This window comes from Ornithorhynchus anatinus, chromosome 4, assembly GCF_004115215.2.
Source record: "Ornithorhynchus anatinus isolate Pmale09 chromosome 4, mOrnAna1.pri.v4, whole genome shotgun sequence".
Taxonomy (NCBI): Eukaryota; Metazoa; Chordata; class Mammalia; order Monotremata; family Ornithorhynchidae; genus Ornithorhynchus; species Ornithorhynchus anatinus.
Genome location: NC_041731.1, coordinates 84,366,979 through 84,439,067, shown reverse-complemented (window position 1 = coordinate 84,439,067; position 72,089 = coordinate 84,366,979).

Here is a 72,089-nt window from a genome sequence, read left to right as displayed (position 1 = left end):
ATTTATGAGCATTTCATGTGTGCAGAACACTCTGCTAAGTTCTTGGGGAGTACAGTCCAACAATAAACAGACACATTCCCTGCCAATAACCAGCTTACAGTCTAGGGCCAGGGAGACACACATCAATACAAATAAATTACAGATAGGTACATAAGGGCTGTGGGGCTGGGAGGGAGGGAGAGCAAAGGGAGCATGTCAGGGTGATGCAGAAGGTAGTAGGAGCAGCAGAAAAGTGGGGCTTAGCCTGGTAAGGCCTCTTGGAGGAGATGTACCTTCAATAAGGCTTTGAAGGTGGGGAGAGTAATAGTCTGTTAGATTTGAGGAGGGAGGACATTGCAGGTCAGAGGCAGGTTGTGGGCCAGGGCTCAGCGGTGAGATAGGCAAGATTGAGACACAGTGAGAAGGGTAGAATTAGAGGAGTGAAGTGTGAGGTCTGGGATGTAGTAGGAGAGTAGCAAGATGAGGTAGGAGGGGGCAAGGTGGGGGAGTGCTTTAAAGCCAGTAATGAGGAGTTTTTGTTTGTTGCAGAAGTGGAAGAGCAATCACTAGAGTTTTTTGAGGAGTGGGGTGACATATCCTGAATGTTTTTGTAGAAAAACGATCTGGGTAGCAGAGTAAAGTATGGACCAGTGTGGGGAGAGACAGGATGCCTAAAGTTCAGTAAGGAGGCTTATTGCAGTAATCCAGGTGGGATAGGATGAGTGACTGTATTCATGTGATAGCAGTTTGGATGGAGAGGAAAGGGTGGATTTTAGTGAACAACAGGATTTAGTAATGGATTGAATATGTGGGTTGAATGGCAGAGAGGAGTCAAGGGTATCGTCAAGGTCCTGGCTTGTGAGACAGGAAGAATGGTGGGCTTCTCTCAAAGTGTAGGCATGGTATTGGCTTTATAAATCTTGGACAGCTAAATTGTGAAAATTCTGCACAGTGGGAATAACGCTTGGCACAAAATTTTATCACCATAGATTTTCTGCATTCAATTATTGGTAGATTGAGATAATCAACACAGTAAGGGAGTGATGGCACAGGTTTTGTTCTTCTTACTTCACTAGGAGAAAGAATGTTTAGAGAAATGACAAAGAGAGTTAAAGACTTAGACTATGAAAACAGCTGAATAAAACCTAAATAAGGGAAGTAAGCACTGAAAAATATAACAAAGTAGCCTGATTATTGATATACTGATCACAATCTCCTTTTCTCAACCATGGAATGGAGTGGTAGCAACATTATAATGCTGAATTACATATCTTGAAATAATATTTATTATTTAACAGACACATACTGTTTGGAAATCACTGTATTTAGCCCTTGAAATAGTACTTCAGAGGTAAAAGCATGATCACCAAACAGGTCCACCACTTGTCAGCTATGTGACCTTGGACAAGTCATTTAACTTCTCTGTGCCTCAGTTACCTCATCTGTAAAATGGGAATGAAGACTGTGAGCCTACGTGGGACACCCTGATTACCGTGTATCTACCCCAGCACTTAGAACAGTGCTTGGCACATAGAGCTTAACAAATACCAACATTATTATTTAAATATAGACTTCTAATAAAACTGAAATTAAAACTCATCAAAGAGAACACGGAAGATTTGTGTCAATTGTTTCCATAAGGATGATCATTCCTGGATGCAAACTATTTTTAACAGTATAGATAAAACTAAAGGACAGGAGGCAATGGACAATTCATCTAACTAAGCAACTAAGTTGCTTTTCTGGTTTTAATTTTCTAAGTTTCACTATTCATCTGAACCTGAAAATTGAGTTAAAATACTCCAGGTTCATAATTATTCTCCTGCAAATGCAAAGATATTAAATGATTGAAACAACACATGGGTTATTGATCATGTCACCTAGTGGAATAATTTCAAGCATAGCGATGAAAATCAGGTCCCTGTCCACAAACGGGCTTTCTTTGTGCTCCCACAACTTCAATGATTCTTAATTGTGTCTAATTGTACCTAACATTTCCTGTTTCACTATTTCCATTTACCGATCATCACCATTGGACCAGTGTTTTCATATTTGTCTCCTTGTTTAACCAGTTTTTAAATTTATCACCAATTCCTACTTTGAGTTTTGGTATCCATATAGGGTCTTTTGATGGAGGAGGCAAGTGTCATACCTGTGGCTGGAGTTGTCTCTCCACTATGTTTTCCAAGATCCAAGGAGGAATCCTTAAAACCTTAAGCAGGCTCCCAATCAATCAATCAAATAATCATATTTATTGAGTGCTTATTGTGCACCAAGTACTGTACTAGGCATTCAGGAGAGAATAATACACTACAATTGGTAGTTAATTGCCCTGATCACAAGAAGGTCCCAGTGAAGAGGGGAAGACAGGCATTGAAATAAATTACAGATGGGAGAATAAGAGAGTATAGGCATATGTACTTAAGTGCTGTGTGTGGGGTGAATATCTAGTCCTTAAGGATTATCAAGTTCTTAACAGAACCCCTCATATTCCCACCCAAACTCTATCCTCCCCCTGACTTTCCCTTCACTGTAGACAGCAACACCAGCCTTCCTGTCTCACAATTCCATAACCTTGGGGTTATCCTTGACTCATCTCTCTCATTCAACCCATATATTCAATATGTCACCAGATCCTGTTTTGCCTTCATAAGATCACTAAAATTTGCCCTATCCTCTCCATTCAAACTGTTACCACATCAATCCATATATTAGAGAAGCAGTTTGGCTCAGTGGAAAGAGCATGGGCTTGGGAGTCAGAGGTCATGTGTTCTAATCTCAGCTCCACCACCTGTCAGCTGTGTGACTTTGGGCAAATCATTTAATTTCTCAGTGCCTCAACTACCTTGTCTGTAAAATGGGGATTAAGATTGTGAGCCTCACGTGGGACAACCTGATTACCCTGATTACCCCAGGGTTTAGAACAGTGTGCTGCACATAGTAAATGCTTAACAAATACCAACATTATTATTATTCTTTCCTGCCTTGATTGCTGTGTCAGTCTCCTTGCTGACCCTGTCTCTCCCCAGTTCTGTCCAAACTTCACTCTGGTGCCCAGGTTATTTTTCTACAATAACATTCTGTCCATGTTTTCCCATTCTTCAAGAACCTCCGCATCAAACAGAAACACCATACCATAGGCTTTAAAGCACGCAATCATTTTGCCCATCCTACTTTATCTCCCCAATTTCCCATTATAACCCGACCCCTTAAATTTCACTACTTAAATGCTAACTTACTGTACAATGATATCATCTATCTTGCCATTGCCCCCTTTCCCACATCCTGCCTCTGACCTGGAATTCCCTTCCTCTTTATATACAGCAGATCACTATCCCCTCTCTTAAAGTCTTATTTAAAGCACATCTCCTCCAAGAGGTCTTCCCTGATGAAGCTCTCATTTCCACTTCTCCCTCTCCCTTCTGCATCATCCTTTCACTAGGATATACACTCTCTATTCCCCAGTTCATCAGCCCCAGAGCACTTATGTACATATCGGTTATTTATTTATTTATTTATTTATGTATGTATGTATGTATGTATTTATTTATTTATTTATTTATTTTAATGTCTGTCTTCCCCTCCAGGCTGTAAACTTGTTGTGGGGAGGGAACATATCTACCAACTCTGTCATATTGTACTCTCCCAAGCTCTTAGTACAGTTCTCTGCACACAATAAGCTGTCAATAACTATGATTGATTGATTGCTTAAGGGCTTAGTCAGGGAAAACCTCTTGGACTAAGTGTGATTTCAGTAGGTCTTTGAAGGTGGGGAAAGAGGTGTTCTGTCAGAGATAAGGGGGAAGTAAGTTCCATATAAGAAGTAGTGGGAAAGGGGTTATTTGTGAGCCAGCTAAGATCAAGGTAAGTGAGAAAGTTGTCGATAGAGTGAAGTATATTGGTTGGGTTATAGTGAGGAATAAATGAGGTAAAATTAGAGGGGCTTAGCTGGTTGAGAGACTTAAGGCCAATGGTAAGGAGTTTCCATTTGATATAGGGGTGGATGGGCAACCATTGCAGGTTTTTGGGGCATGGAAAGATGTGAACTGAACTGTTTTTTTAGGAAAACAATCCAGGTACCAGAATGAAGTTTGCACTGGATATGGGGGAGACAGAAGACAAAAAGTTCACAAGAAGGTTGCCTGCAGTGAGCGGGCTTAGGTGGGAAGATAAGGAGTAATATTTTGGACATGTTAAGTTTGAGGTCAGATATCCCACTGACACCCAAGTAGAGATGTCCTGAAGGCAGAAAGAAATTTGAGGCTGCAGAGAAGACTCTCTGTTGGGAATCATTAGTGTAGAGATAGTAGTTGTAGCTGTGGAATCAAATGAGTTGTTCAAGGGGGCGGGGTGAGAATAGAAACTAGAAGGGAATCCAAAATGAGCCCTGAGGGACTCTCACAATTAGTGGTTGGAAGGCAGAGGAGGATATTGCTAAAAAGACTAAGAGAAGCTAGAAAGATAGGAGAATCAGGAAATGGCCAAGTGTCAATGAAGCTTAGGTTAGATGAAGTTTCCAGGAGATGGGGATGGTCCATAGTGTCGAAGGCAGATGAGAAGTCAAGGAAGATTAGGATAGAATAAAAGTAATAGGATTTGACAAGAAGGAGGTCATTGGTGGACTTGGAGAGGGCAATTTCCTGGGAGTGAAGGGACACATTGCAGGGTGTCAAAGAGAGAATTGGAGGAACGAAAGTGGAACTCATTGGAGTGAACAGATCATTCGAGGAGTTTGGAAAGGAATGGAAGGAAATAGGGCAATCCACGTGGGCCAAGAGAGGGCTTTTTAATAGGATAGGGAATACATGGGCATGTTTGAAAGTAATAGGGAAGAAGAATCGGAAGGTGAGTGGTTGAAGATAGGTATGGATGGAAGAATGGAGGGGCAAATTTTTAAGGAGAGAGGGAATGAAGTCCCCTGAGGCACAGTTGGAGGGGTAGATTTTTAGATGAGATGGGAAATATTTTCATATGCTGCTGAGAAAGATGGGAGAGTAAAATAAGAGACAGGAGGAGTTTAAGAGTGGAGAGGTACCGAAGTGTTAGGGAGAGGATTCCTGATGGTTTCAATTTTATCAATGAAGTAGGTGGCAAGTAATGGAGAGTTTCCATTACTCCACCAGTCTCAACTACAGGAGGAAGAGTCAAGCTGAGGCATACCCATTCCATTCCTAGCTTGGGAAGTGGCTAGGGAGTGGAAGGCAATCTGCTACAAATCAAAGTTCCCCTGGGCTGGGCAGCAGCAACATGGGAAAGAGTCAAGGGCAGACACTCAAGTTTACTGTGCTGAAAAAGGCAATGGTAAACCACTTCTGTATTTTTACCAAGAAAACTCTATGGATATGCAGAATGATTGCAGGTGGAGGGTGTTCTGGGAGAGATGTATCCATGAAAGCGGAGACATCTCAACAGCATAAAACAAGGTGGCAAGAAATGGGGGAGGCTGTGAGGGGCAGGGAGTTTGAGTAGGGAGTGAAAGGTTTAAAATAGCTGACACAGGCAGTGAGCATTAGAGTCAATAAGTATAGTGAAGTATTGCTGCAGGGCAGAGGAGAGGGCAAAATTAAATCAGGAGAAGATGAGTTTGAGATGGATGAGGTGGATCTATTGCCTGAATTTACATCAGCAGCACTCTACAACTCAAGCTATTCCTCTGGAATGTAAGCTTCTTGTGGGCAGGAACCCACAACTACCAATTCTTTTGTATTCTACTCTCCCAAGCACTTAGTACAGTGCCCTGCACAGAGTAAGCACTCAACAAATACTATTCCTTGACTGAAGAGTAGGTATGGAGACCAAATAGAGCATGATGGCATTGGGAAATTGGAGGGGATCAAAAGATCAGAGGTCTCTGTTGGGGAATGAGACAAATTAGCAAGGGCGCGGGGGTGGGGTAGAGAAGGTATGGGAAATGTGGTTGGAAAGTGGAATTTCAAGGTTGGTGGAGATAGTGCAGTGACTAAAGACGATGAGACTGAGTGTGTGCCCAAGATGGGGAGTAGATAAGGTGGGTTAGAGCAGGAAGTTGGTGAAGTTGAGGAATGAAAGAAAGTGGGCAGCAAGCAGGTCATTAGGATCATCCCTGGGTATACTGAAATCCCAAGTATCAGTATGCAGATGGTCAGAAGGAATGTGAAAAAAGGATCAAAGTAGTTCAGAAAATTGGTAGTGGAGCTCAAGGTGGGTTGTAGATGTTGGTGACACATAATTGGAGTGCCTTAAAGAGTTTGTACCATTCTTAGAATGTTGAAAAGGTAGCAGCAATTGGTAATCAGAAGCTGTTTTCTGAAGTATTTCTGAAGCATTTTCTGAAGCATTGAGCATGAAGGCTGTGTCCTCCAAATACTGTTTTATCTACTCACTATAGTTTTTTTAATCTTTCAAAATTTTCAAATTTAGTGTTATTGTTTGTAACTGCTTTTTATTTTCTCTGTATCCATGATCCTCACTTAGATTGTGAGCACTTAAATGGGACAGGGTCATCTTTTATCCACTCCTGTGCTCAGAGTAGGTGACATAAACCAATCAGTCAATTAATCAATCAACCAATCAATAAATGAATCAGTCAGTGGTATTTATTGAGTGTTTATTTTTTGCAGAGTACTGGGTGAGTGCAAACAATGCTTTTGAGAGGCCTTTAACTCTGCCCTCAAAAGGTTTACAGTTTAGTGGTAAGTATTTAATCAAATGTAATAATTAGGGATAATAATAAATGATAGAATAGCAACAGTAAGAATAATAAGGGCAGTATAAACATAGATTGTAAGATATTTGAAGAGAAGGATTGTGTATACCAACACTTTTGTATGTATTGTATTCTCCCAAGCATTCAGTACTGAGTTTTGTGTTCAGTATGCAATACATCATACCATTGATTGATTTTTGGTTGGGGTATCAATTTTTTTTTAATATTGGAGGAAAAGAGGAACCCTACAAAAGACGTTTCTATTTTACGCACAAATACTCCCAAATTATTTTGTGAATGCAGCTATCAAACAAAATAGTTATTTTTTAATGCTTTCCATACTACAGGCCCCTATTTTCCCATGTCCCTGGTTTTATAGTAATGACACTTAAATGTGGTTTATAAATAGAATCAATACTTGCGGTGAGTTGTGAAGTATTCATTCCTGCCATGGAAGTGAATACTTAATCTAATTCATTCAATAGAATTTATTGAGCACTTACTATGTGCAGAGCACTGTACTAAGCACTTGGAATGTACAAATCGGTAACAGATACAGTCCCTGCCCTTTGACGGGCTTACAGTCTAATCGGGGGAGACAGACTGACAAGAACAATGGCAATAAATAGAATCGAGGAGAAGAGCATCTCATTAAAGCAATAGCAAATAAATAGAATCAGGGTGATGTACATCTCATTAACAAAATAAATAGGGTAATGAAGATATATAAAGTTGAGCATACGAGTACAGTGCTGAGGGGATGGGATGGGAAAGGGGGAGGAGCATAGGGAAAGGGGGGAGAAGAGGGTTTAGCTGTGGAGAGGTGATGGTGGGGTAGAGGGAGCAGAGGGAAAAGGGGAGCTCAGTCTGGGAAGGCCTCTTGGAGAAGGTGAGCTTTAAGTAGGGTTTTGAAGAGGGGAAGAGAATTAGTTTGGCAGAGGCGAGGAGAGAGGGCATTCCAGGACCGCAGGAGGACCTGGTCCAGGGGTCGACGGCGGGATAGGCGAGAACGGGGGACAGTGAGGAGGTGGGCGGCAGAGGAGCAGAGCTTGCGGCTTGGGGAGTAGAAAGAAGGGAGGAGAGGTAGGAGGGGGCAAGGTGATGGAGAGCCTTGAAGCCTAGAGTGAGAAGTTTTTGTTTTGTGCGGAGGTTGATAGGCAACCACTGGGTTGGACCCAGTCCCTGACCCACAAAGAGTTTACGCCCTTAATCCCCATTTTACAGATGAGGGAACCATAACACAGGGGAAATGAAGTGACTTGGCCAAGGTCCTACAGGTGACAGGCGGCGGAGCCGGAATTAGAACCCAGGGCTTCTGACTCCCTGGCCTGGGCTCTTTCCCCTAGGCTGCGCTGCCTCTCATTTCTGGGAGCATCAGATCGTGCCCCTAGACCCCCCAGCCATCCTTGCTGGGGGCCGGGCCCAGCCTGATTCTGGAGGATGGGGGGAAGGGAGAATAGGCCTTTTTTTTTTTTTTCCTCTGCTTTATTATGGTATTTGCTAAGCGCTTACTATACATCAAGCACTGTTATAAGCGCTGGGTAGAGACGAGATCATTGGTCGGGCACAGTTGGTGTCCCACAAGCGACTCACAGTCTGTCTTTAGAAGCAACGTGGCTAAAAAGCAGGGTTGTCTAGTGGGTAGAGCTCAGGCCTGGGAGTCAGGAGGACCTGGGTTCCAGTCCCAGCTCTGCCACTCATCTGCTGAGAGACCTTGGGCACGTCACTTCACTTCTCTGGGCCTCGGCCACCCCATCTGTAAAATGGGGACTGAGGCCGTGAGCCCCACGTGGGACACTGTGTCCAACCTGATCTACCCCAGCATTTAGGACAGGGCCTGGAGCATGATAAGCGAAGAACAAATAGCATTTAAAAAAGGCAAACAAAGTCTCCAGTGGATCTTCCATCCCCGAGGCTGGAACCTTTTGACTCTCTGTTGGTTTTAAAGATGTTGTGGCAAAAATGGTGTATCAATTCTAGTAATTGAAATTTTTTAAAGCCATTGTCATAAATGTTGATACTTCTTATTTGTAAAAAAAAAAAATGAGGTCACAGTTCTTCACAGAGATAATGTTGTAAGATATAAAGTAGAGGGAAAAGAAATAAAGTAATTTTGTTACCTAAGTGGAACCCAACCAAACTTGAAAACATTCAATGTGCCTTTTCTAAAAGAATTTACTCTGTAAATAGCTTTATCATTGTAAATGTAAATTAGCATTTTATAGGGAAGCAGCATGGCTCAATGGAAAAGAGTCCGGGCTTGGGAGTCAGAGGTCATGTGTTCGAATCCTGGCTCTGCCACTTGTCAGTTGCGTGACTGTGGGCAAGTCACTTCACTTCTCTGTGCCTCAGTTCCCTCATCTGTAAAATGGGGATGAAGATTGTGAGCCTCACGTGGCAAAACCTGATTACCCTATATCTACCCCCGTGCGTAGAAGAGTGCTCTGCACATAGTAAGCGCTTAATGAATACCAACATCATTATTATTATTATTATCATGCATTTACATGCCCAGAAACTAAAGGGCATAGAATAAGTATTACACCATTATAGCAACAACTTCAAATTTAGTCCTATTCATTCTTTAATCAAAATAAAAAGAAAATGTATATATAAATTGTTTTCTATAACTATGTACATATACTATTTACCCCAAATTGCTAATTTCATTAAATATACCACCTTGGAAGTCAAGAGAATTGCTAACTAAACCTGCTAAATGGGAAGTAGGAGAATGATAAAACTTTATCTCACACCAAGTTAAGAAAATATTAAAATACGGAAAGTGAGTGAAATATATTTGGAAGTCTCTAGAGTCAAATTCCGCATTCTCAGGATTGGCTTCATCCTGATCTCACTACAAACTAACAAACATTACTCTATTTGTGAACAATTTTTGTCCATTATTAAATTTTAAGGTTGATGAGGGTAGGCAAAGATTGTCTTGCTATCAGTCAGTCAGTGGTATTTATTGAGCAATTACTGTGTGCAGAACACTTTACTATGCACTTGGGATCTTCATTAGCTGGGAAAGCTGTCAGGCAGATGGAGTGATAGGCAATCTGAGGAAATGTCTTAAATATGCTAGGCCTGAGAGTCAGAAGACCTGGGTTCTATTCCTGACTGCCACTTTTCTGCTGTGTAATTTTGGGCACATTATTTAACTTCTCTTTGGCTCTCTTACCTAATCTGTAAAATGGGAATTAAATCCTCCTCTTTTCAATTTGGACTGCGAGTTCTGTGTGTTACAGGAACTGTGTCCAACCTGAATATCTTGTAACTATCCCAGCTCTAGTACAGTGCCTGGCATAAAGTAAGTTCTTAACAAGTACCCCCCAAAAAAGTGTCTGGGCATCTTAATTAATGGCAACTGTTTGTTTCATTGCAAAGACTGAAACAAACAAGTCCATGGGAAATCTTTTGCCAGTGAAACAACACTTGCTTTTGAAATCTGTGTTTAGACTGTTGGGTTGGTCCCAAATAAAACATTTGTTTGATGAAACATATGTGCCCTCTAGAAGATGTGACTCATTTTCAAACCAAAAGAAAGAAAAATGCTTCGATCCCATCAACATCAAAACAACTTCTTAAAGGTCTATATGCACTCCAATGCTTATTTTTATGCAGACTGGACATTGGATTAAGATATAGATAAGGTTTGCACAAAAGAAATCGCTCCCAAATCCTCAGCCATCTATAACAACCCTCTGGTCTTGATCCCTTGGGAGTAGAGATGGGAGGTGGGGAGGAAGGAGAGAGAGGCCAGTCCAAACTCAACAGCTCCTTCAGAGTCATCGTCTGGGAAATGTCAAAGTCAAAATTCCTCTTCCCCAGAACTAGAGCCTGCTAAATCACTGCAGACCTCTTCTTTTAGCCTCAGGGAATTCCCACTCTATCATTTGGGAGGCTTAGCATCTTATTTTATATTCCTGACAATAGTCCACAGACTGTCCATTTAATTTTTGCTTCTTTGTTTCTCTCTCCCAGCCATATGGTTCAGAGGTGTTTGTCACCTGCCTGCACCCCTCAGAAAGTGGTGCTGAACTGCCAATTTGATAACTTGCAACACCACAGGACCGTCATTGTATTTTGAGCCCAGCCTGCCTAAAAATACCTCAGGACCAGCAGGCACAAATTTTTCAGTTTCATCTTATTCGGGACTGAATATGAATTCAAGCCCATGTTTGCTTCCAGGAATATTCAGATAAAGAGCCAGAGGGACGTCTGGCAATGACTCCTTTCTTCCTTCTGTCCCCTCTCTTATCCAGAGGAGTTTAGGGAACTGTGTGCTATAGAAACGTGTCATTAGCATGCCTCAGTGGATTCAACTCTGGGTGAAATGATTTAGAAGACTATCACTGGGTCCAGATGGCTTTTATTTACTTCTCACTCCCCTCAGTGAATCCTGCCTCATTGAATGTATTAACACAATGTGAATTTCCCCTTCAGTAATGGAATCAGATCTGGAGAAATCAGAACTAATGTCTCCTAATTGGGCCAAGAAGCCTTCCCTGGATTATTCTACCTTTCAAACAAGCCACTCTTTTGGTTTCATATTGAGGCTCCCAGCAGTTTCAAATCACTTTACCTGCTGTCTGAATTGCATTACTTATTTCTGTTTCCAAAAATATTGGCCGACTTGCCCGAACGGAAGGCTCTTTCTCTGGCTTTGTTTAGTTAGATTCAAGTAATTAAAATACATATTCGTTGGGGTGGGTGGGGATGGGGGGAGGGGAGGGTTCAGCCCCATTTGATATCTAATGTGGTTTTTTTCTAACTGAATAGCCTCTCATTTTTTTGCAGATCATAAGAAACGTAGTAAAATCTTTTGCATTCTCTGAAGCAAAATTTTTGTACACTGAAAATTTTTCATTTATCACAGACATTTGGATAGTTCAGAGGTTGGATGCATTGAAATCAAATTCTCCCCTTCATGACCAGAGAGGGGACAGTTAACATATGTGCCCAGCCATCACCTCAGTATTTTCCCTTTTACATGTGAGAAGATGACCCTCTGTGGTTGGTGTCTCAAGCTTGACAGCTGCAGTATAAAACAATGCTCATTTGACTTATATTGATTTCAGCTGTTAGCTTCACAAATCAGAACCCAGAATTCCTCAAATTTGTAAAGCACCTTTATTTTACCTAGCACTTTCACGTCCTCCCTTTTCCTCTCCTCCCCGTCCACTCCCCATCTCCCCCACTTGCTCCCTTTGCTCTACGCCCCTCCTCTCCCCACCCCAGAGCACTTATGAATGTATATGCATGTTTATAATTATCATTCTATTTTTTATTAATGATGTGTTTATAGCTATAATTATATTTGTAATAATGCTACTGATGCTTGTTTACTTGTTTTGATGTCTGTCTCCCCCCTTCTAGACTGTGTGCCCATTGTTGACAGGGATTGTCTCTGTTGCTGAATTGTGCTTCCCAAGTGCTTAGTACAGTGCTCTGCACACAGTAAGTGCTCAATAAATATGATTGAATGAATGAATCAGTTATCTCATTTTATCTGCACAACATCTCCCTGGGGAAGAGAGAGAGAGCCATTATGATCCCTATTTTACCAATCAGGAAACTGGCACAGAAAACCTAAGTGATTTGTCCAAGATTACAGGAAGCTTTAGGGAGAGTCATACTTAGAAACCCTTCTCCTGACTTCTAGACTTGTGTTATTTCCACTAGGCATACTGCCTTCTGAAGGAGTATCCATCAATGACATTTATTGAGTGCTTAATAGGTGTAGAGTATTGTACTAAACACTTGGAAGAGTACAATGAAATAGAGTTGGTGGACACATTCCCGGTCCACAATGAGCTTACAGTCTGGAGGGGGAGATATACATTATTTATGCATAGTAATGTCTAGGTACATAAGTGCCATGGGATTGAGGGGGCGGTAAATATCTGGTGTCCAAAGGATACAGATCCAACTGTATAGATAATCAGAAGGGAGATGGAGCTGGAAAAGAGGGCTTAATCAGGTAAGCCCTCTTGGAGGAGATGTAACCTTAATAAGGCTTTGAAGGTGGAGAGAGTAAAGGTCTGGCATATGAAGGGAGAGGAACTCTAGGCCAGGAGGAAATGGGAAAGTGTTGGTGGTCAGATAGACAAAACTGAGGCAGAGAGAGCAAGGTGGTGCTAGAAGAGTGAAAAATGTGAGCTGGGTCACAGTAGGCGATTAGTAGGAGTAGGAAATCTGATTGAGTGCTTTAAAGTCAATGGTAAGGAGTTTCTGTTTAATGCAAAGTTAGATGGGCAACCAATGGAGGTTCTTGATATGTGGGGAGAGGTGAACTGAATTTTTTTTAGAAAAATGATTCCGGCAACAGAGTGAACTCTGGACTAGATTGGGAAAGAGACAGGAGGCAGAGAGGTCAATGGGGCAGCTACAGTTGTCCAAGCTGGATAGGATAAGTGCTTGGATCAGCATAGTAGCAGTTAGGATGGAAAGAACTTTTACCTTCTTTCAAAATTCACCCCTTCCATCTGCACCTCCAAACCCATCCTATGGCACCTTATCAAAATGATTGCCCCCTCCCTTCTTCCCTCCCAGATTGTCAACCTCAACTTCCTATGACTTTCCCCTCTGTTTTCTAGCATGCTTATGACTCCTCTATCCTAAAAAACTCTCCTTGATCCCACCAACTTCCTCCAGTTATCGCCTCATCTCCTTCCTACCATTTCTTTTCCAAGTCCTTGAACTAGTTGCTTACATTGACTGTCTCCACTTTCTTCCACCAATTTGCTCCTTGACCTTCTCAAATCTAGCTTCCACCTCCTTCACGCCACTGAAACTGTCCTCTCGAAGGTCATCAGTGACCTCGTCCTTGTCAAATCCAACAGCCTCTATTCATCCTAATCCACCTTGACCTCCGAGCTGTCTTTGACCCTGTGAAACACTCCCTCCTCTGGGAAACATTATCCACCCGTGGCTTCACTGACACTGTCCTCTCATGGTACATCTTCTATCTCTCTGGCTGCTCATTCTCAGTCTCTTTCTTGGGCTCAATCAATTAACTAATGCTTTTTATTGAGCATTTACTATGTTCAGAGCACTCTAGTAAGCACTTGAAAGAGTAGAATTCTCTGTGCCTCAGTTCCCTCATCTTTAAATGGGGATTAAGACTGTGAGCCTCACGTGGGACAACCTGATTACTCTGTATCTACCCAGCGATTAGAACAGTGCTCTGCACATAGTAAGCGCTTAACAAATACCAACATTATTATTAGAATTAGCAGACATGTTCCTTGCCCCTAATGAGCTTAAAGTCTAGAGGGGACATACAACCCTCTAAAAAGAGGGTTTACATTTTATATGAACTGAGTTAATTTTCAAAATCATGATTTATCCAGAAGTTGATGAACTGTAGCAATTCCATAAGTCCATAAAATATTCTACATTTTTTATAATGCTCATGTGGAATGGGTGACGTATTAAGTAACTCATACTATTATCTTTCGAAGAAATAAAATGAAAGAAATTGAGGCATTCTCATTTAGTGTGGGAGATTTTATAAAGGCCATGCACTTAAAGCATGAAAAATAAATCAGTTTGTTTATTTGAGTTAACAAAATTAACTAGTAATACACTGATTTCAACACTGCACTGAAATTATGCAAGATTTTCTTCTACATATAAAATCAACTAGTCCATAGCAATATAGTACTCATTGATTTATTCAATCACATTTATTGAGGACTTTCTGTGTGCAGAGCACTGTACTAAACATTTGGGAGAGTACAATATAACAATAAACTCATCCTCTGACTCCCTCCCCCTATCTGAGGGAATCCCTCAAGGCTCAGTTTTGAGTCCCTTCTATTCTCCATCTACATCCGCTTTCTAGGAGAACTCATTTGCTTCCACAGCTTCAGTGCCATCTCTATGCAGACTATTCCAAATCTACATCTCCACTCTGATCTCTCTGCTTCTCTGCAGTCTCATATTTCCCCCTACCTCTAGAACATCTCTATTTGGATGTCCTGATGGCACCACAAACTTAACATGTCCAAAGCAAAACTCCTCACATTCCCACACAAACCCTGATCTCCCCATCCTGATCTTCTGATCTTTCCCATCCCTGTAGCCAGCACGACCATCCTCTCTGTCTCACAAATCTGCAAACATGGCATTATTCATTCATTCAATAGTAATTATTGAGCGCTTACTATGTGCAGAGCACTGTACTAAGCGCTTGGAATGAACAAGTCGGCAACAGATAGAGACAGTCCCTGCCGTTTGACGGGCTTACAGTCTAATTGGGGGAGACGGACAGACAAGAACAATGGCAATAAATAGAGTCAAGGGGAAGAACATCTCGTAAAAACAATGGCAACTAAATAGAATCAAGGCGATGTACAATTCATTAACAAAATAAATAGGGTAACGAAAATATATACAGTTGAGCGGACGAGTACAGTGCTGTGGGGATGGGAAGGGAGAGGTGGAGGAGCAGAGGGAAAAGGGGAAAAAGAGGGTTAAGCTGCGGAGAGGTAAAGGGGGGATGGCAGAGGGAGTAGAGGGAGAAGAGGAGCTCAGTCTGGGAACGCCTCTTGGAGGAGGTGAGTTTTAAGTAGGGTTTTGAAGAGGGAAAGAGAATCAGTTTGGCGGAGGTGAGGAGGGAGGGCATTCCAGGACCGCGGGAGGACGTGACCCAGGGGTCGGCAGCGGGATAGGCGAGACCGAGGGACAGTGAGGAGGTGGGCGGCAGAGGAGCGGAGCGTGCGGGGTGGGCGGTAGAAAGAGAGAAGGGAGGAGAGGTAGGAAGGGGCAAGGTGATGGAGAGCCTTGAAGCCTAGAGTGAGGAGTTTTTGTTTGGAGCGGAGGTCGATAGGCAACCACTGGAGTTGTTTAAGAAGGGGAGTGACATGCCCAGATCATTTCTGCAGGAAGATGAGCCGGGCAGCAGAGTGAAGAATAGACTGGAGCGGGGCGAGAGAGGAGGAAGGGAGGTCAGAGAGAAGGCTGACACAGTAGTCTAGCCGGGATATAACGAGAGCCCGTAACAGTAAGGTAGCCATTTGGGTGGAGAGGAAAGGGTGAATCTTGGCGATATTGTAGAGGTGAAACCGGCAGGTCTTGGTAACAGATAGGATGTGTGGGGTGAACGAGAGGGACGAGTCAAGGATGACACCGAGATTGCGGGCCTGAGAGACGGGAAGGATGGTCGTGCCATCCACGGTGATAGAGAAGTCTGGGAGAGGACCGGGTTTGGGAGGGAAGATGAGGAGCTCAGTCTTGCTCATGTTGAATTTTAGGTGGCGGGCCGACATCCAGGTGGAGACGTCCTGGAGGCAGGAGGAGATGCGAGCCTGAAGGGAGGGGGAGAGGACAGGGGTGGAGATGTAGATCTGCGTGTCATCTGCGTAGAGATGGTAGTCAAAGCCGTGAGAGTGAATGAGTTCACCGAGGGAGTGAGTGTAAATGGAGAACAGAAGAGGGCCAAGAACTGACCCTTGAGGAACTCCAACAGTTAAAGGATGGGAGGGGGAGGAGGCTCCAGCGAAGGAGACCGAGAATGACCGGCCAGAGAGGTAAGAGGAGAACCAGGAGAGGACGGAGTCCGTGAAGCCAAGGTGAGATAAGGTATGGAGGAGGAGGGGATGGTCGACAGTGTCAAAGGCAGCAGAGAGGTCAAGGAGGATTAGAATGGAGTAGGAGCCATTGGATTTGGCAAGAAGGAGGTCATGGGTGACCTTAGAGAGAGCAGTCTCGGTAGAGTGGAGGGGACGGAAGCCAGATTGGAGGGGGTCTAGGAGAGAATGGGAGTTAAGGAATCCTTGACTCATCTCTTTCATTCAACCCACATATTCAGTCTGTCACCAGATCCTTTTGGTTCAACTTTCACAACATCACTGAAATATGTCCTTTCCATCCATGGAGTTTGCCTGTCCCTGGGTCTGGCTCCCCTCTTCCAGTAACCTAGGGGGTCCTGAGTTGTGACCATCCCCCCATGCCCCGCTCCCCCCAACCCCAGTTTTGTGCATGACCTGCATTGAGGCTGGGGACTGACTGGAATGGGGGAGGTACTCAAGTGACTCTTGAGGGATAGTTTCTGGGAGTGCAGTGTCTGGATCTGAATGTTCAAGTCAGAGATCTCACTCCGGATGGCCTGGAGGTTGTTCCCAAACTCTGCTGACTGAGCCTCCTTCAGCTGTGGAAGGTGTGGCCTGGATAGGGCCAAGGGTGAGGCCCGGAAGCAGTGAAGGAAGATCTTCCCATCCACCTCTGATCCTCCTCCGGCCACCACCGGTGCCCCGGGATGGTGTGTGTTGGGGTGTCATGGCATCTCCTCTTTATCCCCATCTGTTTTCACACCTTCTCCTCTCCCTCCATCCCTCCTGGGATTCATTCATTCATTCAATCATATTTATTGAACATTTACTGTGTGCAGAGCACACTGTACTAAGTGCTTGGAAAGTATAATCAAGCAAAGGGATGAAAGCAGGCCTGGGAGCCAGGGGACCATGATTATAATCCCTGCTTTGTCATTTGCCTGTTGTGTGACCTCGAGTGAGTCACTTGACTTCTTTGTGCCTCAGTTTTCTCATCTGTCAAAGGGAGATGAAATACTTGTTTTCCCTCCAGTTTAGACAGTGAACCCCAGGTGGGACAGGGACTGAATCCAACCTGTGTTCATCCCCAGTACTTAGTGCTTAGTGCAGAGAAGCAACATGGCCTACTGGATAGAGCACTGGCTTTGGGGTCAGAAGGACCTCGGGTCTGGTAACAACTCTACCATTTTTCTGCTGTGTGATCTTGGGCAGGTCACTTCACTTCTCTGTGCCTCAGTTGCCTCATCTGTAAAATGGGGATTAAGACTGTGAGTCCTATGTGGGTCAGGGACTGTGTCCAATCCAGTTGGCTTATATCTACCCCAGTGCTTGGTTCATGATAAGGTGCATGGTAAGGGCTTAACAAATACCACAATTATCATTATTATTATTAATGAATACAATTATTATTATCAACCACAATAATAATAACTTTCCCAATTCTGCCTTGTTCTTTACCCTTGCTCTTCCAGGTACCTATAGCCCCCGGCCATTGGTCTCCGCTGCCCATCCTCCCTCCACATACTCCAGGTTTTCCAGTCTTTCTCTATCCCCACTCCACCCCCATCCACTAGCATCTCCCCGATGCCCGCCCCTCGTTGCCACCCACCTGATGCCCATGCCCAGTGTCCGTACCCTGTTTCTGGAATAAGCCTCAGCCTCCTCCAGGCTCTTGGTGTGATGGCATCGTGCTGGACCTTCACCTCCTCCACGATGCCACTCAGGTTGACATGACACCAGTTGTCCATACCCATTGTCACCAAGACATCCTTGACTTCTGCCATCTGGTGCTGGAGCTCCTGGAGAAGGGGCAAACCAGGATTCAGATGGGGGTTGTGGAGAAGGAGAAGTAGCTTCCCAAGGACTCCTGGGTCCCATGTCTAGGGCCCCCTTCCTCCCTCCAAAAGGACCCTGGGTCTCAGTCCCTCCATCTGAGCAGAGGGGTCAAGGGACCATGTCTAATTCCCAAAGCGTGACTTAGTGGAAAGAGTACGGGCTTGGGAGTCAGAGGTTGTGGGTTCTAATCCCAGCTCCACCACTTGTCTGCTGTGTGACCTTGGGCAAGTCACTTACCTTCTCTGTGCTTCAGTTACCTCATCTATAAAAATGGGGATTCAAAAATGTGAGCCCCATGTGGGACAATCTGATTACCCTGTATCTATTACCCTGTAAGCGCTTAACAAATGCCATAATTATTATTTTTCCCAGCACTTATTACATCTCGATCAATCAGTTGGTATTTATTGAGCACTTATTGTCTGGAGAGCACTGTACTAAGATCTTGGGAGAGGATAACATAACAGTTGGTAGGCATGTTCCCTTAGAATCTCTCCACACAGTAAACATTTAATAAATACTATTACTGCTACTCTGCAGAGTGGAGGGAAATGGTTGGGAGGAGAGCCCTGGGAAGCCTGTCCCAAAGGCAGAGAGAGCCCTTTCATTATAGGCCTGCTGCCCAATTTCTCTGTGAGCCGTAGCCTGATTTCCAGTAGGCCCCCTGGCTGATTTCTGTTCGGAGCACTGTTCGAACAGAACACTTTTAAGGTCCTACAGTCTCTCCTGACCCATATGGAGAAAGGAGGAAGGGGGCGGGGGGTTGGGCAAGAACCATTAGGTGCAGAAGAGAAGGGGCCTCCCTTCCCATAGTAGATAGAGCATAAGCCTGGGAGTCAGAAGGTTATGCGTTCTCATCCCAGCTCTGCCACTTCTCTGCTGTGACCTTGGGCAAATCACTTTACTTCTCTGTGACTCAGTTACCTCATCTGTAAAATGGGGATTGAGACTGTGAAGTCCCCATGGGACAGGGATTGTGTTCAACGTGATTTGCTTGTATTCACCTGAGTGCTTAGTACAGTGCTTGGCACATAGTGTGTTTAAGAAATACCGCAATTATTATTATCACTATTATTTTTAATAATCCAAGCACTTATCTTATCCTGTCTTGATTACTGCATCAGCCTCCTTGTAGGCTTCCCAGCATCCTATCTCTTCCTACTCTGGTCCAAACTTCAATAGCTGCCTAGATGATTTTTTTCTATAAAACCATTCAGTCCATGTTTCCCCACTCTTCAAGAACCTCCAGTGATTGCACATCCTCCTCCTCATCAAAGAGAAACTCCTTACCATAGGCTTTAAGGCACTTAATTTCCTTGCCCCCTACTACCTTATCTCGCTGCTCTCCTACTACAACCCAACCCACACACTTCACTTCTCCAAAGCCAATCTACTCACTTTACCTTTATCTCATTTGTCTCTCCACCAAACTCTTGCTCCCTTCCTGCCTCTGTCCTGGAATTCCCTCCCTCTTCATAACCAACAAACAACCACTCTCCCTATCTGCAAAGTTTTTTTGAAATAATACTTCCACCAAGATGTTTCCCTGACTGAGCCCTCATTTCCTCTTCTCCCGCTTTCTCAACCCTACAGCATTTGTGTACCTATCTATAACTGACTCATTTATTTTAATGTCTGTCTCTCCTTCCAAATTATTTAAGCTCCTCTGGGCATGGAATATGTCTATCAACTTTTGTTTTGTGCTCTCCCAAGAGCTTGATACATTGCTTTGCATTCAGTAAGTGCTCAATAAACATGACTGGTTGATTGATTCATTGATTGGAAAGCAAATGGCAGATTTTGGTGATCTTGTGAAGGTAGAACCAACAGAATTTGGTTACAGCTTGGATATATGGCTTGTATGAGTAGGCATATATATTTGTACATACACTTAATTCTGACTATCTTCATTGTGCACTCTGGCTATAATTCCTTGGCATAATTAAGAAACATTCTTCTGACAGGGCAAGTCTGTCTGAATTCAGTGGAGTAAGATGTTGGAAAAAAGTGATTTGGTTCATATGCCTGGGTATGATAACAATGAGTACCTCACCTGAGTTTTCTTCAATGTATGCTTTCGCAAGAACATAAGCCCTCCTGTTAAAGAGAGCTGAGTCACTACAGATGTAATGTATAAAAATTTAAAATGTAGGTCTATAAGTGTGCAGCTGTGAACACATATGCCATGCCTTTAGGAGTAAAACTATAAAAACCTTGGCCTAGGAAACTCCAAAATAAGCTGTAGAATATCCACCCCGCTTTATGTTTCACTGGAGCAGATAGAAAAGTCTTAAGTGGAATAACATTTTTTTCCATTGACATGCATACTATTGCATTGAATTGTATGCAGCTGGAAGCATAAATCCCACTGCACTTGAGAACCCAATCTGAGAAACTGAAGATAGTCATCACTATTCCCGTTAGCCATCACTATTCCAAAGCACAATTTATGAAACTTTCTATATGTACTGAGGGACATGGTTTCCACATATAAACTCTCTCTGAGCCCACCTTATTATTTGGCAAATGCATACTCCTTTTAAATTAGTGTGCATTTAAAATACTCAAATTTAATAATTGAAAAATAAACATATTTAATCAGGCTTCTCTGGCAGCATGACCTAGAAGGACTCTGGGAGTCAGGAGTCCAGGTTCTAATCCCAACTCCACCATTTGCCTGCTGTGCAACTTTAGAAAAGTCACTTGACTTCTCTTTGCCTCAATTGCTTCCTCTATGCTCATTTCTCTTTCTGTTTGGCCTGTGAGCCCACACAAGTGGGACAGGGAATGTGTTTGATCTGACAGCTTTTACCTACCCTAGTGCTTAGCACAGTGCCTGATGCAGTAAGTGCTTAATTTATATTAATAGCTTTTCCCCTTCTAGATTATAAAAATAATAATAAAAAATAATGGTATTTGTTAACTGCTCACTATGTGCCAAGCACTGTTCTAAGCACTGGGGTAGATGCAAGGCAATTGGGTTGTCCCACATGGGGCTCACAGTCTTAATCCCTATTTTACAGATGAGGTAACTGAGGTGCAGAGAAGTTGTGACTTGCCCAAAGTCACATAGCTGACAGGTGGCGGAGCCGGGATTACAACCCATGACCTCTGACTCCCATCCCATGCTCTATCCACTGAGCCGCGTTGCAGGGAATATACTCTGTTGCATTGTATTCTCCTTAGAGCTTAGTAAATTGCTCTGCACACAGTAAGTGTTCAGTAAATACCATTAATTGATTAACAAGAACCACAATTATTATTATTTTACTATGTGGAAAATTGGCCATGGTACTTCCATGGAAGGGTGGATTTGTAAAGTTGATAAAGGAGGGAAAAGTTGACAAAATACCATTTTCCTACCCATGAATGACCAAAAGTCTCAATGTGCTTGGTACTATTATTACCGTGGGGTATTCATTCATTCATTCATTCAATAGTATTTATTGAGTGCTCACTATGTGCAGAGCACTGTACTAAGCGATTGGGATGAACAGGTCGGCAACAGATAGAGACAGTCCCTGCCATTTGACGGGCTTACAGTCTAATCGGGGGAGATGGACAGACAAGAACAATGGCAATAAATAGAGTCGAGGGGAAGAACATCTTGTAAAAACAATGGCAACTAAATAGAATCAAGGTGATGTACAATTCATTAACAAAATAAATAGGGTAATGGAAATATATGCAGTTGAGCGGATGAGTACAGTGCTGTGGGGAGGGGAAGGGAGAGGTGGAGGAGCAGAGGGAAAGGGGGAAAAGAGGGTTAAGCTGCGGAGAGGTGAAGGGGGGGTGGTAGAGGGAGTAGAGGGAGAAGGGAGCTCAGTCTGGGAAGGCCTCTTGGAGAAGGTGAGTTTTAAGTAGGGTTTTGAAGAGGGGAAGAGAATCAGTTTGGCGGAGGTGAGGAGGGAGGGCGTTCCAGGACCGCGGGAGGACGTGGCCCAAGGGTCGATGGCGGGATAGGCGAGACCGAGGGACAGTGAGGAGGTGGGCGGCAGAGGAGCGGAGCGTGTGGGGTGGGTGGTAGAAAGAGAGAAGGGAGGAGAGGTAGGAAGGGGTGAGGTGATGTAGAGCCTTGAAGCCTAGAGTGAGGAGTTTTTGTTTGGAGCGGAGGTTGATAGGCAACCACTTGAGGTGTTTATGTGTCCATGGTGTCTCTGTGGGATGCAGACGACTCGACGTCATAAGACAAGATTTACAGGTAAGAGAAGCTTCTCTAAATCTCTTCTTTAATCACTCCTCTAATCTGTTCTTGGAAAGAAAATCATACCATGTGAAATGGCAGCCTATGTGGTCAAGTCTGCCACCGTGGGAAGCAGTGTAGCCTAGTGGAAAGAGAACAGGCCTGGGAGTCAGAGGATCTGGCTTCATCACTTATCTGCTGTGTGACCTTGGGCAAATCACTTAACTTCTCTGTGCCTGCTTCCTCATCTGCAAAATGGGCATTAATACTGAAAACCCCATGTGGGACAGGGGACTGTGTCCAACCCGATTTATATTTAATCTGCCCCAGCGCTTACTATACAGTAAGCACAAAACAAATACCACAATTAAAGCTAAAAAAATATAATTGCAGATCAGCAAAAGTGGCATTCTCCCTCTAGAGAGCACTGCAGAATCCATCAAGGCAACAGACGCTTGGGTTGAGACAAAGTTGCCAACTATATCTTTGTATGCCTTCTTTTAAGGCTGCGAAGTCAGTGAAATAATAATAATAATAATAATGTTGGTATTTGTTAAGCGCTTACTATGTGCCGAGCACTGTTCTAAGCGCTGGGGTAGACATAGGGGAATCAGGTTGTCCCACGTGGGGCTCACAGTCTTAATCCCCATTTTACAGATGAGGGAACTGAGGCGCAGAGAAGTGAAGTGACTTGCCCACAGTCATTCATTCATTCAATAGTATTTATTGAGCGCTTACTATGTGCAGAGCACTGTACTAAGCGCTTGGGATGAACAGGTCGGCAACAGATAGAGACAGTCCCTGCCGTTTGACGGGCTTACAGTCACACAGCCGACAAGTGGCAGAGCTGGGATTCAAGCTCATGAGCCCTGACTCCAAAGCCCGTGCTCTTTCCACTGAGCCTGCAGAAGGATGTGGCTGAGAGAGGGGACAAAAGCCTCAGATACCACTGATTGATTGACTGATTGACTGACTGGGAGAAGGTAAGGGAGATGAGGGATGTTGGCCTCTCCTCCCCAACAAAATTACTTTCATGATGTCACTGTTCTCCTACCCTGAGGGAGAGTAGGGCTCAATGACTAAGTGGATGGGATGAATTAGCACTTGAAAGCCCAAATTCAGCTCTCTTAAATCAAACAGTAGCAAAGGTTAATCATGTGTCCCAGAAGCATCATGGCACTTTTTAATCATACTTGCTACAAAGCAGAACAACAATGGTCTTTGATTGCACACCAGGCCCTAAAACATAGGGTCTTGGTTTTTAGCAAGGCCACAGGCCACCAGAGAGCAGTGATTAAGCGTTAGTGGAGCACTTTCACTTAACCCCATGACTGCCCTTTACCAGTTGCCTGTTTCTCCAGGCCTTTTCTATAAACATCTTCCAATCTGCTCCTTTAGTTGTAAAGGAGAACTAGTCCTTTAATTTGTAGAAGGTTTAATATGATACTTCGTTAGCATTATCGTCATCCTCATTTACTGAGAATCATCATGAAGCAGTGTGCAGCATGGTGAGCGACACTTTCTCTCTGAGCTCATGAGCTACATTATAACATTCTCCATTTGGTGTGATTCTAACATTTAAATAGCTGCACCTTTAGATTCATATTTATTTTTGATGCAAGAGTAGACATTCAAAATTAAAGTATATCTAGTAGTTCTATTGATTGAAAAATTAATTTTATGACCTCTTAATGTTCCCTTCCTTTGAAATTCCAAATATTCTAAAAAATATTTAGAGTGCCTTTAAACCAAGAGTGTTACTGTTACTACTCATAGCGAGATCTGATATAACACATTTTTAGGACTCTCATTTCAATTTTAACTTAGTATCCTCTCCAGATCTTACTCAATTATCATCCCCCAAAGTATCCAGTTTTAATCTATGTCTCGTATAACTTCCTCATCATTTAACCAAGGATTAAGCCAGTGTGGGAGGCTGGGGAAGTACTTTCCTGGGCCTGTTTCCCAATTCTGAGCAGTCCTGGAGGGCCTCAGCAAGGGGTATAGCAAGCATCCTGTATGACAGGGAAGGAACTGGGGTTAAAAAGAACAATCATATAGAATAGATTCAGATTTTGAAGTGAAGACAAAGAGGGTGCTGGCAAGTCTCAGGCTTGGAGATTTAAAAGATGAAAGGAAGCTGGAGCAAGTGTGAATTACCAAATGGGTGAAAAGGAATTAGCACTTCCTTTCCCAGGAAATGGGTGAAAAGGAATTCCCAGTGGGAAAGGAGGAAGGGAGGAAGAGAAGGAGGGAGTAGGAACAGAAAGAGGCAGAGAGAGAAAGAAAAGGGGGGAGAAGAAAAGGGAGAGATAGAACGAAGGTAAGGGAAAAAAGAAGGGAGCGAGTAAAGGAGGAAGGAGGAAAGAGAAGGAAGGATAGAGGAGGGGAAGAAGGAGGAGTCTTGCCTGCATGACAAAGCAGGACCATTGGGTAAAATTATGCCTAAAAGAGAAACACAAGACATCTACTGATATCAACCGATATCATTTCTGCTGGTTTTGATTCATTGCATTTTTTGAAATGGCATTTGTTCAGGGCATACTATATGCGACGCACAATAGTAAGATCTGGGGTAGATACAAGAGAATAAGGTTGGTGACAGCCCCTCTCACAGTATTAATCCCCATTTTACTGATGAGTTAAGTAACAGAAGAGTTAAGTAACTTGCTAAAGATTCATTTGATCATATTTATTAAGTGCATACTGTGTGCAGAGCACTGTACTAGGTGCTTGGGAAAGTATATTATACTAGTAAACAATGACAATCCCTGCCCACAATGAGCTCACAGTCTAGAGAGGGGGAGACAGACATCAATACAAACAAATACGATTACAGATATATACATAAGTGCTATGGAGCTGGGGGAGAGCAAAGGGAGCAAGTCAGGGCAATGCAGAAGGGAGTGGGAGATGTGGTAAAGTGGGGCTTAGTCTGTAAAGGCTAATCAGTCAATCAATCATATTTATTGGACGTTTACTAAGTGCAGAGCACTGTACTAACAGTGGTGCTTAGAACAGTGCTCAGCACTTAGAACAGTGCTCGGCACATAGTAAGCATTTAACAGATACCAGAATTATTATTATTACTAAGCTCTTGGGAGAGTGCAGTACAACGGAATAATGGACACATTCCCTACCCATAGTGAGTTTACAATCTAGAGGGATTGGCCCTTGTATCTCGCCCCTGTCCCCGGTCAACATCTTACGGTCATCACCACCCCCCGACTCCACCCTCCCACCAGACCAGTCACACAGCAAGCAAGTGGTATATGGGACGGAGCATGGCCTACTGGAAAGACCATGGGCCTGGGAGTCAGAGAAGCTGGGTTCTAATCTTGGTTTTGCCACTTCCTTACTGTGTGACCTTGGGTAAATCACTTAACCTTCCTAAGCCTTAGTTTCGTCATCTGAAAAATGAGAGTTAAACCCCACTCTCTGACTGTGAGCTCCATGTGGAACTATCACCTGCTTATCTTGTATCCATCTCAGTGCTTGACACAAGTAAGAGCTTAACAAATACCATTATTGGTAGTAGAAGAGGTAGTATTTTTCTTTTTCTACACCTTTTGGGGTCAATCTCCCTAATCCTATAGCTCTTCTCAAGTGGTGAATTAAGCACTCTGGAAGGAGCATACACTCTTTCGGATCATTTAGGGCCTGTTTAGAGCAAGGTCCTTTGTGCATTCCCCACAGAATATGTTCAGCTTTCCTTCATGTTCAAAGGTGTTGCTCCCAGCAAACATTTTTATGGGTTTAACTCCAGTGTCATTATAATGGGTACAAGCCCTCCATCATTATGTGATCCCAAACCTCATCCAGTGCCAGGACAGAAGGAACTGTTAACATGGACGTCCATGATTTCTAAGAGAAAAGCAGTGATTTGTACAATTTTAAAGAATCAAATGGCCTCTAGAGAGAAAAGGACCTCAATTCCCTGCTTCTAAAGTGTTTGTTTTGAGTGTCATTTTCTGGCCATTGCTCAGGTTGAACTGAAAAAAAGTCAGGGACCTAAATTCTGCTGTAACTGAAGATATAGAGATTAAGTCCCTTGCCTAAAGAGAGGTAGCATCTGTCTCTTCCTACTTGTCTATTATTCAATCTCTAAATGGACTGATAGAGAGAATAACATTGGAAAGGATGGATTAGAGACATTTGAGAGTGCCATGTTTCCAAACATCTAGACATTATTTTTTTTTGACATCGATTATCCTCATTTTCAAATTATAAAGGTTTGGATGTTCAATTAAAGATGGGTTTGTGGCCCTCTAATCACCAACCCATTGCTCACATCCTTCCCACTGCATGGAGCTCCTTCTCAAGCTGCTGAACAGTTTCCTCACCTTCAAAGCCTTCCTAAAGAGCACCAAGATTAATCTCTGCTTTCCTAGACATGACATTTTACCATCTGCTTTAGTACTCATGCATTTCTTTTTAGTAGTTAGTTAATTAGCTCTAACTGCCTATTTTGGATATCATTTGTATTTCTGATCTAACTCTTTGATATATAGAATGGTTACAGTTTAAACATCGTTTGCTCCTTTTAACATAAACTCTCTGGGGCTGGAGTCTTTGTCTTCTAGTTCACATTACCAAGCATAAAATACTGTTCTGCACACAGCCTTAATAAACATTTTTCTTGTTGTTCTTTCAGTGTCTACCTTTGTGGAGAAAAAGACAAGGATCATATCTACCTATTAAGATATCTGAATTGTTATAATAATATTAATTAATATTGGTGTGGTATTTGTTAAGCACTTACTCTGGGCCACGGGAGTGGATACAGACAAATCAGGTTGGACACAGTCCCTGTCCCTCATGGGGCTCACAGTCTTAATTCCCATTTTACAGATGAGGTATCTGAGGCATAGAGAAGTTAATTGATTTGCCCAAGGCCACAGAGCAGATAAGTGGCTGATCTGGGATTAGAACCCATGACCTTCGACTCCTAGGTCCATATTCTATCCACTATGCCAACCCAAGAGGTTAGTACAGTGCTCTGCACAAAGTAAATTCTCAGTGCATACTTCTGATTGATTGAGTGGTTGATAACATCACTGAGTGCCTGACATGCTCTTTGACATTGTAGTATAGAAATATTTTCCTTTCTTGCATAGAATGATAGCTACCCAAAGTACCTTTTTGTCAATTTAATTTCTCTCTGCTGATGCCTCACCCAAAGATTTTTTGATGGCTTTGATTATGGTGGACTGAATATATTCCAAGACCTGATTATATGTAGTATTGCCTTGCAACTTCATATTAAGAATTGCACTTCAAGTGACATTTGAAAAACTGCATGAAAGTTTGGTATTGCATTGCTTATAGGTCTAGGGGCCTTTAATTTTTTTTTATCTGAATCAGGTATACCATGTTGTCACTTCCTGCTGCGTGCCTGCTATCCATCACACTGTTTAAGCTTCATTTTTCCTTGAATCAATTGATTGAATTTATTGAGCACTTACTATCTGCAGAGCACTGTAGTAAGTGCTTGGAAGAGTACTCCAGCCCACACTTAACTCTGCTGTCCAGATCGTTTCACTTAAAAGTGTTCAGAATATGTTTCCCCACTCCTCAATAACCTCCAGTGGTTGACCATCCACTGCCACATCAAATGGAAACTCCTTACTACTGGCTTTAAAGCACTCAGTCGCTTTGCCCCCTGCTACTGCCTTCACTACTCTCCTATGATAACCCAGCCTGCACACTTCGCTCCTCTAAAACCAACCTCCTCACTGTACCTCACTCTCAACTATCTTACCGCCAACCTCTTGCCCACATCATGCCTCTGGCCTAAAATGCCCTATTTTTCATATCTGACAGACACTTTTCCCACCTTCAAAGCCTTATTGAAGGCACATCTGCCCCAAGAGGCCTTCCCTGACTAAGCCCTCTTTTCCTCTTTTCCCATTCTCTTCTGCACCTCCCTGACTTGCTTTCTATTTATTTATGTTCATGTCTTTCTCACTCTGTAAGTTCGTTGTGGGCAGGAAGCATGCCTTTATATTGTTGTGTTGGACTTTCCCAGGTGTTTACTTTCTTCTACTCTGCACACATAGTAAGTGCTCAATAAATCTAATCAGGTGATTGATTGACATGAAATTGTGTGATGCTCTCCTGGGAGATCATTAATTATTGTAGACATTCTATATAGGAGATATGTTGAAGAATATGCAAAGTTGGAGCTTGAATTGTATATTTTATATGTAAAGATACAAATTATTAAAGGGGTGAAGGTGGGAAGCAGCATGGCTTAGTGGAAAGAGCACAGGCTTGGGAGTCAGAGGATGTGGGTTCTAATCCTAGCTTCGCCACTTGCCTGCTGCGTGACCTTGGACAAGCCACTTAACTTCTCTGTGCCTCAGTTACCTCATCTGTAAAATGGGGATTAAGACTATGAGCCCCCTGTGGGACAACCTGATTCCCTTGTATCTACACCAGCCCTTAGAACAGTGTTTGGTACATAGTAAGTGCTTAACAAATACCCTAATTATTATTATTATAAACCATTGATGATTATCATAGAGTTACACATCAAGAAAACAAAAAAAATGAAAGAATGAAATAAAATCTGTTCATAAGTGTTATTGCGTGGAGTGGGGTGTGTGTGAAAACCTGTTTATAAGGAGAGGGACCGGGGACAAATACCTGAACACTTGGGTGATAAGGATTCAAGAGTATAGGTGTCACAGTGTGGAGGGAAATAAAACAGGGAGATGAAAGGTTAGTCAAGGAAGGCTTTCTGGAGGAGATGTGATATTAGAAGGCTTAGAATATGTAGATCATGGTGTTCTGTCAACTCTGAAGGTAAAAGGAGTTACAGGCAGGAGAGAGGACATGAAATATAGAGGTTGAGAACAAGAGAGATCAGAGCAGAGGAGTAAGGATAAGTATGGAAATGAAAGTTAAGGCCATTGGTGAGGGGTTTCTACTTGATGTGGAGAGAGGTGGCCAATGATTGGAGGTTTATGATGAGTGGGATGACATGCATGCAATGAAATTTTATAAAAATGCTCTGGATAGCAGAATTAAGTATATGGACTGGAGATGAGGGATACTTGAGGGAGGTTAGTGAAGAGGCTGATGCAATAGTTGGGAAGAAATTGACAAAAACAAATACATACTAGTGACTACATGGAGAAATGAGAGAGAAGGGTGAAAATGTTTATAATTTTGCTACATATTAATGTAGATATTTAGAAATATACAGAATATTGAGTAAGAATATTGTGAATCACAGTGCAATGAATAGAGAAACAGATTAACGTAGTAGACAGAGCACGGGCCTGGGAGTCAGAAGGTCATGGGTTCTAATCCTGGCTCTTCCAGTTGTCTGCTGTGTGACCTTGGGCAAGCCACTTCACTCCTCTAGGCCTCAGTTGCTTCATCTGTAAAACAGGGATTAAGACTGTGAGCCCCATGTGGGACAGGTACTGTGTGCAACCTGATTACCTTGTATCTACCCCAGGGATTAGAACAGTGCCTGCCACATAGTAAGCACTTAACAAATACCATTATTATAATTAATAATATTCCCAACACTGTTCTTCTAACATTTTTATCAAAGAAGATGGAATCTGCAGACTACAAAACAAACCGCAGTCACTACGATTCTGTAATAGGAAGTTGGGTAAATAATTTTGGTATTTTGTAATAGGTTACTTTTTACCAGCACTGGGATATATAGAATTCAATCAACTTAGATACAGTCCTTGTCTGACACACGGCTTACAGCTTAGTGGGGAGAGAGAACAGGTAATGAAACCAATTTTACAGATAAGGACACTGAGGTACGGAGAAATTAAATGATAAAGAAACAGCATGGCCAAGTGGATAGAGCATGGGTTTGGAAGTGAGAAGGACCTGGGTTCTAATTCCAGCTCTACCTTTTGTCTGCTGTGTGACCTTGGGCGAGTCACGTAAATTCTCTGTGCCTCAGTTACTTTATCTGTAAATTGAGCATTAAAACTGTGAGCCCCATGAGGGACAAGGACTGTGGACAACCTGATTACCTTCTATCTAGTCCAGTACTTTAATACAGTGTGTGGCACATACTAAGTGCTTAACAAATGCCATTAAAAAGAAAAAAATTACCCGAGGTCTCCCAAGAGGCAAGTGGGAGAAAAGGGATTAAAATCCAGGGTTTCTGAGTGCCCATCCTGTGGTCTTGCCATTAGACCATGATGCTTCTGGTATAGCAGCTAGGCCACTCTTTTTAGTATTCATAATATTACCTACAAAACATGTCACTATGATAACCATTTAATAAATCAACAGTATTTACTGACCTGAATACTGTTCTAGATGTTGGGGAGAGAGTATACCTTTAGGAAAGGGCACCTTCCCTACCCCTCAAATATTTTATAGCCCACTGAGAGAGACAAGCTTACAGAAATTATTGTGTTCATAAATCAGAATCACAATGGCTTTGGGCCACATTGTGGAAAAGGGGAATAATCTTTGCTGCAGATCAGGTACTGGAAAATGCAGAAAACAATACCAAGGCCTCTACACAATTAGTTTTAATGTCTGTCCCGTCTTCTAGACTGTGAGCTCCGTATGGAGAGGGATCATGTCTACCAGTTCTACTGTAGTGTTCTCTCTCAAACATTCATTCATTCATTCAATAGTATTTATTGAGCGCTTACTATGTGCAGAGCACTGTACTAAGCTCTTGGAATGAACAAGTCGGCAACAGATAGAGACAGTCCCTGCCGTTTGACGGGCTTTCAGTCTAATCGTGGGATCTAGTATAGTGCCCAGCTCACAGTAAACAATAAATACCATCACTTAATAGATGGATTGATTGATTACAGGCCTTTGGTCTCTGGAAATTATTAGCGAATTTGTTGTCCTGAACAGTTCATCAAGGTTCTACGACTTCTTCGTGACATCATGACTGTCTGGCTCAGAGCCAAAGTTGCCCCACTTCAGCCGTTCCCTATTGCCAGTGAAGTAGAAAAGGGATATGTAGGAAGCCTGGTCCTTTTCAACATAGTGGATGCAGCCCTGCTGGAGGTTGCAACAAGAGGCCGGGATGCCGGTGTTAAAATAAACATTCGTCCCTTTGGGAAACTACATTTAAAAATCACATTTAAATACTGCACAGGTAGTGGAACAAAGTGGAAAGAAAAACATTTAGGTAGCAGAATTGGGAAGGGATAATGGATGGAAGAGGAGATTGACTGATTGGTTGCAGAGAAGACTAGGGAACAGCAAGAAAGAGAGGGGAGCAAGGAGCCACTAAAGAATGAAGTCTTTCCATGGGCTTAAGACTATCATCTGTCCACATCATTGGTATCTTTTCTCGGATAGTAAGTTCTCGAAATGAGTCTGTCTGTTCAACTGGCTTTATCAACCTCCTCACTCATATTATGCACCAACAGCTAATTAAAAAGTGCTTTTAAGGACTGTGATTAGAAGTAAAATATGTTGGTCTGCAGAAAAATCATAATCATTTAAATGTGTCCTGTAGCTGTTGAAAAGACAGCTATTAGATTAAAGACTACATTTCCCTTTCTGTTTTCTTGGAGAAGCTGTGTAGCCTAGCATAAAGAACATGGGCCTGGAAATAAGAGGACCTGGATTATAATTCTGGCTCTTCTACTTGTCTGCTATGTGACCCTGAGCAAATTACTTAACTTCTCCGTGCCTTAGTTTCCTCATCTGTAAAATGGAGATTAAGTTTTACTCCCTCTTACCTTGACTGTGAGCCCCACACAGAACAGGAACTGTTTCCAAACTGATAACCTAGTATTGATCCTAGTACTTAGAACAATACTTGGCATATAATAATGGTATTTGTTAAGCACTTACAATGTGCCAGACACTGCACTAAGAGCTGGGGTAGATTCAAGCAAATCAGGTTGGATACAGTCCCTGTCCCACATGGGGGTCACAGTATCAAAGTATCAATCCCAATCTTATAGATGAGGTAACTGAGGCACATAGAAGTTAAGTGACTTGCCCAAGTCCACACATAGACAAGTGGTGAAACTGGGATTAGAACCCATGACCTTCTGACTCCCAGGCCCATGCTGTATCCACTCTGCCATGCTGCTTCCTATTATCGCTTAACAAATATCGATAATCGCTTATCTCATATTGTCATTGTAAATGCCATTATTATGATTACTATTATTATTTCTCCATGAAAATAGGAGGAACAAGGGGAAAAAGAAGCTTGAAGCTTTGTGTATCACTAAGTTGTTGAATGTTTAACCAGTAACTTTCATGCTGAATGTTAGTATATACTTGTCTTATGCTGTCGAGTCAACTCCAACCCATAGCGATGCCATGGACACATCTCTTCCATCATGCCCCACCTCCATCTGCATTCGCTCTCGTAGTGTATCCATAGAGTTTTCTTGGTGAAAATACAGAGGTTGATTTACCATTGCCTCCTTCCATGTAGTAAACTTAAGTCTCTGCCCTCGACTCTCTCCCATGTTGTTACTGCCCAGCACAAGTGAATTTTCACTTGTAACAGTTTGCCTTTCACTTGCTAACCATTGCTCAAATTGAGAATGGAATAGGTAGGCCTCTGCTTGACTCCTCTCCTGTAGTGGAGACTGCTAGAGTACTGGAAACTCTCCAGGTACAACCCTGATATAATTTGTCACTTTGCCTTACAAGCCAAGGAGGTGTGTTGGATGATACTGTGAGAGATCCAGAGAAAGTTTTCTCTTAGGTTACCGGGGGCATGAGTGTGTTAGAAAGAGGGGAATGAGCCATCTGAGAATGAGCCATTGAAACTGGAAGTCAGGTAGGGAAGAAAAGTGGACTCTTTTCTTGTAAAGGGATGAGATCAGAGGTGCAGATGGAGATGGTAGATTTTTGAAAGCAGATAGGAGATTGCTTCTTGAGAGGTGGTCAAGAAGGCTAAGAGAATTGAAGAGGATTAAGAGGAACTGAGGAAGTGAGTGGTTGAGTTGGAGGAGATCATGGCTGAGGGTGTAGATTTTAACAACAGAATAGCTGGCAAGGTCATCATGGACTAGGGAGCGGGAAGGTGGGGGCATTTGAGGTCCCAGGAGGGAGTTAAAGACCTGAAAGAGTTGTTGAAAGCAATAGGCAGCAAAATCAATAGGGAAAATGTAGTGTTGCTGAGCCGAGGAAAGGGCAGGATGGTGATAGGTGAGGAAGAATTTGAAATGGTTGAAGCCAGCATGAGCGTACATTCCCCCCAACAGTGCTCAGCACAAATGTGGAGGTGATCCAGGACTGGGTTTTGGCAAGACTAGACAAGATGGATGGGAGGGATGGGGGGCAAGGAGTTGATTCAGCACTAGTCAGAGTTGAGCTTATTTGTTTCCACTGTATTTATTATTACAGTTGTATTTATTGAGTACTTACTGTATGCACAGCACTGTATTAAGCTCTTGGGAGAGTACAATATAAAATCAGGCACATTCCCTGCTCACAAAGAGCTCACAATCTAGAAATGAGCTCACAGTCTATAAGTTATTTTCCTATAATATTGGTTTTCTAAAGTTGTATGCCTCTATCAGTTCACCACTTTCTCACCTCACATCCCTTCTCATGAGGAGCACTCCAGTGGTCTGAGACAAGAAGATATTATGAACACTATTCTGAGGTGGCCTTGTCCCGATCTTTTCTCCCATTCATACTGTCAAAAACAGCCTGAAGAGTGGGACATTGGGCTACTAGAAGACTCTGGGACAGGGCGGAATCAACCCTATCACAAGAAATTACACATCTTGCTTAATAGTTGAACCTGGAGCTGTATAGCACCATGTTTTCCATTGCATGCCGAAGTGATACTTTTTTTATTTGGGTGGACATGGCCACACACCTTCACAAAACTTAGGTTACAGAATACGTACCTCCACCAACATGAGAATTTCACTTATATTTGCTTCCAATGAAATAATCTACTGAAGCACTCCAAGCCAGTTTTGAAACGCTGTGGATTGAGCCAAATCCAAAATACATTCTGCTAATGATGTTTTTTTCACTTATGCATAAACCCACATGTTGTTCAGGGAAAATTTAATCCATATGTTTCTGATTCATTTACTCTAACTGCGTCCAAATGTGGTTATGCAATAGTCAATTTTTTTGTCTCGGAAACCTACCCTGAATCTTTTATCTTTACGTTATGGCCATTTTGCTAAGTAGATATTAAAGTCAAAGTGTTTCCATTTATTCCTTCGTTTGGGAGACTTGAAATTGAAAGTCCTCCGAACTTTCACTAAATATGTCTCCCCAGTATGATTCTTTGGTGACATTCCCATAATATCCTTAGGTTAACTGAGACATCTGAAACACCACTGTGAAATGACCACTGATTCTGCATATTCTTTCTCTCATACATTCTTTCTGTTAGGAACTACAGCATTATTTTTATCAAACTCCAGCCTCAAATGGAATTTAGTAGTTATTTCCCTCTGTGACTTTTAGTAGTTTCTCTTTGTTCTGACCCATTGGAGAATAACAACAGCAAACAGGATTTCTTTCTGTCTTAGTGTGTTTTCAATTCTTCAACAAGCGGAATCCCAGACTGGTGTCTCACTCCAGCAAGAAGAAATTTAACAGTCACAGAGCAGTCTCCAGTGCACACCATCCCATCAATTCTGGGTGAACATCTCAGTCACTCAACCATTACTCCTTGGCTCTCGTTATATTTCTGTGTTGTCTCTAAACTAGACCCCCATTCATCTCCAAACAGTTCAACTGACAGTATGTCCAAAGCATGAATTCTATTCTGAAGGTTCTGTCTACTAGGGGCAATGTGAAAAGCTTTTGTCTTGATTTCTGACCATGTAATTATCATTATGGTACTTGTTCACTGCTGACTTCATGTCAAACATTGTACTAAACACTAGGATAGAGACAAGATAATCAGAACAGACCCAATCCTTGTCCCAAATGGGGCTCACAGACTAACTAGGTGGGAATAAGATATAATTTGAAAGGGTTTCAGTGTTTCAAGGTATGAAGTACAGAAGACTGATGATGATGACTGCTAGTTATTGAGTCTTATGGTGTGCAGAACACTGTAGTAACCTCTAAGGAGAGTACAGTATAACAGAGGAGGTAAGCATATTTTCTGTCCACAGTAAGCTTACAGTCTTGATGGGGAGACAGCCCTAAATAAAAATAAATTACAGATATGTACATAAGTGCTGTCGGGTCAAGGGAGGGAGGAATAAAGAGTGAAAATGCAAGGACAACACAGAAGGGAATGGGAGAAGAAGTGAGGGCCTAGTCAGGGAATGCCTATTGAAGGAGATGCTCCTTCAATAAGGCTTTGAAGGTGGAGAGAGTAATCACCTGTATGCTATGAAGGAGAGTGTTCCTGAACAGAGGCAGGACATGGGCAAAAGATTGCCAGTGAGATTGATGTGATCGAGGTATTAATGGAGTGAAGTGTGTCGATTGGGTCATAGTATGAGATCAGCGAGGTGAGGTAGGAGGGAGCAAAGTAAATTAGTGCTTTAAAGTCAATAGTAAGGAGTTTCTGTTTGATGGCAAGGTGGTTGGGCAACCACTGGAGGTTTTGAGGAGTGGGAAAACATGGACTGAATGTTTTTGTAGAAAAATGATCTAGGCAGCAGCATGAAGAATGGACTGCAGTGGGGAGAAACAGGAGGCAAGGAGGTCAGCAAGAAGGTTGATGCAGTAATCAAGACTGGATAGGACAAATGCTTGGATTAATGGTGTAGCTGTTTGGATGGAGAGGAAACCATGGTTTTTAGCTATGTTTTGAAGGTTGAAGGTTCCAAATGTTGGCTCTTCAAATTTGAATGCTCCCAACTATGGAAGAATATGAGTTTTCCCTATTTGTTTTGGCTAGAATGATGGCTAGGAATTAGGGAAAATCCATCTGAAAACACGAAGCTGTTTGGATACAGCACAGTGACATTTGAGAAGAAAACATATGTCCTCATGCATGCATGTATGTATGTATGCATGCATATATGCTTATGTATACATATATGCACATATACATGCACCTGGTGCCAAACACAGTGAATATTTAAATGAGAGTTTACCTTAATGCAGGATTTTCCAAGAATGCAACTTTACATTGCAAAAGAATCAGGTGTACTGTTTGACAGCTGGAGGAAAAATAGTTAAAGGAGATATATTGATCCACACTGTGGCAAGGTGTGCTTGACATGCCATTCTTGTCTTGGATTCCCCTAGTCTACTCTCCTCAGGATAGAAGCCAGTAATGGCCACAGTCCTATTGCAGTAAAATTTCTGACTGACATGGGCTGAAAGAACTTATTCAATTCTGCATTTGGATCCTACTGATGTGCAAATATATTAATTCATGAAAGACATCTATTGAATTTAGTATACAAAGTATGGCTTGGGGCTAGCCTCTGTTGAATAAACTAAATTCAAATAATTTGCAGTCTATCAGAATGCTCTGTTTTAAGAGGTAGCAAAACACCTCCCTTCAGTGAACATGATGGTTCTAGAAAGGAAGTCCTCTTCCTTACCCTACAAGATGCTTTGATCTTGTTCCCTGCCTCCTACCTTTCTCTTTCTTCTCCTTCCAGACACTGCAAAGCAAATGCAAAACCAAGTTATCTAGATCAATTTGTTAATGCAGGAAAAAATATGCTTTTGACTGAGCCCCGTATTTCTGGGTTTTGTGAAGCATCATTAAGTAATGGGGGATCTTAAAAGTCACCAGGTTAACAAAGTGCCTAATTGAAAGGATAGTTAAAAGAGGAGGAAAAGTGCAGGATTTTTTAGCCACTGTATTCGGACATTATTGCTGAAATAAACAGAAAAGGGAAAGATACAGGAAAAGCTTCAGAAAATGATCAAAGGACAAGCTGTTGAACTAGCTAAAATGTGCCTCCCCCTCTGAGTATCACAATGCCTCTTTCTGCCTCTTCTCTTTTTGGCATCCCGCTGATCCTCCTTATTTAAAGCACCAGAGGGGGAAAAAAAAAAACAGGACATGTTCCTAATTCCCATATAAATAGTGTTCTGAGACCAAACCCACCAGGTGTCCATCCTACCTTCTCAAAGTGACACTCTGGTAGGAGAGCCTGAAAATAGGATGGCAGTTCTTTTTTGGATCATTGTATTAAAAAGGAAGTAAATGCAGAGCTGTATCTGCACTATTTCATATGGGTTTCCCTGATTTTGTGCCTAAGCTCACAACTGCATTTTTAAAAATGATGAAATTACCTTTAGCTTTTATATGTGATAGAAATGTTACAACTGTCACTTTAAGAGAAACTAATATTACATGCTGCATCTCTACAGTTCTCATTCATTCCTTTCTATCTCTATCAATTGTATTTATTAAGTGCTTACTTTGTGTGGGGCACTGTACCAAATGCTTGGGAGACTATACTATAACCATATATTGTATATTGGAGTTGGTAGACACATTCCTCCCCACTCTCTCCCCAGCCCCAACAGAGTTACAGGAAACAAATGCTCACTTACTTTAATTTTCACCAGTGTTATATTTGTTCCTCCAGTACAATGGTGGAAATGACCCTTGAGATTCATCCCTTACAAGCTTTTCAGTTGAACACATGTTATGTTTGACCTAAAGAGAGCATGCAGTGGAACTAAGCAAACAGGTTGCTGAACTAATTGGAGAAAACCAAACCCCAAATCTTCAGAAATCTGCCTCCCCCTAGAACCAGTCTCCCCGCCTCAGTTTCAATGAGGTTGTGGCCCAGGTCCATAAGCACTGGCTGTCACAGTGACTAATGGGAGAATGGCAAGGGAGCTGGTTCATTTATCTACTAGTTAAAAAAAAGTTTAGGGTTTTTTAACCGTCCCCTTCCTGAGGCGCTGGTAAAGACTGAATTAATTAATCAATCAATAGTATTTATTGAGCTCTTACTCTGTTCAGAGCACTGATCCTGGTGTTGTCAGATCCCAGACTTTGTATGGGGCAAGATCCAAAAATAACAAGGCTAATGTGAAGGAACAAGTATTCAGAAATGCCCTCCTTGGGAGGGGGAAAACTATATCCCATTCCATTCCACTATTTCAAATTTTTCCAGAAATTGGGGCCCATTCTCTCCATGGCCAGGAATTTTGATAAGGAATAAACCTCCAGCAACTCCACTTACCTTCAACACTGACTTTGGCCTTTCATGCATCAATCAATCAATGATATTTGCTATGAGCAGAATACTGTACCAAGCACTTGGGAGACTATACTAGACATGTTCCCTGCCATAACAAGTTTACCCAGACCCATTTCCTCTCTGCTCCCCAGATTAGAGAAGCAGCGTGGTTTAGTGGCAAGAGCCTGGTCTTGGGAGTCAGAGGAAGTGAGTTCTAATCCTGGATCTGCCACTAGTCTGCTGTGTGACCTTGGGCAAATCACTTCACTTCTCTGTGCTTCAGTTACCTTATTTGTAAAATGAGGATTAAAAGTGTGAGCACCACGTGGGACAACCTGATAGCCTTGGATCTACGCCAGCGCTTAGAACAGTGCTTGGCACATAGTAAGCACTTAATACAATTATTATTCTTATTATTATCATGATTCCTTCTAATATCTGCCTTTCCTGACACTTGTTCCCTCAAGGGCCATATTCCCAGGAACTGACTTGCCTCTAATGCTGGCTTCTCCCAGCATTCTACATTCCTCCCAAGATCCCAGACCACATTTTTACCTTGACACCTTTGGGCTCCCATAAATGCTCCTTTTAGGTCATTCATTCAGTGATATTTATTGAGTACTTGCTGTATGTAGAGCACTGTATTAGGCGCTTGGAACAATAAACAGACACATTCCCTGCCCACAACAAGCTTACAAATTTGAGGCCCAGGCGGATTTTGAAGGTCTTGCAGGATTTATTTCTCTGAGAGACCTAAGGGGTAATCTCCACCACGGTAGCCTTCAGGTCACTAATAATAATAATAATTATGGTCCTTATAAAGAGCTTACTATATACCAAGCACTGTTCTAAGCACTGGGGTAGATATAAGTTAATCAGGTTGGAGACCGTCTCTGACCCACATTTGGTTTACAGTCTTAATCCCCATTTTTACAGACAAGTGATGAAGTCAGGATTAGAACCCCTGACCTGGGGGCTATGGTGTGCTCCTTGCAGCCCCTCCAGGGATCTAATCTGAGCTCCTGAAAAGTCTGAGGAGCTTGCAGAGGTGGGGACTGTGTAAAGCAAGTTCTGGAGAAGGTAAAGTCTCAAAGAAACAGGTCTGGAGCCAGGAGAGAAACTCCATACACCATGATTCCAGGGAAGTCAGAGGTCAAATTCCAGGAATGCACTGTCCTTGCAGGCAGGGATATGCTACTGTTATATTGTCAGAAGTACTTAATACTGTGTTTTGCACCCAATGTGTACTTAATGCTTCAGGACGATGCTCAGCAATCAGTTAGTCAATCAATCAATTGTATTTATTGAGTACTCTCTGCAGAGAACTGTACTAAGTGCTTGGTAGATTACAACAGAATTGTTGTGACAAGTTTAGAGTTTAGAGGGGTGATAGACATTAATATAAATAAATAAATGATGGCTACATACGGAAGTAATTTGGGAGTGAGGGAGGGGCAAGTAAAGGGTGCAAATCAAGTGCAAGCTTGATGAAGAAATTCACATAATAGTTTTTAATAGACACCATTGATTGATAACTAGGATGAAGATGAGACTATGGATCAGCTGAAAAGTGTGAATCAAAAGTTGTAAAAGAACAAATAAATATGTAAATGAATGGGTCTTATTTTAAAGAGTAAACAAACTGAGCCTGCAGAACTTGAGTTCTGTTTGAGGGAGGAAAAAGGCTTTGTACTTTGTTGAATTTCAAGATAATAATAATAATGGTAGTGGTACTTGTTAATCACTTTCTATGTACCAAGCACTATACTAAGCGCTGGAGTAAATACAAGATAATCAGATCCTGCAAGGGGCTTACAGTCTAGGTAGGAGGGAGAACAGGTATTGAATCCCCATTTTACAGGTGAGGTAATTAAAGTGGAGAGAAGTTCAGTGTCTTGCCCAAGGTCTCACAGCAGGTGAGTGGAGGAGGTGGGATTAGAACCCATGTCCTTTCCACTGGGCCATTATGATTCCAAGTTCAATATTACATAGTTGTAACATGTTTCATACAATATGGCCACTATGTGTCCTAGAGTGGTCTCAGATTAATATAGGTCCCCAAACAAATTTTGTGCCTTAGTAACATGAGTATCTGAGGCAAAAATTATTTGGAGCCTGAAATAATGGGAAAAGAGATGTCAAGGAGTATGTTTAAGTCTCAATTAGAGAAACTGCTTGCATGGTCTTGGCTTTAGAGTTCACATTTCAGTAATTAGAAATAGTTCAGCAAGCTTCACTGCTTCTAATGAAAAAGGAAAAAAATGGCTGTTTCTAATAAATAGTTATTACACTCAATTTTTAAATTAACCTATTCTAATTCCCTTTCCAAACAAGTTTAGTTTCTAAAACCATAGGGAACTTTAGTGGATTTTGCTAAATACCTGACAGAAAATATGCCTCATCAACTTATCTCCTAACTGCAATTTACAGTGTAGCAGACTTACCTATTTTCCTCACATTTATTCAACATCTTAAATTAAAAAGGCACCCTTCCTTTCCCCACATCCTGAAACCACAGTTGGGCTTCTACAGCCAGCAAAGCTAACTGCAAACCAGAGTTGCTATCACCAAGCAACACTTAGCTAAGCATGACATGCTTGTTGCTACTTTCATGCTTTGGACTTCTCTTTTCACTTTTACAGTATAACAAACTCGTCTGTTATGTTCCACATGCCAAGAGACATGGCTGCAGTTGACCTTGAGGTGTTTAATTGATCACTCAATAGCTAGAATTCAGCCCAAGACATAATCACGTACAGTGTCAGGAATTTAACATATTCCTTTTCCTAGTGAGACTGTCACTTCATGACACTTGATATATCAGTTCTTTCAAGAATTCCCTCTTATGAAGAAATAGAAAAAGGAAAATGAAAAGGAAGACTAGTGCATGGTCCTCTGCAATTTATAGTCAGCATATTACAATTTTCAGTTTATGTATAAATGAATTTTAAAGCAAGATCAATGAAATAAACAATAAGCATTTGCAATATGTTCCTTTCAAGGTAACTCCCAATTAAGTCATTTCTAAAATCTGACATTTTTTGGATATTCTGTTACCAAGGGAAAATTCAAAGAGAGGTTATTCTGCTACGAGAACATTTACAAGGCCTACTTGAATATTAACCTAGGTTGAAATCTAAGGGCTGTATCTGATTAATCTATCACTGAAGGAAATTATTCAATAACAGATCAAATTCACTGAATCCTTTTCACTAATCTCTCACTATCCTTATCAAACCACCCCATCAACCACCTGAATAACTATCCCTCAGGCCTAGGTCTGTGTCCATTTGACATAGATATGAGAAGCTGCATGGCCTAAAGGAAAACACACAGGCCTAGGAGTCAGAGCATCTAGATTCTAATCCTTGGGCAATTGATTACTGTGTGACCAGGGGCAAATCACTTGACCTCTCTGTGCTTCAGCTTCCTCTACTGTAAAATAGGGATTAACTATCTCTTCTTCCTCCTACTCAGACTTTGACCACCATGTGGGTTAGGGCCTGTGTGCAACCTGATTAATTTGTATATACCCCTGCACTTAAATCAGTGCTTGACACATATTAAGCACCTAACAGACATAATAATAACAGTAATTATAATAATATTTAATGATTTATTTTGCTTTTGATCACTTGTATCATCCTTATCTGCCCTCAGCTCTGTGTCATCTATGAAGTATCAGCTTGTCTTCAGCATTTTGATACTCACCACAGCCACTCAGCATTTATGTACATATCTTACACACTACTATTTCCCCTTTCTGTAATTCAACTTAATGTGTCACACCCTGTACACTTTAAGCTCTTTATGGGCAGGGTTCATATTTATCATTTGGATTTGTATTGGACTTTTCCAAGTGCTTAATATAGTGCTCTGCATAAGACAGCACTCAATAAATATCATTGATTGATTGATTGAACCCTTTTCCTCAGTTGCCTATTGTATGATCTGACTGCATCTTTTGCTTCAATTGTTTGTTCCCAGTAGTAATTATGGTACATGTTAAGTGCTTGCTATGTTCCAAGCACTGTTCTAAAACCTAGGGTAGACACAATGACACAAGATAATCAAGTCAGTCAGTCCCTGTCCCACATGGGGCTAACAGTTTAAGTAGGAGTGGGGACAGATAACGAATCCCCTTTTTATAGTTAAGGAAACTGAAACATCAATTTTAATAATAATAATAATAATAAGCACTCACAAAGTGCCGAGCACTGTACTATGTCGCAACTGTTTAGTACAGCATTCTTGCCACACTAAGATGCTCAACAAATGGTGTTGATGATATCTGGATTTTTTTTTCCACAATGACAAATTGGGAAATAATTTGTCATTTATTTCCCTTATATTCAGCTGGGTTCTACATTTGATAGAGGAAAAACGTGCAATGCTTGGAGGTTCTGAAAAAAAAAACAACACACCAAAAAAACACCTCATCACTTTCATAACACTTTCACAATAATAAAGTGAATTTATTGAATGCTTGCCATAATGATGCTATGTGTTTTCCTGACAGCTTCTTCCTCTAAAACTGAGAATAGATTTGGAGAGGGTGTTAGCCCAGAGAATCAGCAGGCATTTTGTACTTGGCAGCCAAAGCCAGAGTCAGCCAGACGGATTGCTGCATTTTTTTTTTTTAAATAAAGAGCTGAAGAACTGTAGTGTTTGTGATTCCCTGGGGAGAAAGTCTCTAGAAGGGGCATGACATGTTGATATCACCTTTTGTGTCATCTAGATTTTCTAAGTCCCCAATAAATTGGTGTGAGTCTTTTCTTCACACTCTGCCCATCTGCTAAAGTCAATCCATACAGAATGAGAGAAACTAGGGGAGAGAGAGAACAGAGAAAGAAAGGAAGAGGAGAGTCTCTGTCAGATATATAGGACAGGGAGAGACATTATGTTTTGTCTCTGTCTCTGTAAATAGCTCTCTATCTCTCTTCTTAGTAGCTGTGCATCTCTGCCCTTCTCTACTTCTCTATGGCTCCCTTACTATTTTTCTCTGGGTCTCTGTTTCTGTGCCTTTGTCTTTCTTTTTATGTATTTCCTAACTTTTGTTGTTGATGCTGTTTCTAACCATTTCTATATGAGAGAAAGACAAAATGTTAGTAGCAGAACTCGTTTTGAATGTGCATCCTACCTTGGAACATTTGGTTTCTCTAGTACAATCCTCTACTTTTTCTGAGCCACACATTTTTGGTCCCCTTGCTTTTATATTCCATATTTCCATTGTGGTATTTTTTATTATTTGTTTAATCTTGGTATTTGTTAAGTACTGATCATATGCCAGGCACTGTACTAAGTGCTTAGGATGGGTACAAACTAATAAGTTTGGACACAGTCTATATTCCATCTGGAGCTCACAGTCTTCATCCCCATTTTACAGATGAGGTAACTGAGGCCCAGACAAGTAAAATGACATACCAAAAGTCACACAGCAGATTAGTCTTGAAGCTTGTATTTGAACCCAGATTCTTCTGACTCCCAGGGTTATGCTCTATCCACTAAGCTGTCCCTGTCCCCCCTGATTTTTGCTGCTCTTCTATCCATTAAACCTCATAGGACTCTCTCCTAACAGATGAACATAGAAATTGTGTCTGTATTCTACACCCAATTGACTCTGACATCTTGCGATTTTTTTGTTTGGGCTGTGGTATCAGTTTCTTCCCCAATTGCTCCTGCCTTCAGCCTCTTCCCCCACCACATGTTACACCACAGATCATCTTCTTGAAGTGTCACATAGCATGCATCTTCCTACCCCTCAAAAACCTCCATTAGCTTTCATTTCCCTCTCCCATTACAAAATCTCCTTTCATGAGGCTTGAGTCCTTTCCTATTTCCAGAAATACCAGCTTTATTCATCTGCTGTTTCATAAGCTATCTCACTCAATTCTTCCAAAGCTAACCCTTTAACTGCACCTCACTCTCAACTAACCCATCTCTAACTCTCTAGCCTGGAAAACACTCCTCCCTCTGTCTGGTAGTCCATAAAACCACAGTTCTCCCCATGGTTAAACTCTTCCTAAAATCCCACCTGATGTAATAAACCTTCCTCGATTATTTCCCCACAACTGAAGTTATAACAACCTTTCAGTTCCCTCTACCACTTGTGAAATAATCCTGAAAAGATCCTGGAACCATTCAATGTTCTCCTCAATATATCTTCTTCTTTTCAAGACAAAACCTTTCTATGCGAAACCTTCCAACATGTGAAGACATGGCATTCCTCCCAGCTCCTCCACTTGTCCATTGTGTGGCTTTGAGCAAGTCACTTAATTTCTCTGTGCCTCAGTTAACTCACCTGTAAAATGAGAATTAAGACTGTGAGCCCCATGTAGGGCATAGATTTTGTCCAACTGATTACCATGTCTCTACCCCTGAGCTTAGTAAATGCATGGCACAAATAAGCACTTGAGTACCATTAAAATTTTTTAAAAATATATTGCAGAAATCATTATGGCAGTCAGAAAGAAATTGCAAGGTATCTGGCACTGATGGCATACCCATTGAGATCTAGAAGTCTAGACTGTAAGCTTGTTGTGGGAAGGGAATTTGTCCTTTACATTGTTATACTGTGCTCTCCGAAGTACTTAGTACAGTGCTTTGTACACAGTAAGCGCTCAATAAACATGACTGATAGATTGATCTAGGAGCATTGAGAAGGCACTGGTTGAATAGCTACACAAGTCCTTCCTCAATTATTGCACCACTGAGGATTTGCTACAAGATACTAAAGATACAACCATCATCACTCTTTCAGAAAATAGATGAAAGATCAAGACTGTCTTTTTCTCCAACAGAAACCTCTGATTTCAGTCAATCAATCATATTTATTAAGCACTTACTGTGTGCAGAACAAGGTACTAAGTACTTCAGAGAGTATGATATACCAAAATTTGTAGACATGCTCCTTGCCCAAAAGGAGTTTACTATGTAGAGGGAGAGACAGACAGAAAAATAAATTATGGATATCTACATAACTGTTTTGGATCTAAGGGTCAGGGGAATGAAGGATACAAATTCAAGTGCAAGAGTGATACAGAAAGGAGGATTTGGGGAAATGAGGGCTTAGTTGGGGAAAGCCTCATGGAGGAGTTGTGCTTTTGATAAAGCATTGATGGTGGAGAGAATAATGGTCTATTAGAGATGAATGGGGAGGGAGTTCCAGGCCAGAGTCAGGATGTGGGAGAGGGGACAGTAGCAAGATAGATGAGATCTGGGTACAGTGAACAGGTTGGCAATAGAGGAACAAAATGGTCAAGCTGGATTGTAATAGGTAATCGGTGAAGTAAGGTAGGAGGGGGCAAAGTGATAGAGTACTTTAAAGGCAATGGTAAAGAGTTTCTGTTGGATGTGGAGGTGGATGAGCAACCACTGGAGGTTCTTGAAAAGTAAGGAAACCTGGACTGAACTTTTTTAAGAAAAATGATCCAGGCAGCAGAGTGAAGAATGGAATGGAGTGGGAAGAGACAGGAGACAGGGAGGTCCACAAAGAAGCTGATGCAGTAATCAAGGCGGGATAGGATAAGTGCTTGGATTGGTATAGAAGCAGTTTGGATACAAAGGAAAGGGCAGATTTTAGCAATGTTTTTTAGGTAGAAATGACAGGATTTGGTGGCACTGAATATGTGGGTTGAAAGAGGTAGTTGAGTGGAGGATGATACCAAGGCCACAGATTTGTGAGATGGGTGGGTGGTGGTGCTGTCTACAGTGATAGTCATGGAGAGGACAGGTTTTGGGTGGAAATATGGGTAGCTCTGTCTGGGGTGTCAGCAGGGTAACCAAAATAGAGATTTCCTGAAGGCGAGAGGAAATGTGAACACTACAGAGGAGAGAGATGAGGCCTGGAGATGTAGATTTGGGAATCATCTGCTTTGAGATGACAGTTGGAACCATGGGAGCAAATGAGCCCTCCAAGAGAATGGGTGTAGATGGAAAATGGAAAGGGACCCAGAACTGAGAACTGAGCCCTGGAGGGATTTCTCAGTTAGTGGATGAGAGGCAGAGAAGGAGTTCACAAAAGAGGGTTAGTGGCCAACAAAATAGGAGTAAAACCAAGAAAGGACAGTGGCAGTGAAGCCAAGATTGAATAATGTTTCTAGGGGAAGAGGATGATCCACAGTGTCTAAGGCAACTGAGATGGTGAGGAGGATTAGGGTGAAGTAAACAAAGTTGGATTTGTTAGGATAGACATCATTGGTGACTTTTGACAGGGCAGTTTCTGAGGCATGAAAGGGGTGGAAGCCAGAGCAGAGGGGATCAAGGAGAGAATTAAAGGAGAGGAATTGGAAATAATGAGAGTAGACAACTCAAGCAAGAGTTTTTAGAGGAATGATCAGAGGGAGATGGGGCGATAACTGGAGGGAGTCATGGGATCAAGGGAGAGACTTTAAAAATAGGGAATGCATGGGGAAGAAGCCATTGGAGAGTGAACCGTTGAAGATGACTGTCAGGGAGGGAAGAGGAAAAGCAAGTATTACAGCTCATTTTACCCATTTAGTCTCTTTATCCAACTTCCACTTTCTAGTCATGCAAATCCATGCACTCAATGTCTCTCTCTTCTTTCAAGTCAACTCCGTTACGCCTCAGTCAATACAATACTACACACCTACACCCCTGACTCACCTCCACAATATACTTTCGCTGCTCCTGTATTCAATACCCTGAGTGCTACGGTGAAAATCAATAAATCAGTCAATAAATACGATTGAATGAAATCCAGACACCAAAATGACTTCATCTATCAGAGGTTCAGCCTCATCTGCTGTGACTCTGGCCAGGAACAATACTTTTTCACCCTTATTGGCTCTCATTCTTACTGTCCTCATCAACTACTTCTGACTTTCAACTCTCTCCTTATATCCCAGTGCCTCTCCCTCCCCTATCTCTGGCCTCCTGTGATTAAGCCATTCATTCATTCAATCAATTCATTCAAAAGCAGTTATTGAGCGCTTACTATGTGCAGAGCACTGTACTAAGTGCTTGGAATGTACAATTCGGCAACAGATAGAGACAATCCCTGCCCAGTAACGGATTCACAGTCTAAACAGGGGAGACAGACAGCAAAGCAAAACAGATCAAAACAAAACAACATCATCAAGATAAATAGAATAATAATGTTGGTATAGATGCTGGGGTAGATGCAGGGTAATCAGGTTGTCCCACGTGAGGTTCACAGTTAATCCCCATTTTACAGATGAGGTAACTGAGGCACAGAGAAGTAAAGTGACTTGCCCACAGTCTTACAGCTGACAAGTGGCAGAGCCGGGATTAAAACGCATGACCTCTGACTCCCAAGCCCAGGCTCTTTCACATATGTACACATCATTAACAAAATGGAGTAATAAATAATATACAAATATGCACAGTGCTGAGGTGAGGGGAAGGGGGAAGAGCAGAGGGCAGGAGAAGGGGGAATGGGGAGGGGAGGAGGAGCAGAGGGAAGGGGGGCTTAGTCTGGGAAGGCCTCTTGGAGGAGGTGAGCTCTCAATATGCCATCTACGTCATCAACAAAATTTAAGCCATCATGCTATGTACATATCATTCTATTCAGTTAATTTACTCACCTGTAATTCATTTTCACTCTCCTAATGCTTAATTCCCCCATCTCAGGGTTACACCTGGAAAGATTCCCGTACTCTACCAGACTAAACTATGGCAGGGAGAGTCAAGCAGAGGCATACCCATTCCATTCCTAGCTTGGGTAGTGACTAGTGAGTGGAAGGCAATCTGCTACAAGTCAAACCTCACCTGTGCTGGGCAACAGAGGCATGGGAGAGAGTTAAGGGTGGAGGCTTAAGCTTACTGCATTGAAGGAGGTCAATGTTAAACCACTTCCATATTGTTTTTACCAAGAAAACTCTATGGATACACTACCAGAACGATTGCAGATGGAGGTGGGGCATTCTGGGAGACATGTGTCCATGGTGTCGCTACGGTTCGGAGACAACTCAGCATCAGACAAGACTATTTTCAAGTCTATCTCTCACGTTAGACTATTAGCTCCCTGGGAGTGAACACTGTGTCTATGAACTGTATTGTACTAGCCCAAGTGCTTAGTACTGTGCTCTGCAAAAAAGTAAATGCTCAGTAAAGATCATTGATTGATTGCTTGAAATGATTGAGCTGGGAGAAGCGGCATGGTGTAGGGGATAGAGCACAGGCTTGAGAGTCAGAAGGTCATAGATTTTAATCCCACCTCCACCATTTGTCTGCTGTGTGACCTTGGGAGAGTCACTTCACTTCTCTGTGCCTCAGTTTCCTCATCTATAACATGAGGATTGAGACCGAGTGCCTTACGTTGACTGTGTCCAACATGATTTGTGTCCACCCCAGAGCTTAGTACAGTGTCTGGCACAGAGTGAGCACTTAACAAATACCATTATTATTATTGTTTTTATTATTATTGGAACCCAGATCCCCTGATACCAAGGCTGGAGCTCTTTCCACTTTGCCAGTCTGTTTCTTTAGAGAGCAGATTATGGCAATTATCAAGGCATTAGATTACTCTCTATTGCAGGCAATACTTTGCCTAGCCAAAGTATAGGTGGACTGGCCATTAAAGGTTAACATTGACTGAGCACTACAAATTCCCATTCTAGCTTTAAGATCATAGCACACATAATGGACATTCCTTTTGCAGCCTGATAAACTATAGGAAAAGTGCAGGGAGCAATATCAAGACTTCAGTCTCCTCCAAGAACCCTTCCCTAATGAATATCTCATTTCTTTACCCTACTGTCCTCATCCCAACTGCCACTTCAGCATTTTAAGAAAATGATATCTGTTAAGCCTTACTAAGAAGTGTGGCTCAGTGGAAAGAGCACGGGCTTGGGAGTCAGAGGTCTTGGGTTCGAATCCCAGCTCTTCCACTTATCAGCTGTGTGACTGTGGGCAAGACACTTAACTTCTCGGTGCTTCAGTTACCTCTTTTGGAAAATGGGGATTAAGACTGTGAGCTTCACGTGGGACAACCTGATTAACCTGTATCTACCTCAGCGCTTAGAACAGTGCTCTGCACATAGTAAGCGCTTAACAAATAACATTATTCTTATTATTACTTGCCAGTCACTCTATTAAGGTCTGCGGTAGATACAAGATCATCATCTTGGACACAGACCCTATCCCATATAGGCTTCACAGTCTTAATCCCCATTTTATAGATGAGGTAACTGAGGCACAGAGAAGTTAAGTGGCTTGTCCAAGAAGTTGAGTTGCTTATCACACTCAGCAAGCTAGTGGCAGAGTCAGAATTAGAACCCAATTCTCCTCACTCATGGTCGTATGATTTTCCCACTAGGCCATGCTGCTTCTCAATTGCAATTCCTAGTGTGCACTAGGTTCTGCCATAATGTGTAATTTCACTGTGGATTTTGGCTAGGAAGCTGTTGGGGTATTAGCAAATATTCTTTGGATAATGCTAGTCTTTTTGGATACAGTACAGGATGGTATTGGAAGAAATGACTAATATGCAACTACATGCCCTTGGACACAAGTGAATACTATGTGCAAAACACTACACTGAGTGCTGGGAGATAAATACATAGATGAGATATAGACGGTCCCTGGCCTCAGGGGTTGACGATCCAAGAATGGGCAGAGCTCAGGGCAGGAGGGTGGGTTAGTGACAAAATTACAAAAGGCGAAGATAATGATAAACATGAAAGGAGCAGCAGGATTTCAGGCTCTTCACAGGTCAGACCCCCAGTCATGTATATCACAGCTGCAGCCTGGTAGTGACCTTTTCCACTTTGTAAAAGTTTGGAAGGTTTGCTAGAGATAGTTGAATCCCTCCCTGGGCTGGATGAGAAAACTATGGGAACTTCAGCGTCCTGTGGGAGAGGGAGTATGGCACATTGGGTCCTGGGCTTTGGGAGCGGGGGCAGTGGTGGAAGGGCTCACAATATTGCAGATGGTCAGTGACAACTGCTGTATTTTTACATGCTTATTATGTAGCAAGCACTGCACTAAATGCTGTACTACATAAGAGAGAATCAGGTTGCTCACAGTCCCTATCCCACATGGGTTCACAGTCTAAGTAGGAGGGGGAACAGGTGTTAAATCCCCATTTTACAGATTAGGAAACTGAAGCACAGAAAAGTGACTTGCCCAAGATCATAATAATAATGATAATGTTGCTATTTGTTAAGCACTTACTATGTGCAGAGCACTGTACTAAGCACTGGGGTAGATACAGAGTAATCAGGTTGTCCCAGGTGAAGCTCACAGTTAATCCCCATTTTACAGATGAGGTAACTGAGGCACAGAGAAGTTAAGTAATTTGCCCACAGTCATACAGCTGACAAGTGGCAGAGCCAGGATTCAAACCCATGACCTCTGACTCCCAAGCCCGGGATCTTTCCACTGAGCCACACTGCCTCTCTAAGCAGGGAAGAGGCAGAACTGGAATTAGAAGCCAGATCTTCTGATTTCCAGACCCATGCTGTTTCAACTGGGCCACACTGCTCAGGGTGAAGCAGGGGACTCTGGGAAACCTGATGTCTTGAGGGAGGGGCACAATAGGATTAAGGAAAGAGGTAGAACAGCTCACATGGTACAAGTTTTCCTTAAAGTAAAATTTTGCAAAAATATAACTCCCACAGTAGGAGAGAACTATATGTATATTGCATACTTATAAATGTTAGATCTTCATTAAATTATTTTGGATACTTCTGAATAGCTAATTTAGACAATGAGAGACCACACACATTTGTGAAGAATATTTTTGGATTATACATCTGACTTCAGGTAAAGTCCACCTCATTTGAGAAAATTATTTTTTTTAATGGTATTTGTTAAGCATTTATTATGTGCAAAGCACTGACTAAGTAATGGGATAGATACTCAGGGCAGAGACAGTCCCTGCCCAATTTGGGCCTCAGTCTAAATGGGAAGACTTCAATTTAATCTCCATTTTGCAGATTAGGAAATTGAGGCACACAGAAGTTACATGATTTGCCGAAGATCACACACAGATTAGTGGTGGAACTGGATTAGAACCCATATCCTCTGACTCTCAGGTTCATGCTCTTTCCACTAGGTCAAGCTACTTATCTGAACATTCCCTGATGTAGGCAGTTTTCTCCAGGGGTAAAAATGATAATAATTATGCTAGTGATTAAGAGTTTACTCTGTGGGTAAATACAAGATAATTGGGACGCACAAGGAGCTCACAGTCCAAGTAGAAGAGAAACAGATGATAAATCCCAATTTTGTGGGTGAGGAAATGAGGCACAGAGATATAAAGTGGCTTGCTCAGGCCACACAGCATGCACATAGGAGAGCTGGAATTAGAACCCAGGTCCTCTGAATCTCAGGCTTGTGCTCTGTCCACTAAGCCATGTTCCTTCCATGGTAATCCTTAGTACTATGTTGCCTTAGTGAAATAACTTGTTAGGTTTTTGTGTTCCTGCCTCATGAGCACAGTCATCCAGAACAACAGTTGCTGAGTGATGGCTACGGACAAGACTTCGACGATGCTCAGAACATCTTTAATTGAAAGGGTTTCCTGAAAACATAAGCAAATTTTGACTGAAGCCTCCACATTTTCTGTTCAGCCTTAACCATGATGATAAGGAAGTTATTGAATGGGATTGTAGCTACTGGACAATCTCACACTTACTCCGATAGTGAGGAGGAAGAGGTCAAGTTAAACTCAAACAACCATTCTGTTGTGCAGTAGCCAAAAGAACTTGGTGAATTTCACTGGTAAGGTAAATGTATTCAAGCCATTTTCAGAGCCCTGTTCTCTTGTGGGTGTGAAATATTTGTGAAAAATCTATGGTGATAGGACAGTGGTCTAAGTGATACTCCCTTCCTCTTTCCTGTCTCTGTAGGTCTGCAAAGATCATTTTTATTCTGCCATATTTTATTTGAATCCACATTGCAATTCAAGTAGTTATCTGTATGGTTATCTTTACATCCAAAAAAACACGGGCTTGAGAGTCAGAGGTCATGGGTTCTACTCCAGGGCTGAGCACATAGAAAGCAGCGTGGCTCAATGGAAAGAGCATGGGCTGGGGAGTCATTCATTCATTCAGTAGTACTTATTGAGCACTGTACTAGGCGCTTGGAATGTACAAATCGGTAACAGATAGAGACAGTCCCTGCCCTTTGACCGGCTTACAGTCTAATCAGGGGAGACGGACAGACAAGAACAATAGCAATAAATAGACTCAAGGGGATGAACATCTCATTAAGACAATAGCAAATAAATAGAATCAAGGTGATGTACATCTCATTAACAAAATAAATAAGGTAATGAAAATATATACAGTTGAGCAGACGAGTCCAGGGCTGAGGGGAGGGGAAGGGAGAGGGGGAGGAGCAGAGGGAAAGGGGGAAAGAGAGGGCTTAGCTGAGGAGGGGTGAAGTAGGGGGGTAGAGGGAGCAGAGGGAAAAGGGGAGCTCAGTTTGGGAAGGCCTCTTGGAGGAGGTGAGCTTTAAGTAGGATTTTGAAGAGGGGAAGATAATTAATTTGGCAGAGGTTAGGAGGGAGGGCATTCCAGGACCACGGGAGGACGTGGCCCAGGGGTTGACGGTGGGAGAGGCGAGAACGGGGGACGGTGAGGAGGTGAGTGGCAGAGGTGCGGAGCGTGTGGGGTGGGCAGTGAAAAGAGAGAAGGGAGGAGAGGTAGGAAGGGGCAAGTTGATGGAGAGCCTCGAAGCCTAGAGTGAGAAGTTTATGTTTTGTGTGGAGGTTGATAGGCAACCACTGGAGGTTTTTAAGAAGGGGAGTGACATGCCCAAAGCGTTTCTGCAGGAAGATGAGCCGGGCAGCGGAGTGAAGAATAGACTGGAGCGGGGAGAGAGAGGAGGAAGGGAGATCAGAGAGAAGGCTGACACAGTAATCTAGCTGGGATATAACGAGAGCCCGTAGCCGTTTGGGTGGAGAGGAAAGAGCGGATCTTGGTGATATTATAAAGGTGAGACCGGCAGGTTTTGGTGACGGATTGGATGTGTGGAATGAACGAGAGAGCCGAGTCAAAGATGACACTGAGGTTGCGGGCCTGAGAGACGGGAAGGATGGTCGTACCATCCATGGTGATAGGGAAGTCAGGGAGAGGACAGGGCTTGGGAGGGAAGATGAGGAGCTCAGTTTTGGACATGATGAGTTTTAGGTGGCAGGCAGACATCCAGGTAGAGACGTCCTGGAGGCAGGAGGAGATACGAGCCTGAAGGGAGGGGGAGAGGACAGGGGCAGAGACGTAGATCTGTGTGTCATCTAGGTCATGGGTTCAAATCCCTGCTCCGCCGCTTGTCAGCTGTATGACTTTGGGCAAATCACTTAGCTTCTCTGTGCCTCAGTTACCTCAACTGTAAAATGGGCATTAAGACTGTTAGCCCCACGTGGGACAACCTGATCACCTTGTATCCTCCCAGCACTTAGAACAGTGCTTTGCACTTAGTAAGCACTTAACAAATGTCATCATTTTAATTTTTATTAAAATGGAGATTGACTGAGTCCCACATAGGACAACCTGATAACCTTGTATCTACCCCAGCTCTTAGAACAGTGCTTGGCATATAGTAAGTGCCTAACAAATGCCACCGTCATTATTTTCCAATTGCCTTGTATTGGTCATGGCATTACGTGTGGTTCTTCTCATAGAGTAGGTGCGTATTAAATACCACAATTACTATCATTTTCTGTCGGTGGAATGTAGTTAGCTGACCTGGTAGTTTTCATAGACACCTCTCATCTTTCTTTTTATGGAATTCTGGAGGGATGTCATCAGCATTATAGAACAGGCTAATATTGCCAATCACTATCCAAAGATGCCCAGAGGACAAAAATTAGAAACTGTTATCCAGAAGGTCAACACGTCCCTTGGGAGACAGACAGCCAGTGTTTGGTTGCAATGGGGCATTATGTATCACACTAATTGAAGGTTTAAAAAGCTGTTTTAGTGGCCAACATTCCACATGGCTGTGAAAATGGGACTTAACCCCACATCATTTATGAGCCATGGTCAGCATCAGATGCCGACAGGGTCCCCAGTAATGAGGTCCTGGAACTAAGTGTGCTCAAATAACATATGGGAAATGTTCACTGGAACATAGCTTCAATTAATAAGGCATATGAGGAAAATGGATTGTAGAAGGATGCCCAAGTAGCTCCTCTATTCCAAGCTGAATTGGTGCATGTATAAGCAAGAAGGGCACAACATATAATTTAAAGGCAGAGAGAAGCCCATTCTCAAAGATTGAGGCATAACAGCAAACAGCTGACAACTGTAGCAGGTAGAATGGCTTAGAATGGAGTAATAAGGAGAGCAATCTTCCTAACCATCAATAAGAGGCAGATTTGAAAATAACAGTGAGCATCACAAGTGTCAAATGTGACAGTGACATAGCACCATTTTTTCATGTTTACAATGTGGAATAGTGTGTTACCCATAAAGAGATCTTTGCATTCAAACCCAAACACATCTGTAAAATATCACTGATAATAGCATATTAGTATTTTTAGTTGATTGTGTATTTTTTTTTTTCGGTTCTAGGATGTCATATGATAGTCTTAAATTGAAGACTCTGAACAAAAAAACTCATAAATACAAATATAGGATTCAACAATGGTGGAATATTTTAGGTTAACAGTATTACACCTTCAGTGACAACCTAGGTTGTATTGAAGAACAGATGAGTTATAGGAACTAGAAGTTGATTTGATAGAGGTTTTGAAACATCTACCAATAATAACTGTCATATTTGTAAAATGCTGTCTACGTGTGAAACACTACTAACTGCTGGGGTAGATGGTAGATATAGGATAAAATAGATACAGGGTAGACATATGGTGGCTCACAGCCTAAAGGTGATGGAGAACGGATATTTAAGCCACATGTGCCCCTCTCCCCGACACAACACCACAGGTGTTTTTTCCCTAAGCTTTCCCTGCTTCTCTACAATCTTTCCCTCCTCCAACCCCATTTTTGACTTTCCAATACTTCCCATCAGGATCTCAAGAGATTTACCACCTTCTCTCTAATTCTACCCCCTCCATCTGTGCTTCTGACCTCATACTGACATACTTTTTCAAAGCAATTGCCCCCTCCCTTCCTCTACTCTTTAACTGCTCACTTTCCAATGGCTCCTTTCCCACTGCTTTTAAGCACACCCATGTATGCCCATCATAAAACCCCCTCTCTTATCCCTACATCACCCTCCATTTATCACCCCTACCATTCCTCTCCAAACTCCTTAAGTAAATTATCTGCAGTCACCACCTCCACTTCCTCTCCAGTTCTTTCCTCTATACCTTATGATTTGGTTTCCTCTACTCTCCACTCCACATAACCGTTCCTCTTTCAGGTCACCAATAATCTTCTTTGTGTAAAACCCAGTGGCCACTACTACCCAGTCTAGTCTTCCTCAACCTTTTTGATGCCTTCAGCACCCCTTTCTTCTGGAAATCTTCCTCATCTAAATTGAAGCTAATTGTAGACACAGAATGTGTCTACCAAGTCTTTTGTATTATAGTCTCCCAAGCCCTTAGTATAGTGCTCTGCACACAGTAAGTACTCAATAAATACTATTGATTGATTGAAATAATATCCAACCTTGGCTTCATTGACACCGTCCTCTCCTGACTTGCCTCCTATATCTCTGACTTACTACTTCTCAGTCTCTTTTGCAAGCTCATCCTCTACCTCCTACCCTTTAATAATGTGGGTGCCTCGAGGTTCCATAATTGGTTCCTTGTATTCTCTATCTACACCCACTCTTTAGAGAACTCATTTGTTTCCATGGCTTCAACTACCATTGGCACACAGATGCTTCCCAAATCTACCGCTCCTTGGATGCCCTGCTGATGCCTCAAACTTAATATTTCCAAAATAGAACTCATCTTCCCACCCAAACTCTGTTGTCCTCTCCATGACTTTTATCATTCTAGACATTACCACCATCCCCTCTGTTTCACAAGGACATGATCTTGACATTGTCTTCCATTCTCTCTCTCATTCATCTCATCGGTCTGTCACCAAATCCTGTTGGATCAACCTTCACAGCATCTCTAGAATCCACCATTTCCCCTCACCCAAAGTGCTATCCTGCTGAAACAAGTGCTCACTATTCCCATCTTGACTTCTGCATCAACCCTTTCATTGTCATTTCTGCCTCCTGACTCTCTCCTCTGCAGTCCAAACTTGACTCTAGTAACCAGATAATTTTTCTGAAAAAAACAAAACAAAACAAAAAACACCCAAAAACAACAACACATTCAGTCCTTATCTACCCTCTCCTCAAAAACCTCGAGTGGTTGTCTATCCCCCTTCTCATCAAACAGAAACTCTTTACTATCAGCTTTGAGGCATTTAATCATCTCTCTCCCTCCTTCCTAACCTTGCTGATCTCCTACTACAATCCAACCCACACACTTCACTGCTCAAACACTAACCTACTCTCTGTACCTTCATCCCATCTATCTCACCACCACCATCTTGCACATTTTCTCCTTTGAAACTGGATCTCCGTCCCTCTTGTCCACCACTCTTCCCACCAGCAAAATCCTTCTAAAATCACAGCTCCCAAACTAAGTCCCCCTTTTCCTCAGCTCCCACTCCCTTCCGGGTCACCCTGACTTGCTCCCTTTGCTTTCCACCCCCTCCCCACCCCACCCCACCCCACTTAGTATACATATATATGTATAATTCTATTTATTTGTATGGATGCCTGTTTACTGATGTCTGTTGCCTCCCCCCCACACCAGTCCCCACCTGACTGTGAAGGATTGTCTCTCTTTGTTGCTGTATTGTACTTTTCAAGTGCTTAGTACAGTGCTCTGCACATAGTAAGTGCTCAATAAATATGATTGACTGATTGAACAAAGAGGCCTTCCCACACCAAACTCCTTATTTTTCCTATCCGCCCTCACCTTGTATCAATTATTCACTTTAGTGTACCTCTTAAGCACACTGACCTCACCCCAGCCCCACAATGCTTATATAAATATTCTCTTTCCTCCTATCCCAAGTAAATTTTAAGGTCTGGCTCTCTTATAGACTGCAAGCTCCTTGTGAGCAAGAATTTGATCTACCAATCCTGTTGTACTTTCCCAAATACTTAGAATAGTCTTCTACACAGTAAATACCACTGATTGATATATTGATTGATTGATTGTTTTTAGTTCTTGCCTCAGCTTGTTCCCCTTGCTTAGAATTCTCTCTCCCATTCACCAAAATTGTCAGACCTCAGCCATGCCCACATCCTTCAACAAGACCTCCTGTCCTCTTCTAACGAACTTTCCCTAACTGATTATCAAAACCCCAAAATCATATACACCCATCAACTACCTAGCGAGTGGAAGGCAATCTGCTACAAGTCAAAACTCACCAGTGCTGGGCAGCAGCGGCATGGGAGAGAGTCGAGGGCAGAGATTCAAGTTTATTTTGTGGAAGAAGGCAATAGTAAACCACTTCCATATTTACCAAGAAAACCCTATGGATACACTACCAGAACAATTGCAGATGAAGGTGAAGTGTTCTGGTAGTGATTTATCCATGGAGTTTCTATGGGTTGGAAATGACTCGACAACATAAGCCAAGACAATTGTGCAGTTGTTCCTCAGCACAACTAAATCATGCTGCCCATTGATAGTGAGGAGGATAGGTGACATATAGAAAATGACCTGAATGTCTTTTGCTCAAGCAATAAACATGAAAAGGAGAAGAGGAAAGAATGTATGATAAATGGAGGCATTGAGAGATGGGATACTCGAGAAGAGCATATTATTGCACAGTTTGTACCCAAAATTTTTCAGTCTGAGAACATGCCTTTTTTGGCAACTCCTTTCTTTGACAGAGTGGCTGCCCAGTCGTGCAGTACTGTGGGATTCAATGAGTCAGTCAATCAGTGATCTCTCCTGAGCACCATTTGTATGAAGAACATTCTACAAAGATTTGGGAAAGAAAAGAAGTATAAGATCCCCTCAGAACAATCTATGGAAACGTCATCAGTTATGGAGCGAAGACATACAAGGTCAATACATGATTTCCGTATTAAATTACTATTTTAATACTCTTTGAAACACATTATTAGGAAATACTAGTAGGAAAATACTGAGGTTTAATTCAATTTAACCAAAATGACTATTTTCCAATCAAAATTAACGTCACTTGCTCTGAGCCTTGAATCTGACTGAAACTAAATTATCTGTGTACTTATTTGCATTTAAAAGGATTGGCATTTTCTTCATATTTAAGCTCTTTGCATCGAGTTTATATTAACGGCAGGGTCATTTTTGATATTTTGCTTTTATCATCTGATGGCCTTGCTCCAAGCACTCTAATGAGCTTCTTACTCCATATGTACCAGCTCTAGCTTTGAATCAGCTGTTTGTCTTTCTAAAACTCCCACATTTCATCTTAATGATTTGGAAGGTAAAGCTTTTTATCGGCTACTCCCCACAGTTTCTAATGCACTCCCAGAGAGATCTGAGAGAATGCTGGTTCCTCACTGTTCTCATCTGAACATATTCCAATAAAATGTATTTCAGGACAGTACTTGATACCATTTCAGTAATACAGTTTGGCTAAAATATTTTTCATTTATTCCTTTATTATTTCTATCTATCATACACAGCCATGTGTGATAAGCAATTACGAAGGATCCTTTTTGAAATTGCATTATGTTGTGCTGTGTTTTCTGTTATATGTAACCCAAGGCGTTTATCTCCCAAACATCAAATCAATTAAATGAATGTGTGATGGTTGGAGGATAATAAGACCCTGTAATAAAACAATTTGACATTTAACTGTTAGAGGAATCTCAAGGTTATACCAAATGTAAAGTGCACTTTTTTGTTCTTTCAGCCTTCCTACATCCAAAACACCGGAGAATAAACAGTAGAAAAAGCAACACTTAATTTGAGCCTTAGCACAGACTCCATTGAGGAACAAAGCACCATTCAAAGAACATCTGGTTGGGGGTTTGTTTCCAAGATTCAAAACAGCAGGATTTCCTTTGAACTTAAGTCAGTCTGATGAACTTCTCCTCAGATGGAGGGACAAATTAGTTGGTTTTAATGGAATAAAGTAACAAATGTCCAAGTTCCACTTTGAAACTACTGGTTTTCACTTAGTGATGAAAGATGCAGGAGCCTCAAAAACCAATGTTTGACACAGTTTCAAGATGGGATTCTGGATGCATTTCAATTGCCAGAATCTGTAGTTTATCTCTGTGATTCTGGTTTTCAATTATAAAATGTCAAAAGTTTCATAATGAATGGCAGGGGATACACCTGGGAACAGAGCATCTAGCTGATGGGGCTTTGGGAGAGGATCTTTGAAGGGTGGGACTTTCAGGCCAGAGAAGAAGGGTTGAGCAGAACAGAGGGGAAAAAAGAAAGGATGAGGGGAAGGGTGAAAAATAGGGAGGTTGGAAATGAGGTAGAGGCGAAAGAGAGCTACAAGAGGTCAGAGGGAAGGGGAGAGAGAGGAGGGAAAGGGAGAAGCAAGCACTGACATGGACTGTTTCTGCCTTTTCATCTTATTATTGCTCTTCCTTCATTTTCCTTGCTTCCTTTTTCTGTTCCTCTCCATTCTCTAATAACACTGTTATTTTTCTGGTACTCCCCAGACCCAAGGATTAGGGGAGAGGTTTCTGCCACCACTATCCCATGTGCAGAACATATTGTCCATAGCTGAGGGAAATTAACCAGTTGTTGAGTGATGGCAGTAAACAACCATGGTAAGCAGAGAGTCCCCCAAAATCGTGCAGCAAACCTGTGGCTCACAGCCACCTCAGTAGCTCCAGAGTACTGACCTCAATGCCCCATTCCTGTCTGTGTGAATTGAGTGGGGAGAAGGCAAGGGGATGTCTCTTCCTCATTGAGATTTGGGTGGGAACGGGAGGAACCCCTGGCACCCAACCCCAGGGAGGACCATAAAAAGTAACAGTGGAATCGATGATATCCTTCTCCTTTTTTTTTTTTTTTTTTTTACAGTCTATGAGGTAAGGAGAGTAGGCATCTTCTTATCCTTTTACAGATTAAAAAAACTAGCATAAAGAGGTTATGTGACTTTTTCAGGATCTCAGCAGACCAATGGCCCAACTGAGATTAGAACGTAGGTCTCCTGATTTATAGTCCTTGGCTATTTCCACTATGTCCTGCTGCATTCTTTTCTTTTTCTCTTCTTCATCTTCCCTCTCTTTTTCCTCCTCTCCTTCCTCTTCTTCCTTCCACATCCCCTCCAACTCTGAATCATTTCCTAATTGAAAGAATGGGGTGAGCTAGCCTTGGCTTTCTGTCCCAACCAAATATCTACAGGGTTGAAGCTAATGGCTATGTGGCTAACATCTTTTGTCTTATGCTGTTGAGTCGAGAAAAGACTCATGACGACTCCATGTACACGTTTTCCAGAATGCTTCACTCTCCATCTGGAATCATTCTGATAGTAGATCCATAGAGTTGTCTTGGTAAAAATATGGAAATGGTTTACCATTGCCTTCTTCCACACAGTAAACCTGAGTCTCTGTCCTCAACTCTCTCCCATGTTGCTGCTGCCCAGCACAAGTGAGTTTTGACTTGTAGCAGATTGTCTTCCACTTGCTAGCCACTGACCAAGCTAGGAATGGAATGGGTAGGCCTCTGCTTGACTCTTCCTCCCTCAGCTGAGACTGATAGAGTACTGGAACACCTCCAGGTGTGATCCTGAGAAGATCAGCTAACATCTTGGGTGGGCTGTCAGTCCCCTCACTCCTATGAAGTCAGTGCCTATAGAGAATACAAAACTCTACATTTATATAGCAATATAGAGCAAGCATACTTTATGAGCAGATCCTGGATTCTGGGATTTCCTGTGCTTGCATAGCAAAACATCATTCACCCCATCTATCTTCCTGGCCATGCTATACTATCAGCCTTCTTAGATTAATGTACTTCTCTGCTTCTTTGTTTGATACTTATTCACTCATATCTATCATTTAAATCTATTTTATCTCTCCTCACTGTAGTACAGAGAAGCAGCGTGGCTCAGTGGAAAGACCGGGCTTGGGAGTCAGAGGTCACGGGTTCTAATCCCGGCTCCGCTGCTAGTCAGCTGTGTGACCTTGGGCAAGTCACTTAACTTCTCTGTGCCTCAGTTACCTTATCTGTCAAATGGGGATTAAAAAACTGTGAGCCCCACATGGGACAACCGGATCACCTTGTATCCCTCAGCGCTTAGAACAGTGCTTTGCACATAGTAAGCACTTAACAAATACCACAAGTTATTTAATTTCACATTTTTTGTTTATAATAGTATCTTGGATCTGTATAATGCTTTCTACTTTTACCAAGTATTTTCACATTTCTTACCTGATTATTGTCTTAATGTCTCTGTGAGATCAGGAGAGGGAGACATTTATAGATGAGGAATTGGAAGCACAGAGAATAACTGGTGACTTTTTGAGGTCACATACAAGCTGGTGATAAGGTGTGACTCTGATGCTTGTCCTGTGGTTCCCAACCTCACACCCTGACCACTAGGCAAGCCATGCTACCTCTTGATACATGTCTATTATCTGCCCCATTACCTTACAAGCTTTTAGAGGGCAGTGAACGTATCTACCAGCTCTGTTGTGTTGTACATTCCTAAGTGCTTAGTATAATGCTCTGCACATGGAAAAGTGTTCAATATGTATGATTGATAATGGATTAATTTTATATGTTCTCCCCCAGTTTTTTTTAGGGCTTTGAAATATGTGAGTTTTTAACATATATGCTAATGTACATACCTATAGTAAGAAAATCCTGTGTACGTATGTATTCTTATAAATGTGTTTGGTTTCTCTTACACAGATTCAGTAGTTTAATACAATCATTCAGCCTATCCTGCCTGGATTACTGTATCAACCTCCTTATTGACCTTCCAGTGTCCTGTCTCTTCCCACTCCAGTCCATACTCTGCGACCTGGATTGTTTTTCTATGAAACCATTCAGGACATGTTTCTCCACTCCTCAAAAAACTCCAGAGGTTGCCCATTCACCTCCACATCAAACTAAAACTCCTCACGATTGGCTTCAAAACCCTTCATCACCTTGCCCCTTTCCTACCTCACCTCACTACTCTCCTACTATAGCCTAGCCTGCACACTTGGCTCCTCTATATTATAACTGTCTCACTGAGCTTCAGTCTCATCTATCTGACCGCTGACCCCTCGCCCACATCCTGCCTCTGGCCTGGAACACCCCCCCGCAACTCAAATCCAAAAGACAATTACTCTCCCCACCCTTTGTAGCCTTAGTGAAAACACATCTCCTCTAAGAGGCCTTCCTTAAGCCCCCCTTTCCTCTTCTCCCACTCCCCTCTGAATCATCCTGATTTTCTCCCTTTGCTCCTCCCCCTTTCCAGTCCACAGCATTATGTACATATCTTCAATTTATTTATTTATATTGTCTGCCGCCTCCTCCAAACAATAAGCTCATCGTGGGCAGGGAATGTGTCTGTTCACTGTTGTATTGTACTCTCCTAAGCATTTAGTATACTGCTCTAAACAAAGTAGGTACTCAATAAATGTGATTAATTGGAATTAATCAAATTTGAGGTAGCGCTGAACCCGAATGCTTTGTGGTAAGGTTTTTTCTAAACAGCCTCATTTTGGATAACCAGTAAGTCAGATGACCAAGGTTCAGATAAATTAACTTTCTACTGAACTGGTTTTCCCAGCTGGATTAAGGGGATCTTGGAGAAAGCAGAATGATAGTCAATCAATCAATCAATGGTGTTTATTGAGTTTGTGCACAGCACTGTAATAAGTGCTTGAGAGGGTATAACAGAGTTGATAGACGTTTCCTGCCCACTAGAAACGTAGGGTCTCTAAACAAATATAAACAAATAAATTATGGATCTGCACATAAGTGGTGTGGGGTTGAGCATAGGATGAATATCAAGTGTTTAAAGGGTACAGATCCAAATGCAAAGGGGATGCAGAAAGGAGAGGGAGTAGGGTAAAGATACAAGAGATTTTCTTCCAGGATTTCACCCAGAAAGAAAGTTATTCTGTCGGATCCCAAGATTTGGTAGTCCGAGGTTCTATTCGGTAGAACTAATCAAGAATTTTATTTTTATCCATAATCCCACAGTCTCACAAAGATTTCAGGGAATCTTCAGAGCTGTTACTAGTGCAGGATCCTGTAAAGCAGGAGACACAGGGTGGGAAAGGTCACTAATTTCATCTTTGATCCTTGCTCCCCTACCTCTTCTGCTTGTGAAGAATTCACACTCCATCAGTTAAGGAACATTTGTGTTTCTGTCTATCCACATCAATTTCCTGTTTAATACTAGCTAGTTTACCACTCCTGTCATTAAATCATGGGCTTACAAAAAAAAAAATGGCTTCCAGGGGCTGAAAAAGAATTTTTCTTCAGCATATCTATTAGTCTCAGAAAACACTCGGAACTATGTCATTTCTACCATCTATGTGTTAGGTCAGTTGGCAGTTAAACACCCAAGACATTTAGATGAACTGTAAGTCAAATCCAATGGTTGTAAAACCAAATGAATTGAAACTGAGACAAGAGCAATTTGCAGTCTGTGAAAAGGAAACAAGCGGGTTCTCTGGGCTTCAGTTTAATTACATTCACCTTTGTATATGCAGAGTTTATTATTTTCAAACTACTCACTATGGACCTGATTAAAAATGGTTTTGCCAGCTTCTTATTCTTCAGTTCCATAATGTGTTCCTGGAAAAATGGCTTTAGCAGGCACCCAAATTCAATAATTTCAATAGACCTGGTATTCATTTAAATCTTCTTTGATAGTGCAAATGTAACACTTTCAATGGTGCAACTGGGAGGTGGGGAAACTATGAAAATGAGAGAGGAAAGAAAAATAAAATTAAAGGAAATTAGCATTGATTGAATGTTATGTGTGTGTGACCAATGAGATAGATTGATTTTAAATTGACTGCACATGTAGAAGAAAGCACATTTACCAATGAATGAAAGTAAATGCTATTAAAGAACTGTACTCTGAAACAAATCCCTCCAATATGTTCTTAATAGAGTTTCAAGTTCCCCCTATCTGAGATACCTGAAAAAGGATTTTGAACCATCGTTATTATCATTTATTTAAAAAGATCCTTGATAATGTCACCCTTCATTTTGAAACGTTCTATGGTATCCCCTAACCTCTAAACTCTAATTTCTCCCTTTGTGCAAATCTCTGGCTTAGAGAAATTTAGCATTTTGATACTGGAAGAGATAGCCCTGGAGACAGCTTCTTTCTGAGATCTATGAATCAAGCCACACTAGTGGAGAAGAAAGGTGTATGTGGAATATATAATAAGCAAGTAAATTTCCAAAGAGTAAGAATGAAATGATTGGTCAATCAATAGTGTGTATTGAGCAACTAATAAGCGCAGATAATGCTTGAGAGAGTGTAATAGAGTTAATAGAAGTGACCTTTACCCTCAAGAAGCATACAGTCTAATGGGGAGGATGAACACTAAAATAAATTACTAAAATAAATGGGGAAGCAACTTGGCTCAGTGGAAAGAGCCTGGGCTTCAGAGTCAGAGGTCATGGGTTCGACTCTCAGCTCTGCCACTTGTCAGCTGGGTGACTGGGCAAGTCATTTAACTTCTCTGTGCCTCAGTTACCTCATCTGTAAAATGTGGATTAACTGTGAGCCTCACGTGGAACAACCTGATTACCCTGTATCTACCCCAGCACTTAGAACAGTGCTCTGCACACAGTAAGCGCTTAACAAATACCAACATTATTATAGGAGGAAGCGTTAGAGTGTAAAGATATGACGTAAGTGCTCTGGAGTGGTGTTAATACCCCAGTGCTTATATGATGTGCAATGTTGTTGTGCTATTGTGGGAGGGAGGTGATATTACTATTATTATCATTATTATTATTATTATTATTATGGTATTTGTTAAGCACTTACTATGTGCTTAGAAGCAGCGTGGCTTAGTGGAAAGAGCCTGGACTTGGGAGTCAGAGGCCATGGGCTCTAATCCCGGTTCCGCTACTTGTCAGCTGTGTGACTTTAGGCAAGTCACTTCACTTCTCTGGTCCTCAGTTACCTCAGCTGTAAAATGGGCATTAAGACTGTGAGCCCACGTGGGGCAACCTGATCACCTTGTATCAACCCCAGCGCTTAGAACAGTGCTTTGCACATAGTAAGTGCTTAACAAATACCATTATTATTATTATTATGTGCCAGGCACTGTACTAAGCACTGGAGTGGATACAAGCAAATCAGGTTGGACACAGTCCATGTCCCACATGGGGTTTATATTCTTAATCCCCATTTTACAGATGAGGTAATTTAGGCACTGGAAAGTTAAGTGTCTTGCCCAATGCCACAAAGCAGACAAGTGGCAGAGTCAGGATTAGAACCCATGACATTCTAACTCCCAGGCCTGTGCTCTATCCATTATGCCATGCTGCATACCATATCCCGGGTATATGTATATATATATAAATGAAAATATTGAGTGCTTCTATTTAAGCACCTGCTTTGCTAACCTCATGTTGGAATTTAGGATAATGGGAAAAGCCAAAGTCTGCCAATCATAAGCTGTATGTGCCTCACAAATCTTTTGATTAGAAGACTTTGGATTTGGGATTCATTCCCCAAATTTGTTATTGAGCTGAAACTAGCAAATTTTAAAAGCAAATACATCATTTTAATTTTATTTTTAATGTAAAAATGGACTACTTACCACCTCTAGTCATCATCTCACCAGTCATCCTGCTTGAATGTTATTTCTTGCCATGACACCTTCCAGTTAACCTATCGTCATACTCTACAGTCAGAGAAGGCACACGGTCATTGCACATTATAAATGGCTCTTCTTGATGTTCGGTCAACTGTGGCATATGAGATAAATGTGATTCATATAGTAAAGGCATTTTATATTTCTGCTCTCCTGTGTTTGTTTCAAATCCTATCTATAATAATATTCACTCTGTGCTCCTGGCCCTAGCAATTGGTTCTCAATCCAAACAAATGACTTTGCAAAGAGAACAGGAGAGCTTTACACACTAGGCATGAGATATTCCACTGTTTCTAGAAAAACTTTGCAAAATGATATTTCATTTAACAGTGTAGCCAAAGTATTAATCTGCGCATTCCTCACTGTGGAATGAAACTTCTACACGTATTTTCTTCTTCAGTAGCTGGCAATTTGCACAGATTTTTAAATATCAGTAAAGTCAGATTTACTTACTCAGTGTGTGCAATGAACACATGGCCCCTGGAATGCCAGTCCTTGATATCTTTTTAAATTAACCTGGCTTTTTTTCCCAATGATTAACATGGAGAGTGAACATGGCACAAACATTAACTTTAATGGTTAGCTGCAGATCACAGAGAACCTTCAACTTGCTGTCTCAGTAGTCTGGAGGTCCAGTTTTTCATTGAAAAATTTGTTTCATTAAGAGATTGAAACTTTATTTTTTTCAGTTTCTGGAGCTGCTTTCTACTTTAATGTTAGGCCAGTGCATCTTAATTAATTTATTAATGCTTGCTGGAAAGCTGTGTTTGATATTAAGTGATCTTTCTGCACCAAATGATGTAGACAGGTTTTACTAATCCAATTAGTTTCATATTTACTACTACTACTGATAACAGTAGTTATCAGTATTATCTGATAACTGATAACTATGTGCTTAGCACTGTTCTAAGCACTGGAGTAGATACAAGATAATCAGACTGAACACGGTCCCTGTCCCACAAGGAGCTCACAGTCTTAATCCCCTTTTACAGATGAGGAAACTAAGGCACAGAGTGATTAAGTGACTTGCCCAAGGTCACACAGCAGACAAGTTGTGGAGACAGGATTAGAACCCACGTCCTCTGATCCCCAGGCCTGTGCTTTTTTCAGTAGGCCACACTTGTACTACTCATCATATACCTATCTGCAGGGAAATGCCAAGTACTTCTGTCTTCATCTTTATCTGTTTTGTAGACTGGGATTTGCTCTCCTTACAAGTGAGTAAGGTTATCTTGCCCTACAGATATATAATGAAAACCAAATTCAAAATGAGTGAAAGGGAAGGGCATGGAGCATTAAGCAATTTGTTTTTTGTTTTCTTTTAGTCAGACTCAATATCTACACCTACCTTGCCATTCTGTTTCCGAGAAGAGTCAGCTAACACTTGGATCTTGATATTTCCTCATCTGTAAATTGAGGCTGCCAGTATCTTAGAGGAAGGTTTGGGTGAAAACATTATACAAGATGTATCTGAGTACTTCAGATATTAGGAGAGTCTATGTCTAGTTTAAGTCAGGAGATCAGGGAGATGGGTACAGGAACGCCTGCCTTGCTTTCCCTCTAGATTCTAGAGGCAGACCTCTAGATTGTAAACTCATTATAGGCAGAAAACATGCCCACTAATTATGTTGTATTGTACTAACCCGAGTGCTTCATACAGTGGTCAACATAACACTCAAAAAATATGATTGGTTAACTGAAAACGCGGGCCATTTTAATCAGTCACCCCATGGTATTTGTTGTGAGCCCATGCTGTGTGTGGAGAAGTTCCTTAAGCACTTGGAAGAGTACAGTAGACTTGGTAAACGTGATTCCTTGCTCTTCATTTTCAGTATACTTCCAATATCTGTAATAGGATGTTTGCATATCTCTAAAAATGTCTGAAAAACATAACATCTCATCACCTTCCAAGTACAGTCATGCCCCTTCCAGAACAGTCTTCAATGAAATTGTCCTTCCAAATTGCAAAAGTCCATTTTAATACTGTGCTCTGTGGTAAAAACAACATTTAGCTAATCAAATTATTCCGGTTAATAATGGTTCTAATTTCTGGATACTGAAATTGAGTGATTAAGGGACAGCAGAGCTGGAGGAATGGATTGAGATTCTTATTTGTTGAATTTGAGTAACATTGAATATACTAATGATCTCAGATTGCTATAATAGCCACAGTTTGGGAACATGCACTTGCAAATGTTGTGCCACCGCTGAGCAAATTAGTTCGCCTTTATCTCTACTCATTTGGAAGGCATTATCTGGTTTTTGACTGTGCAGCCCCCAGACAGAAGCAGCATGGGCCAGCAAAAAGAACATGGGCCTGGGAGTCAGAAGACCTGGGTTCCAGTCCTGGGTCAATGTTTTTTTCTTTGTGACCTTGGGCAAGTCACTTAACTTGTTTGTGCCTCAGTTTCCTCCACTGTATAGATAGTGGGGATTAAATACTTCATCTCCCTCCTACTTGATTATGAGTTCCATACAGGACAGGGACTGTGTCCAACCTGAATAACCTGTCTCTATCTCAGCACTTAGAACAGTGTTTGACACATAGTAAGTGCTTAACAAATACCATAATAATAATATTCTCTTGATAATCTTGTCTTTTGCCACTGACCCCTTTCCCCACTTTCTCTGTATGACCTGGAAATCCCACCCCATTCATATTCGCCTTATATGACTGGGGTGGGATTTCCAGGTCATGCGGAGAAAGTATGACCACCACTCTTCCCATCAACCAATGCTATTTATTCAGTTATTAATTATATTGTATTTACTGAGTGGTTACTATGTGTAGAGCACTAAAAGTAGAGAAGTCACATGGTCTAGTGGCAAGAGCATGGGCTTGGGAGTCAGAGGTCAAGAGTTCTAATCCCAGCTCCACCACTTGTCTGCTCTTTGACCATGGGCAAGTCACTTCACTTCTCTGTGCCTCAGTTACCTCATTTGTAAAGCGGGATTGAGACTGTGACCCCGATGTGGGACAGGGACTGTGTCCAACCTAAATACCTTGTATCTACCCCAGAACTTAGAACAGTGCTTGGCACATAGTAAGCACTTACTAAATACCACTGATTGATTGATTTAATAGTGTTAGTCAATGTTCAGGCTTATATTGCTTACAGGGCTCTCTCACTTCAAGAAAATGCTGCAGAGTTTACCTTGAAGTAAGCACTTTCCTCCCTCCCTCTGAATTATTGATAACATAATATATTTAGCATAGCTAAGAGCAGCACATTAGTGTGTTGGCATGAGTTGCTATTTTATGAATAGGAAGTAAAAGATAACACTTTGAAAATTAAATACTGTATTTTCATAAGTACACAAAAAAACCCAACTTCATTCTTGGTACATATTTCCATTCCTATTTGATCATGTAGCTATATATTTATAGTGTTTATCTTCTTTTTTGATGTAAGCATAGCATTTTGGACAGTATTTTGGATTTGGGGAGTGCATTTTTATACTTTATTATTTCCTGTGGGAAATTATATATTTCATTTAGAGCTCTTTCCCTTCACTTAACATTTTAATTTCATAAAACCATTTTATATTGTGATCCCCCAAGGGGACTGTGTGTGTCTAATTCCCAACTATAAATTATTTTCCAGCATTTAGTATAGTGCTCTACACACAGTAAGTGTTTAATAAATACTATTACTACTAGTGAGAGCACCAACCAAGATACAACATTAATTCAAGAGGATGATATTCTCCAAAACACATGGTTATGGCCATCGCTTTCCAAATTGTCTCCTAGTGCCATATAGGTGCATTCCCGTCCCATTATCAAATACAGAAGCAATTTGTTTTCAATATGACAGGCTGTATCTTTTAAGTTGAGAGCAAAAGCCATCTCCTCCAGCAACACTTTAGATTTATTGCCACTTTAAGTGATAATAATTTCCACAAGTTTAAATCTCTCATGTACACAGTCCATAAAATTATGAATTATAACAAGCCATAGATTGAAGAACTGTAACTTGAAAAGGCAGATACCAGTCCCCGAGGAACCTGAGTTAGAATCCAAAGATTTGACCAAGAGAATTGTACTAGCAAGTCCTGAGGGAAATTGCAGTTCCTCTCAATACACTTTCGACTGCCTCCTGAAAAAGCACATTTTTCTATGAACCGTTCAGTCCATGTTTTCCCATTCTTCAAGAACCTCCAGTGATTGCCCATCCACCTCTGCATCGCACTCAAACTCCTTACCAGAGGCTTCCTAGCACTCAATCACCTTGCCCCTATCTCCCTTACTTCCCTGATTTCCTACTACAACCCAGACTCACATTTCAGTTCTCTAATGCCAACCAACTCACTGTACCTCTGTCTCATCTATCCCCCCGCCAAACTCTTGCCCATGTCCTGCCTCTAGCTTGGAACTCCCTCCCTCATAATATCTGGTAGGCGTTCACTCTCCCCAACTTCAGAGATTTGTTAAAAACACATCTCCTTCAAGAGGTCTTCCCCAACTAAACTGACAGTTTTTCTTCTCCTACTCCTCATTGCTCTTGCACTTGGATTTGCACTCTTTATCCACCACACCCTCAATTCCACAGTACTTGCATACACATCTGTAATTTATTCTCTAGACTATGAGCTCACTGTGGGCAGCAATGTGTCTGTTCTTGTATTGTAGTAATAATAATAATAATGGTATTTGCTGGGGTAGATATAAGGTAACCAGGTTATCCCACGTGGGACTCACAGTCTTTATCCCCATTTTACAGACAACGTAACAGGCACAAAGAAGTTAAGTGACTTGCCCAAAGTCACAGAGCTGACATATGGCAGCCGGAATTAGAACCCATGACCTCTTACTCCCAAGCCCTTGCTCTTTCCACTAAACCATGCTGCTTCTCCTATTGTATTGCATTGTCCCAAGTGTTCAGTACGGTGCTTTGCACACAGTAAGTCCTCAGTAAATATGACTGAATAAGTGAATGAATTCATTTATATCAATGCCTGTCTTCCCCTATACACTGTAAGCTCATTATGGGTAGGGAATTTATCTACCAAAACAATTATATTTTACTCTACCAAAAGTTTAGTATAGTGATCTGCATATAGTAAGTGCTCAATAAATGTAATTTATTGATTGACTGAAGGAGGGGATTCCTCAAATGAAAAAATGAAGATGGCTCAGAGGTTCATTTTCCAAAATTTTGAGATAAAATTGGGATTTTCATATAAAACAGTAGACATACTTTTAATAACCTTATGAAATCTATTTCAATAATAATAATAATGTTGGCATTTGTTAAGCACTTACTATGTGCAGAGCACTGTTCTAAGTGCTGGGGGAGATACAGGGTCATCAGGTTGTCCCACGTGAGACTCACAGTCATAGTCCCCATTTTACAGATGAGGTAACTGAGGCCCAGAGAAATGAAGTGATTTGCCCACAGTCACACAGCTGACAAGTGGCAGAGCTGGGATTCGAACTCATGACCTCTGACTCCAAAGCCCATGCTCTTTCTACTGAGCCACGCTGCTTCTCACTGAGCCACGCTGCTTCTCACTGAGCCACGCTGCTTCTCTGTGGTATCAGGTATCAGGTTTCACTGTGGTATCAGGTATAATTACATCAATAATACCATAAGTGTGAATCTACTTTAAATCAATTATTATATGGCATACCAAATATTATAACTTTACCATCCCTAATTGTCAAACACTAATATTCATTGAATACTTACTATGTGAAGAACACTGTACTAATTGGTTATAAAAATACAGTAGAGTTAGAGGACAGATCCTTGCCCACAAGAAACTTTTAATCTAGTCGGGGACACAGATGATAAAATAAATTAGAGAGGGAAGCAACAGAGCATGAGGATATATTCATAGTACAGTGCTCTACACACAGTAAGTGCTCAATAAATATCACTGATTGAATGATCTATTCTTTTCCCCTCTGTAAATTCCACTTCATTCACTTGGGTCCATCCCCATGGCCTTCAAATATCCCGTAACAACTCTCTGCTCAAAATAAACAACAAAATCCTGGGATCCATTGCACCCCTCAACTATTGTTTCAGCTCCCACCTCCCTCCTCC